The 67,010-nt window shown below is 64.5% G+C and overlaps 4 protein-coding genes across 6 annotated transcripts in view; 3 read left to right on the forward strand and 1 right to left on the reverse strand.

The window, feature by feature from the left end:
• The window catches only part of CDC42BPB (CDC42 binding protein kinase beta), an 81,967-nt gene extending 79,815 nt beyond the window's left edge, over nucleotides 1-2,152 (reverse strand). The window contains exon 1 of the mRNA XM_079769430.1: nucleotides 1,702-2,152. Within this exon, the coding sequence (XP_079625556.1) occupies nucleotides 1,702-1,876 (175 nt within the window). The 5' untranslated portion in view covers nucleotides 1,877-2,152. The remainder of the gene's footprint in view (nucleotides 1-1,701) is intronic.
• A 12,873-nt stretch (nucleotides 2,153-15,025) lies between these two features.
• Nucleotides 15,026-19,632, forward strand: LBHD2 (LBH domain containing 2). Of its 3 annotated transcripts, none has more exons than XM_079769976.1 (5): nucleotides 15,026-15,083; nucleotides 16,096-16,184; nucleotides 16,736-16,805; nucleotides 18,147-18,303; nucleotides 19,325-19,632. In XM_079769976.1, exons 3-5 carry the CDS (start codon nucleotides 16,737-16,739, stop codon nucleotides 19,477-19,479), a joined length of 381 nt encoding a protein of 126 aa, XP_079626102.1. In that variant the 5' UTR covers nucleotides 15,026-15,083; nucleotides 16,096-16,184; nucleotide 16,736; the 3' UTR covers nucleotides 19,480-19,632. The 3 variants fall into 3 exon arrangements, with proteins under 3 accessions (XP_079626102.1, XP_079626103.1, XP_079626101.1); XM_079769977.1 differs by lacking the exon at nucleotides 15,026-15,083 and adding an exon at nucleotides 15,107-15,182; XM_079769975.1 differs by lacking the exons at nucleotides 15,026-15,083; nucleotides 16,096-16,184 and having other exon boundaries at nucleotides 16,616-16,805.
• A 7,732-nt stretch (nucleotides 19,633-27,364) lies between these two features.
• EXOC3L4 (exocyst complex component 3 like 4) lies at nucleotides 27,365-36,392 on the forward strand (the record flags this gene model as incomplete). The annotated part of the gene is made up of 11 exons (XM_079769534.1): nucleotides 27,365-27,788; nucleotides 28,543-29,176; nucleotides 30,050-30,161; nucleotides 30,383-30,505; nucleotides 30,847-30,947; nucleotides 31,179-31,259; nucleotides 32,679-32,793; nucleotides 33,710-33,829; nucleotides 33,916-34,068; nucleotides 34,601-34,722; nucleotides 35,700-36,392. The coding sequence occupies 11 exons, from the start codon at nucleotides 27,365-27,367 to the stop codon at nucleotides 35,878-35,880; spliced, it is 2,166 nt and encodes a 721-aa protein (XP_079625660.1). The 3' UTR covers nucleotides 35,881-36,392.
• A 9,284-nt stretch (nucleotides 36,393-45,676) lies between these two features.
• On the forward strand, nucleotides 45,677-58,512 carry TNFAIP2 (TNF alpha induced protein 2). The gene is made up of 12 exons (XM_079769525.1): nucleotides 45,677-45,711; nucleotides 47,985-48,339; nucleotides 48,620-49,250; nucleotides 51,507-51,621; nucleotides 51,772-51,894; nucleotides 52,050-52,150; nucleotides 52,685-52,783; nucleotides 53,369-53,477; nucleotides 54,287-54,409; nucleotides 54,638-54,793; nucleotides 55,004-55,125; nucleotides 56,841-58,512. Exons 2-12 carry the CDS (start codon nucleotides 48,000-48,002, stop codon nucleotides 56,980-56,982), a joined length of 2,061 nt encoding a protein of 686 aa, XP_079625651.1. The 5' UTR covers nucleotides 45,677-45,711; nucleotides 47,985-47,999; the 3' UTR covers nucleotides 56,983-58,512.
• Nucleotides 58,513-67,010: the final 8,498 nt, after the last annotated feature.

The raw sequence follows: 67,010 nt of genomic DNA on the forward strand, positions 1-67,010 counted from the left end.
ATCTGGAAGACCTAAACGCATGCTGGGAGAGCCTCCTCCCGCGAAGCCCACCGCTCACAGGGGGGCTGACCCGCCTGGTGGGGAGGGGCCTGCACCAGGACCACTGCTCCACAGGGACGAACCCCAGTCCAGGCACAGCCCGGTCCCCAGGCCCCAGGCCAGCTGGTCCACACCTCACCAGCTAAAACCTTCCCTCTGCTCCTCCCTTCAATCATCCTATTACTCATAGGCTGTGCTGGGTTGAACCTGATTGTGGAACTGGATTTCAAGATGAAACGCTCAGAAAGGAATGGCCAATACAATATTCAGAAGGCTGAGACGTAACAGGCACCAAAGATCTCACTTTCAAATTAACTGTGAAGCCGGTAAGTTGCTCAGCTGGAAATCAGGTCACTGATAAAGGACCCCAGAAAGCGAACACTCCCTTTCCCTTATACGGCATGCAACCAAGGCCGGGGGTCCCCACGGAAACACAGCATGACAGGCGGCCCTGAGGGCCCGGGCCTCCTCCCGCCGCTGTTCTCACAGGACATCATGTCAACATTTCCCTCAGGAGCAAAAAACCCTGGCAAGCCCTGTAAAGAACATGGCAACCTGAGCTTTAACTTGTGGACACAATTCCAAAACCGGTTACCATTTTGGCAGAGCAGGAGGCCTTATTACATTCGCTTGTTTCCTCATGTAAACAGCAGCTTGATCCGAGATTAGATTAGAAATTACTGGTGCGCACTGCATGTCCTACCTAGCCCGATGACACAAAGGACCCAAGGCCAGGATTCTCATGGGTGCGGCCTGCACACAGCACAGGCCGGGTCTTCCCACCAGCTCGTTCTAGGTGAGTCTGAGGGTCTTGACAAGACGCCCCCGTTAGCAGAAGGGGAAGCCAAAGGGTTTTCACTGTCTTCCGGATTCTGAGGATCATTAAATGGCTGAATCACATGTATGCCCCAATAAATTTATGCCCCATAACCGGTCAGGTGACCAACGACTACAGCACCACAGATCCCTGCATGAAGCGGAGAAGGCATGGAAAGGTCAGCTGAAGGAAGTTGAGTGACTCCCACGTACTGACATTCCAACTACCCCCAAAATATGGCAAGGGTCTGGCGCCAGCACCAAGGAACGAACCAACGCGCTCTGGCACGGTGTGCACAAAACACGGCTCTCCGCCTCCAGCTCCCGTGGAGGAGCGACAGCGAAGGGGCTGCAGGCCGGCTGTCACCTAGGAGATGCACGCGGGGCGGGGGCCCACGGGCGGAGCGGGAGGCGGATGTACCGAGCACACTCGGGGGGGGGGGGGGGGGGAGGCACTGGACGCCGATCCCGGACCCCACCGCGGGGGGCGGGGGCGGATATCCAGGCAGTGCTGCAGGAAATGATATCCAGACTCCAGGGTGGATCTAGGAAGCGGCAGGGGCGCTGGCCCGGCGAGGGGTGGGGGAGGGACGGAGGATGTGGCTCCCTCCCGGGGGCAGGATGAGGGGGCGGGCCGGCCGAACGCGGATGTGCGAAGGCCGAGGAGCGCAGGGAGGGACCGAGAGCCGCGCAGGGACCCGCGCGCCGGGAGCGACCCGAGAGGGATGGGGCGGCGGGGGGGGGGGGGGGGGCGGAAGCCGGAGGGCTGCGTGGAGGCGGCGGCAGGGTGCGGAGAGGGCGCGCCGCACGGGCCGCAGGGGCCGGGGCCGGCCCGCGCGCACTTACCCCACTCGAGGAACTCGGCCACGTACTTGTCGCGGCGCAGGGCCGAGTGGCTGCACTCGGTGTACAGGCAGACCAGCACGTCGAGCAGCGTCTCCACGCTCAGGGCGCTCTCGTGGCGCCGGGGCCCGTCGAGCAGCAGCTGCTCCAGCTTCTTGAGCCGCACCTTGGCCGACATGGTGCCGCGCGGCCCGCTCCCCACGCGCCCGCCGCTCGCCGCCCGCTCGGCAGCCCGTCAGGGCGAGCCCTCGGGGACGCGGCGGCCGCGAGCCCCGGCAGCGCCTCGTCGCCGCCCCGCGCGCGTCGTCGCGCCCCGGCCTAGGCCGACATCTTGGGCTCGGTCCCGGTGGCGAAGCGTCTGGGGCGCCGGGCCCCGCGGGTCCATGGGCCGGTCTCCTCCCCTCGGCGCCGCCGCCCTCTCCGCCCGGCGCGGCCCGCCCCGCCCGCGCCCCTCAGCCCCGCCCGCGGCCGCGCCCTCCCCGCCGGCCCCGGAGCGACGCGGACCCGAGCGCTGCGCGAGCCCGGCCGGCGCCCCAGCCCGACCCGGCCCCGACCCGGCGGCCCAGCCCCGCGGCCCGCAGCCAACCAGGCGCGGCCAGGCGGGCGCAGCCAACCACGGCGGGGCCGGCCGTCGCCGCGCTGACCTCAGCGCGCCGCCCCGCCCCGCGTCCCGGCTGCAGGCTGCAGGCTGCAGGCTCCCGGCGGGATCGGGCCTCGCCGCTCGCCGTAGGGAGGCGGGATGCCGGGAAGGCGGGCGGGGCGGGCGGGAGCCTGGGCGCCGCCGAGATTGCGGCGCCGACGCGTGCGCAGGCGCGAGCGCCCCGCGGACCGGCTGGCGGGGTCCCAGGCCGGGGAGCCCGACGCTGACGCTCCGCGCCGCCGGGGCCGCCCCGCAGCCGCAGCTCCAGCTCCGGTCGCCTCGGCGGCGGGACGTCCGAGCTCGGAGCGGCCCTTGGCCACGCCGGCCCGGCTCCGAGCTGACGGACGGGAGGCCGAGGCCGGGACCGCGCCCGGCGCATTCGCGATGCCCGCGCCGCGGCCACGGCCGGTTCCACTGCCCCCCGCACCCCTCCCGCAAACACCCGTCTCGGGCGGCAGTCTGGTAGGAAGCGGCCGCTGTCCGTCTCCAGCCCGGTTCCCAGGGGGCCGCCGGTTGTACTGAGGTTGCTGGCTCATTGGGGTGACGGGGAGGAGGGTGATGGACAGCCCCCCCCAGACAGGCCCGGGGCATCGGGAGACGAGGGCCGCCCGGGACTCGTGGGCGACCACCCAGGCCCTGGGGTGGGTGAGGCTGGGAGCCAGGGTGCGGGGCTGTGGACGCCCTGACCCGGGAGAGGGAGGGGGCTCCTGCAGGGCCAGGGCAGCGACGTGGATGGAGCCCATGGGGCGGCAGGTAAAGGGTTGGAGACGGAAACCACGGAGATGGGAATGAACAGCGGCCTCGGCTGGAAGGGGCAGAGGGAGGCTCCGGGGCTGCGAGCACAGGAGCATGTGGGGCGGTGGCTTCGCGGGGGGCCTGTGAGTAGCCGTCCCCGCTGTACACTTAGGAGCAGTGCAAACCACTTGTAATTGTGCCTCAATCTTAAAGAGCGAGCCAGACCGTCTTTGGTGTTGGAGGTCAGAGGAGGGGTTTCTTGGGGGGATTATGAACTGGAAGGGGTGCGGGCGAGGGGCCCTCTGGGGAGGCAGGAACATTCTGTGTCTTGGTTAGGCAAACCCGGCTTATTGCATGGGTCGTTACATATATAAAACTTAGCCGTGTTCTAAATATGTGTGCGCTAGCCAGCCAGTGTGCCCAGTGGTTGAGCTTCGACCTGTGAACCAGGAGGTTGAGGTTCAATTCCCCTTGGGGCTGTGCCCGGGTTCCAATCCCCAGTAGGGGGCGTGCAGGAGGCCGCCTGGTTCTCTCGCATCATTGCTGTTTCTCTCTCCCCCTATTCCTTCCTCTTTGAAATCAATAAAAACATATGCTTAAAAATATATTTGTTCGCTGTACTGTGTGTGTATAACACCTCAAAAAGGGGGCGGGGGGAGAGGTGCCAACCTGGCTCAACACCAAGATTTCCCACTGGTGTGAAGATAAAGACCGAATTCTTTACCTTGGCTTTTAAAAAATTGGGTGATCAGCCCTAACCGGTTTGGCTCAGAGCGTCGGCCTGCGGACTGAAAGGTCCCAGGTTCAATTCCAGTCAAGGGCATGTACCTTGGTTGCGGGCACATCCCCAGTTGGAGGTGTGCAGGAGGCAGCTGATCGATGCTTCTAACTCTCTTTCCCTCTCCCTTCCTCTCTGTAAAAAAATCAATAAAATATATTTAAAAAAAAAAAATTGGGTGACCAGACATCTGAATTTGTGTGGGACAGTCCGTTTTGTGTCTTTGTCCCAGTATAAGTATAACCATGTCCTTCATCCCCCCATGTCCCCATTTGGGCAGAATATCCTTTCCTCTCCAGCCCCCACTGGCTCAGCCCATCCCTGTTCAGCCCTCTATCCTTCAGACTCCGGTTCCACAGGCCTCCTGGCTGTTCCTCAGCTGTTCCTGTCCCCTCCTGCCCCAGGGCCTTGGCACTTGCCACGCCCTCCACCTTGGACGCTCCCCTCCAGCCACCCTCACTTTGCTCAGCACCGTCTGTTTTTCCTGGCTGGGGTCCGTCACAGCCCACCGCACCTCCAGATCAGGGCCACGTGCTAAGCTCTGAGGACTCCCTTGAGAGCCACCCTCACCAGGCTTCAGGGGCAGGGCGGCACGCCCATGCTCTGCCCCGGCAGGACCAGGTTACCAGACCCCCTCTCCCTCGCTCACCTCTGAATCCGGCCTGGGACAGGTTTCCAGGTATTGTCCTTGTACATATGGTGAGCTGACACCTGATTTGAGAATCCACATCTGTTGTCTCTTGAGATTTCAATTTAGGGTTCTGATACATTTTACACCATGTACCCTGGACACAGGTCATTGTCCCTTGTGTTTGTCCGCCTGGTTCCCCCACCCACTCCCCCCACGCCCTGTGAGTCTCCACTCCGGCTCCACTCTGATCGTGGGACCCTAGAGGGGCTGCCATGGGGAGTGGGCATGTCCCCCAGGCCCAGCTGGTCAGCTCTCCATCCCCCCGATCACGGGTCGTTGTGTGATTTGAGCCACACCAATCAGACCACTTCCTGAGGGTGTTTATACTAAAACTCGGAGAGAGAATGCTTGTCTTTTCCTTCAGACCACAGGCAGGTGAACGTTTTCTGCAAAGGGCTCGCGTCCCCGACAGGATGCTTCCACCAGGAAATAGTCCTGCTTCCGAGGAAGTAGCGCTGGGCGGCCGCCCCCCCCCCCTCCCGCGAGTTCTGGTCCCTCTGGCCACTGACCAGCCAGCGGAGAAGGGGTCCCTGGACCCCAGGCCTCAGAGGGAACTTGACTAGCTCTCCACGTGGTGGCAGGTTCGTGTGAGGAGCCCCGGGGGTCCCTGCGGGGCTTCATGGCTCTCCCTCTTGGGAAAAGGGAAGGGGGCTCGTTAGCCACAGGCCCAGAAAGGACCCCTGTCCTGAAGGAACAGAGTTTGGGGACCCCCCCCCCCCCGGGCTGAAAGGAGTGCTGCTGAGGATCCGGTGGAGGAGGAAGGACGGGGTTGAAGACGCGGGGAAGTGGGCGCGGTCAGCGTTCCTCATGGGCTTTCCTTTTTTTTTCTTAAATATGTTTTTGAAATTATTTTATATTTTAAAATGTGTTTTTATTGACTTCAGAGAGGGAGAGAGAGATAGAAACATCAATGATGAGAGAGAATCATTGATCGGCTGCCTCCTGCACATCCCCCTACTGGGGATCGAGCCCACAACCCAGGCATGTTGCCCTTGACTGGAATCGAACCCGGGACCTCTCAGTCCACAGGCGGACACTCTATCCACTGAGCCAAACTGGCCAGAGCCAGACTTTTCTTCTTGCCTGCCTCCACCCCACCCTACATGAAGGGCACTTCTGATATCCAAGGTCTCAGGCTCCAGGTGGGCACACTCTCCGGTGTCATCCCCCACGAGCATCGGAGGCCAGTGGTGGGACATCGCGTGCCCTGGGTGCTGACATTTCCCTACGGGACGAGGGGGACGCAGAAGGCTCGAGGGGGGAGAGTGTGCCTTCGCCCCTCCAGGTCCACTCGCCACCCTGCTCCACCTGCTTTGTGCCCCAAATGGGCTGTCCCCATGGGAAGGGGGGCTGGGGAGAGTGAGCCGCTATCTACTCCCCCATCACTCAGCCCCAGCCTGCCTGGGACCTCTTCTAGAAGCAGCTGTCCCCAGGTTCTGGCCACCCTGCCCTCCCGCTGCCCCCAGAGGACCCAGAGGTGGCCGCAGCTCCCTGGCCCTGCCAGCCTTGGGAGCTCCCCCTCCCTTCCCTGTCCCAGCCCCTGCCCACACCTCGGTAAACAGCCCACTTTCCATGCTCTCCATTGCCCTGTCCCCGCGTGCCCCTGCTGGGACTCTAATGGTCATCTGTATATATAAAAGCCTAAGTGACCGGCCGACCGGTAGCTATGACCCACACTGACCACCAGGGGGTAGACGCTCAATGTAGGAGCAGAAACCACAGGCATGGGAACATGGAAGAGACTGATGAATCTCAGCGGGAAGGGGAGAGGGGAGGGTGGGAAGAGATTAACCAAAGATCTTATATGCATACTAGATGCCTGGATTCATGCACCAGTGGGGTCCCTTGGTGTGGCCTGCACCCTCTCGCAATCCAGGACCCCTCGGGGGATGTCAGAGAGCCGGTTTTGGCCTGATCCCCACAGGCCAGGCCAAGGGACCCCACCGGTGCACAAATCCATGCACCAGGCCTCTAGTATACAATAATAATCATTACTGGGTTATCTGCAATTAAAATAATGAAAACCACCCAGCCAGTGTGGCTCAGTGGTTGAGTGTCGACTATGAACCAGGAGGTCATGGTTTGATTTCTGGTCAGGGCACAGGCCCGGGTTGTGGGCTCGATCCCCAATAGGGGACATCCAGGAGGCAGCCGATCAATGATTCTCTCTCATCACTGATGTTTCTATCTCTTTCTCCCTTCCTCTCTGAAATCAATAAAAATGTATTTAAATAATGAAAATGTAAACGTCCATCGGTAGACACAGATAACTATGCGTCCATCATATGGAATTGCATGTAGCTGTTAAGAAGTGATGTGGCCCTAGCCGGTTTGGCTCAGTGGATAGAGCGTCGGCCTGCGGACTGAAGGGTCCTGGGTTCGATTCCGGTCAAGGGCATGTACCTGGGTTGCAGGCACATCCCCAGTAGGAGGTGTGCAGGAGGCAGCTGATCGATGTTTCTCATCGATGTTTCTAACTCTCTATCCCGCTCCCTTCCTGTCTGTAAAAAATCAATGAAATATATATTTTTTAAAAGTGATGTGGGTGCACTCATTCAACCAACCTGAAGCGCTGGACGCTGCTACTGTCAGCCCTGTTCTAGGTGCCGAGGCGGAGGCCAAGACAGACACCCAAGTGTCCATCCATGCGGCGGGCAGACCGCAGACCCGTGCACAAGCGTGAGAAGAGAGAATTGCTGAGCTGTGAGGGCTGCGAGGAAGGTGGCCACCATGTGATGGCGAGGGAGGGGTGCCTGCCTCTAGGTGAGGATGCGGGGGCCTCCCCACAGCGGGCGCTGTAGCTGAGACTGGGCAAGAGGAGGCCAGGCAGGTCACTCTCCAGGTAGGAAACCTGCAGGCATGGCCAGTGCGGAAGGCAGAGGGGAGAGGAGGGGAGAGGAGGGGAGGGGAGGGGCAGGCCTTGGCCATGGGAGTCTGCGCTGCCTGCCAGGCCTCGTCCTCCCCTGCAGTGGCCCTGCCAGTGGCTCCTGAGGTTTCCTGCCGTCTGACTCTCGGGCCACCCCTCTCCCTGAGGGTGCTTCGCTTCCTCCTCGCGCCCAGGCTGACAACCGGAGGGCTGAAGGCCGGCAGCACGCAGCGCCCGCAGGACGGGACAGAAGTGGCCACTGGGTGTGTGGAGGAGGAAGGAGGCAGAGGGGGCCAGGGGAGGCAGGTCTGACAGGCCTCTCTCCAGTCCCGCCTCTCCTCCCTGCCCCCCTGGGGCGGCCCTGGGCAAGCTCTGCCCTCCCATCCCCGTGCATGTCCTTGCAGGGACCACTCCACTGCCACAGCCGTGTGCCCCGCACCCCCAAACACAACCCCCGCCGTGCCCAGCAGCTGCCCACGAGGGTGCCCTGTGGGCTGGGCGCCAGGACTGGCCTAGCTGGGACCCCCGGCTCCGCGTCTGAAAGAGAGATGGAGACCCCGGGCAGTCTGTGAGGCGCAGCCTGCGGTCACACAGGCCCTCACCTGCCGGCAGTCAGCCGGGCGTGCTCATGGGAGGGTCACCAGCCTGTGCACCCCGCCCCTGCCCTGCGCTCCTCCACCCGCAGGCTCCCCACCCTCCGCGGCGGCCAGAGGCACCTTCCCAAAGGCCGGCTCTGAGCACAGCTCCAGCTCAGAGGCCTTCCATGCCCCCCTGCTCCCCCAGCGAGAACGGGGTCCTCCTGAACCTCTGATACAGGATTCTTCGCCTTCCAGCGCCTACAGCTTCCGGAGAGAGCCAGGTGCTGCCTGGACGGGGAGGTCAGGGAGGAGGCTGGACCGGGAGGCCAGGGAGGAGGCCCCCAGAGTGGAGAGGCCTCTGAGGAGGACGCCCACTGAGGCTGAACTGCAAACACTCACAGAGCCTGGGCCCAGCCCCACCCTGTAAGCGGGGACAGGACTCGCCCCCTTTTTCAGAAGAGCAACCAGAGGAATAACTGCTGGTCCTGGCAGGGCATCTGAGCCCCGAAACCCAGGCCCAGCACCCCTCCGGCCCTGGCACCCCTCCGTGCCGCCTCCCTCAAAGCAGCGGGCACCCTCTTCCCAGGAGTAGCCCTGTGAGGGGTGCTGACCCCCACGACCCCTATTTGCCAGCACCTTCCACACAGCCTCTCCCTATCTGCCCCCTGAGGCTCACCGCGGGCGAGAGACCACCTCAGGGCGGCGGGGTGGTGTCAGTAAAGGAGCGAACGTGGCCAGCAGAGGCCTGGGCACCCCCTTCCACCCCCGCCCCCCCCACCCCAGCACAGAGCTGTCCGGGCGGTCAGCCTGCGTGGACAGAGGAGGCCTCGGGGGAGACTGAGGGCACTCCTGTCCCTCTGGCCACCCTGTCCTCGGTGGCCCCTGGGGGCCCAGACCCCCCCTCAGACCCCAGGCGCCCCGTGGCTGCTGTGCGCTCACCTCGGCCTCCCGCGCCCTCCCCAGGGGAGGGAGCCATGGTGCGGGGACCTTCAGGGCGGAGCTCTGGGGCGGGGGAGGGCAGTGCGGGCCTCACCTGACAGCCCGGGGAGGGAGGTTACCCGCTCCCCCAGTGGCCGCAGGGCCCGCCTAAGGCTGAGGGTGGAGGGGAGGGTGCCAGGTGGCCCCAGGGCCCGCCGCAGCCCCCCATCGTGAGGGTGGGTCACACGGAGCTCAGGGCCCACTGACGGGGCCGCCCCTCCCACCGGTCCCCCGCCGCTCCCCTCCCCGCAATCCGCGGCCCCGGGCGCACCCCCTGGAGCGCAGGGCTGGGGGGCCTCGGCCCCGACTCTCGAGGCGCGGCCGGTGCGCGGGGCCCTGCGGGTTTGGTGACTCCACCCAGGAGTTCGGGGCGCGGCGGGAGGCCTGCGCTGCTGGACGTGGGGAGGGCGGGAGGCGGGGTGTCCCCCCAAAGAATCGGTGGACCGAGGCTCCCGGGTGGGCAGGTGCTGCGTCAGCCGCGGGCCTGCCGCCGTCGGGCTGTCCGCGGGGGACAGGGCTCCGGGCCGCGGGGGCGGGGAGCCCCGAGACCAGCCGCCCCCTCTCCGAGTCTCAGCGGGAGCCGGTGCGGGGAGCGGGCTGGCGGGGCCCGGGCGGTCGGGCCGGGCGCGGTGGGCGGAGCTCTGGGCCCCCCGTGCGGGTGGGTGACCGCGGTGCGGGGCGCTGGGCGGCGTGGCCTCTCCCTCCCCCGCCGCCTTGGCCAGCGCCGCGGGGTCCGGCCCGGGTCCCAGCAGCAGCCCGGGGCTGCCCCTCGCTTCCACCCGCACCTGCCCCAGGTCCCCGGTCCGGTCCCCGGTCCTTCAAGCCGGAAACCAAGCACCGCCCCCTCCACCCCCCGTTACCCCGCTACAGTTCTCCAGGGCCCGCCCAGCCCCTGCCCAGCCCGACCCCGTCCTCCCCGGTCCCGCCGGTTCGGGCTCCCGGCGGGGGCGAGCGGGGCCCCGGCCTGGGAAGTGGGGAGCAGCCCCTCCTCCCCAGTGAGCGGGTGTCAGCGCAGCGCGGGGCGCCGGGCCTGGATCCCCGCAGCTTCGCCTCCGATTCTCGGACCCAGCCCGCTCTGAGCCTCAGTTTCCCCGGCTGTGCGGGGGCGGCGGCGCTCAGCGGGGAGGGAGGGTCACCGGGGCCTCCTCTGGCTCGTGCACCCCGAACCCCCACCCCGCCCCGGGGGGAGGAAGGGGGCGCAGCGACTCGCAGAAACCGACGGAGAGACGGGCTCCGAGCCCCCAGGTCCGAGGGGACGCGCTCGGGGCTTCCTTCACCCCCACTCCCGCCGTCGGAGGGGGCAGGTCCCCGCCCGCAGCCCGCAGTCTGCCTCTCCGCCTGCGGGGCCGGCTCCGCTGCGGCCGCTGAAGCCTCAGGGCAGCCGGAACCGGGAGCGGGGACCCGGGAGCCTCGGGGCGACCGCGGGCTGCCCACCTGGCCGGCTCCCCTCCGACCCGGCCCCTGCTGATGGCCAGTCCCGCGGGCAGGGCAGGTCTGGGGTCCGGCCTGGCCCTCCTCCTCGCCCCGCCCCCAGGACCTGCCCCGCCTCCTGCAGCTGGGCGCGGGGGGCACGCCGGCCCCCGGGATGCTGTGCTGTGCCCGCGGCTCCTGGGTCACCACGCCCTGCACTGTGCCCCCCACCTGCTCGCCCTGCTCGCAGGGGGCTGCCTCTTGTGATGGCATTTTTAAAACAATGAAATCTGGTTGTTTATATTAGGAAGAAATGTCCAGAAACTGCGCAGTCAGCCAATAGTTAGGGGCGCGGGGCGGGGGGGGGGGTTAGTGTTGGGGCAAGACCCTTGAGACCCCTGACGTTCCTTCTAGCGGAGGCAGCAGATAGGATGGGGGGACGTGTTCTCCCGCCAGACCCTCCTCTTCCCGCCGCCGAGTCACCCCCTTGGGACCGTCCACTCCTCCCCGGGGTCATGTACTTGGGACCTTCTGCCCACCAGCCTGCCTCTCTCAGAAGGTCAGCACGTGAGGACAAAGTATAGGACGGCCATGCTCATGCCGCACTTCACAATATTAAATGTGTCCGACTAACCCCAGACGCTGTTTTGTTGCTTTGCTCCGCGGTGACCTTCGCGGAGGTCTGGGGTGTTTTACCCGGGAATGGCCACAAGAGGGCTCCGAGAGCGAACCTTCCTGGCCCTGCCCGGTGCCCTTCATTCCACCACCCCGTGGACGCCCAGACCGGGGACGCTGCCCTCGCCTCCATTCACGCTTTGGAGGGCGAGTGTGTGGGTGAGGGGGCTGGGCAGGGGACAATTTCAATCTCGGAGACGATTGCTCTTCAGTCTTCATTTAGTCCGGTCCATCCTTCTACTGGATTGGCAGGGACAAGGGGCGCAGAGAGGGGCGGGGCTCCTAAGGACTCAGAGCCAAGGCTGGGCGTGGCCAGGACAAGCTCTTGCCTCCCGATCGGCCGGTTTCCGGTGGAAAGGTGGGGCGGGGCGGGGGGTGGGGGGGTGGCTGAGAGAAGGGAGGGAGGGGGGAGGAGAAACAGAATGGAAGGCTGGAGGCAAAGATGGGACTCAGAGCTGACTGTGCAGGCTCAGATAAGGGCCTCCAGGCCCAGCTGTAAAGAGACTTCCTGTCCCCAGTTTTCTGCTCCTGGTCAGAGCTTCACTCCACAAGGGCCTTGAGCCCTGTTAGGAGCAACCTCCAGGAGCTGTGGCAACCATCAGCTGACACCTTGGATGACATCCAGCACCTTAGGTGACAGCTAGCACCCTCATTAACAGGTACGGGGAGCAATTCTGCCCACGTGGGAAGGAGTGTGGCTGCCCACGTGGGAAGGAGTGGGGTGGCCTTGTGGGGGTTGAGGGGTAGAAGGGGGAGCATGCAGCACACACTTTCCGGACACCTGTGTGTCCGGGTGTGGAGCAGCCAGTGACCACTCCAGCTTTGTGGCCATAAGGTGCAGGGGCTTCCGAATGGACAAGGGTATGTACATGAGTGGGCGTCTCCTGAGAAGTCAGCTGACTGGGGACTTGCCTCCCAGAGCGCCTTGTGTTCTCAGGCCCCATCCTCAGTCAGGCAGTCCTACCATGCATGATCTGTGCCAGCCTGTTTTCCACTCTCACCTCTCTCTTTAAAAAAAAAAAAAATGTTTTTGTATTGAGTTCAGAGAGGAAGAGAGAGGAACATCAATGATGAGAGAATCATTGATCAGCTGCCTCCTGCACGCCCCATACTGGGCATCAAACCTGCAACCCAGGCATGTGCCCTGACCAGGAATCAAATCGTGACCTCCTGGTTCCTAGGTGGATGCCCAACCCTGAGCCACGCTGGCCTGGCCAGGTCGCCTCTCTTTACACCCACGTCATCAGGTCTCCCTCGCCACAGACACTGTGCCCAGATCAGGCCTCGCCTGATTCCACTGTGACGCCCCCCCCCCCCCCCCCCCGCCCTTCCAGGCTCCTCATGATGAACTTGTGCAAAGAGCTCCAGAATCCCTTGGCCAGAAGATAGAGGCACCGGGATTTTGACACAATACACATGTTTACACTGATGCGTCTCTATCTGATCTATTCCCTCTGTGGACCATCATACCCTGAATTCATCAGACCATGAATTTGGATGGGATCTTTTCCTCTTGATGATCCCAGAACCCAGCACTGGAACTAGTAATAAATGTTTAATATTACATTTATCAATAAGTACATGTTTAGTTTATGAATGAATGGCAAAAGAATGGTAAGAAGATGGATGGATGGATGGATGGATGGAGGAGTGAGTGATGAAGATGGGTGGTGGAGAGATGGAAGTGAGAGTGGTTCACTGATGTTTATGTGTATGGATAGCATAAGAACAAAATACAAGGATAATAGAAGAATGCATGTCAGGTTGATGGACAGGTGGTTACTAGGTAGGTGGATGGTTGGTGGGGATGAAGGGCTGTAAGGGGAGGTGAATAAACAGATGAATGATGCAAGGTAGAATGTGGGGGTGAGTAGATAATGGTTGTATAGGTACTGGGAGCATGATAGATGGAGGTGCTAGGTTGTGGGCGGATGGGAGTGGTGGGTGGTGAATGCAGCTATGTGATGGTAGTTGGCTAAGATTGTAGATTGGATAGAGGGTAGAGGGATATGGACACAAAATTGATGAATTGATGGATACTGAAAGAACCTATAGTGGATTAATTGCAGGTAACAGGTGGTGACTGGTGGCTGAACCATAGAAGTATGGATGGATGGTGGATAGATAGGAAGTGGATGATGGTGATGGATCTATCCATAGAGAATGGATAAGTAGATGGGAGATAAATGTGATGTATACACAACTGATGGATGGATAATGAATGGTGGACAAGTATATGGTGGCTGGATAGTGCATGAATGGGGGAATAGATGGCAAGTAAATGGGTGGTTCCTAGGTGGCTGGGTAATGGATTGTGTACTGTGGACGTGGAGATGGAAGGTGAATAGGGAATAGATAATGGGTTCTGGATGAATAGATGATGATTAGGTGATTAATGGATGATGGCTGATACGTGGCAATATCTTGGAAAAGGGATTCATGAAAGGCGAGTGGTAGAGACGGTGGAGAGATGGATGAGTGGTAAGTGGTGAGTGGTATGTGGCAAATGGATGGTTTAGTATATACGGTAAATGGAGGAAGATAGATGGCAAGTGGATGGTGAGTGGATAATGAATGAAGATGGATATTGAATGAATAGTGAATAATGGATGGGGATAATGCACAAATAATGAATAGATGGATGGTGGGTGGAGTGTTATGGTGGGTGAATGCTCACTGCTATCTCTGTACTCTATCCTGAGCACCTGGAATAATGCCTGGCACATAGAAGGCGCTCCATCAATCTTCTAGAATAAATGACTATGGATGGGTGGTAGATGATACTTGAACGGGTTTTGGATGAATAGTGAATTATAGCTGGGTGGTTGATGGGTAGACAGAAGATTCTGTGAGATGGACAATGAATGGATAGATAGGAGTAAGAGATGGTTATGGGTGGTAGGTGGTTGGTAGGGAGGTAGTTGGTGGATTGTAGTTCATAAAAATATGAATGGATGAGGGATTACGAATGACTGGTGGTGAGTGAATGTAGATGGATGAATTGTGGCTTATTGAACGGATGGAGGCTCGTGGATGGGTGGTGGGTGAATCCGGATAAATGAACAGCAGATAGATGGTAGATTGGCATTGGCAGCCAGATATGTGGTGAATGTATAAATGAATGGAAGGTGGGTAGATAGGTGTCACATATTGATGGAAAGTTGTTATATAGTGAATGATGGATGGATAGGTGGTGGATGGATGGGTGGATGGATGGATGGATGGACGGTGAATGAATGTTGGACTGATGGGTATTTTCATATGTGCTAATGCTTGGTAAGTGGTGGGTGGTAATGGATGGGTGCATGATGGGTGGGTGGTGGTTGGAGAGTGGATGGTGACGGTGTTGGGTGGTTAATGGATGGTGGATGGTGGCTGCTGCCTGGCGGGTAGTGGGTGAATGCTGGATGGTGCATGGTAGATGACAGTGGTTGGAGGAGTGGATGCTGAATGAGGGATTGTGGGTGCTGAATGGAAGTTGGACGTTGGGTGCTGGGAGGTGGGAGGGTGGGGATTGGGCAGATCAGAGGGTGTGCGCCGTGGCCTCAGGTGTCAGGCTGTACATCCATCCAGCTGAGTGGGACCCATGTCCCGGGCAGTTTGCTCCTTTTTGGGAATGGGATGGAGATGAAGACAAGAGGGAGTGTGGATAACCCTGCGCGCGCACACACACCCCTTGGCCCTCCACTTCCCCGTCCACTCTCCCTTGTCCTCTCCCCTCCTTCCGTTGGGAAGGTGTCCTTTTTCTCCGTGTCTGGCCCCACCCAATCCTGTGCCCTGAATTCCTGAACCCCACACTTGGCGCTTGGGATCTCCAGTGAGGGGGGGTCAGGTTGTGGGGGACCGGTCTTGTCAAAGGTCCTACCTGGGAGCGGAGCCCCAGGACCGAAACAGCGGGGCGTGGGTGTGAATGAGGGGCGGGCCAGCGAGCGCGTGGGCGGGGAGCGGGGCGGGGCGGGGGGAGCGGGGCGGGCGAGCCGTGCAGGGCGGCAGCGCCGAGCAGAGCGGGCGACCTAGGCGCAGCATCCGGCGCGGTGAGCAGCGGGGCAGGGCGCCTCCTCCCCGCCTGTGCCCGGCCCGTGCCCGGGGCGCCCGGCGGCCAGGCGCGGCGCGAGTGGGAGAAGGGGAAGCGGGTGGGTGGGGGTTTGGGTCGGGGATCCCGGGAAAGAGGAGGGCGTGGGGACCACCGTGAGCCCTTGGCTGACGGACGCCAGGCTCCGGGCGAGAGCAGTGCCCCTGGGGGCTGCGCACCCCGAAACTGGCCTTACACACCTGGGAGCCGGCAGAAGGGGGGGTGCTGGGAGCCTTCGATGCTCCGTGCCCCGCGGGCACTGGACCCTGGCGCGCGGGAGGCAGCCTGGGCACCGGCCCTCGGGTGACAGCTCTCACCTGTGTCTCATCCTCTCTCCCCGGAGGAGCGCCTTTGGGTCTGGGTCTGTCTCTCTGGGTCTCTCCCGCTGGCCCATCGCTGCTGTCTGCGCGGGCCCCCTGCCTCTCCTCTGTCTCCCAGGCTGCCCGGCCCTGGGCTCCGGGATGAGACCCCGGGGCGGGCTCCTGGGGAAGGTCAGACCTGGGAGCAGGGCGGGCGGGGTGGGCCTTTGGCCTGCTCTGGGAGGAGGAGGCCGGTGGGTGTGGCTGGCTGCCCACCGCCCGAGGGCGCCCCAGGGCACCCCAGGGCACCCCAGGGCACCCCAGGGCAGTGGCAGCCCGGCCCCTCCCGCCTCCCAGCCGCTCAGGGGGGCCAGGGCCTGAGCTGACCTGAGCTGGGTGTTGGCTGAAAGGAACCTCACTTCCCAGAATAGCAGCCTCCTCTTTCTCTGGGCGCCCAAGGGACCCCTCCCCACAGCCAGCTGGGCCTGCGGACATGTCCCCCTGCCGATCACCGCTCACCCTCTGCCCAGCCCCCGCTCCTGCCCTTGCCCAGGTCCCTGGCTGCCTCCCAAGCAGTGCCAAAGGGAGGCTCTGCCTGCCAGACCCACCCCAGCTCTTTTTTTCCTTGTTTTTTTAATTCTCACCCGAGGATATTTTTCCCCATTGATTTTTTAGAGAGTGGAAAGGGGGAGGAGGAGAGACAGAGAGAAACTTCAATGTGAGAGAGACACATCGACTGCATCGACGACAGACTCCCGACCCAGGTATGTGCCCTTGACCAGGAATGGAACCCATGACGCTTGGGTGCGTGGGCCGATGCTCTAACCACTGAGCACGCTGGCCAGGGCCCACCCCATTTCTCCCTCTGGCTTAGTGCAGGCGGAGAGTGTGAGGCTCTGCCTCTGGCTGACTTGAACCTGGGCCCTGCTGCTCCCAGCCTGCAGTCTCAGAAGCCAATTTGGACCCCACCCTCCCACTTCCGCTCTCCTTCCCCCCCCCCACCTCCCTGCTGGCCTGGCTCCCTCCCGCTCATCCCCCCTCAGGTCAGCTGACCCTCTTCCAGGAAGCCTTCTCAGGTCTTCAGGCTGCAGCAGCCTCAGCCCTGCCGCCCTCGGAGCCCTGGGCACTCTGGTGGCAGGGGCAGGATGAGCAGTGACAGAGTCCAGCTGGGCGGGGGACGGGGGGCGCCGGGCTGGGCTGGGGTGCGGTGGCTGTGCTGGAGTAGCACGAGGCTTCCGGGGGAGGGGCACCCAGCCTCTGGCCACCGCAGGCCTGTCCTCATGTCTGTCTGCTCGCTGTCCTCTCCGCCCCGCAGCATGAGTGGCCCCCCGCCCAGCGTGCCCGAGCCCAGCCCAGCAGAAGGGGCTGGAGGCCGAGCTGGAAAGGTATGGATCTGGGGCCCCGGGGGCGGGGGCAGTCCTCAGCCTGGAGGGACAGGAGGGAGCCAGACTCAAGGCCCCGCCCGTGGCTTGGGGCCTGCCTCAGTTTCCCCACCTGCAGTGGGGGAAAGTCTGGTGGAGAAAGCGATGGGAGGCTGAGCTGCCCTGGCTCAGCTCACACCCGCGGGCTGCAGAGCTTGGTCTCAGGCAGTTCTCTGCCAGGGCCCTGCCCTCGGCTCTGGGTTGGGGGGGGGGGGTGTCCATACTCCCCCCACAAGGCCCCGCGCTCTCCTTCTCGGCGCTGTGCGGGCAGCAGGGCAGGGGCGCCAGGCAGCCGGCAGCCTGGGTTGCAGACCCAGCTCCCTCCCTGCTCTCTGCCTGGGCCTCCCTCACCCGAGGGGCAGAGTGACACCCTGTCCCCTCCTCCCAGAGGAGGCAGGCGGGGGAAGGCGGGCTGGAGGGCTCCCCGAGGGCCGAGGGCCGCAGCTGGGACTGCAGCGCCAGCAGGAAGACCCCGCGCCGTCCATCCGGCCTTGGGGTTGGCTGCGTCCCTGCTCTGCTGCTCCTCCGACCACAGCCCTCCAGCCCGGGGACCTGTTCTCACACTTCAGGGTCCCCTGGGCCTTGGTGCAAACCAAGAGAGCCGGGAGTGGGCATCTGAGCGCAGGGCAGGTGGTGCCAGGGCTGTGGCGAGAAGCCCTGCCTGTGTGTGCCCGCCTTCCTCATGGTTGGGGAAGGCGGACCCGCACCACCTGCTACCCTGCTGGGTGAGGGGCCTCCAGCAGGGACCAGCCTGGGCAGGGGCATGGAGGGGCCCGCGGGCGGGCGGGGCGGGGCGGGGCGGGCCGCGCAGTGGACTGGCGCTGAGCCTCTACCTCCAAGGCCTCGAATGGGAGGCGGAGATGCCAAGGGCACGGGAGGGCGTGGGAGGCGCCCCGCACACTCTGGTGGGCACTGAACAATGAGCCTGGAGGGAGCTGCTCAGGTCGCCACGGCAACCGCTTCCCAGCTCCTCTGAGCAGGGAGGAGGCCGAGGACCAGCAGGGGAGACCCCGGCAGGGGCGGTGCAGGGTAGGTGGCGGTGGGAGTGCAGCCACCGGGTGATGGGGCCTCGCCAGCCTCGGGCTCCTGTCTGCAGAATGGGCCTCAGGGGTCAGCCCAAGTGGGCCCTGTGGGTCCCGGGGGGGGGGGCTGTGACCCACAGTGCCAAGTGCCCCAGCCCCAGGGGTGGGTGGAGGAGGGGCTGGGACCCTCTCAAAGCTGTGTGTGCGAGGGTCCCAGCACAGGAGTGTGAGGGAGTGGGGAGCCCAGGGCCCGCGCTGCCCTGACCCTGCCCACCTCCCGCAGGCTGCGCTGGGTGCCAGGGAGAAGGGCCCTCGGCTGGGCCCGCGGCTGCCCTCTATCGTGGTGGAGCCCACCGAGGCGGGTGCTGTGGAGAGTGGGGAGCTGCGGTGGCCCCCGGAGGGCGTGCAGAGGGGTTCCCCGCAGAGCCAGGCTGCTGCTGGTGAGTGAGAGCTGCCTGTGCCCCCAAAGAGAGTCAGAGCAGGTCTCCCCCGCACCCGCCCCGCAGGCAGGCCCTCCACCCTCCGCCTGCTCGCCCGCCCAGCAGCCCGCCCTGGTGCCTAGGCACTGCCTGGCCTTGCACGCCTCCTCCCCCCTACCTCACCCCCCCCCCCAACTGTCACCTGCTCACAAGTCCCTTCATCCACTGCTGGGGCCCGGGTCCGGCACAGGGGTGGTGAGCAGGGAGCACCTGTTGAATGAATGATTGCAGGGTCTCACCCCTCAGCCTCCAGTCCCTCCTCCTCCCTCCCTTCCTGCCTCTTGCGCTGTCCACTAGGGCCTGGAAGGGGTGAGGGTACGGGTGCCGAGCAGGCCCAGCCGAGGGGCCCACAGGTGCTGGTTCAAGGCTGAGGGCCGAGGCTGGGGAGCTTGCTGGAGGAGCAGTGAGGGCAGGAGGGGCAGCCAGGAGCCAGCTGAGGCACAGGAGAGCAGGGGGCTGGGCGGGGGGCCCTCTGGAGGGCACGTGCGGGGCGGGGGAGGTCTGTTGTGTGGTTTGGAGATGAACTTGGTCTCGGCTGGGGCTGCTTAGCACCCTGCCTGCCCTCCCCCCCTCCCCACATGTCACCCCCCCACACCCACACAGCAGCCCCCTGAAGCTCGGGCCTGGTAGGGGCCTGTCCACGCCATAACCCACCCGCCCCCCAACACCGTCCCACCCTCTGTCAGGTTCCACTCAGAACGGCACCAGGACACCCCCTTCTGTGGGACTTGGGTTCTGGGGCGTCCCCAGGTCTGCCCTGGACCCATCTGCCGCCCCTTATTCTGGGGGTGGGGGTCAGGGCAGGGGGTGCTCCTGCTCCCAGAGCTTGACCTCGTCCTTCCTCCCTGCCCAGGGGTGTGCACCGGCACCCCTCCTTCCCGCATGGGGAACTCACGTCCAGCCCACCCAGGTGCAGCCCCCCGCGTTTCCTTGCAAATCTGCCGGGGCGCAGCCCCCCCAACAGGGGCTTCTTGTCTCGCAGCCCCCGCGCCGAGCCTGCCGGGAGCACCCGGGGACGCACCAGGCCACCCCGGCAGCCAGCGTGCCAGCTCCGAGGCCCAGGCCCCGCAGCCCAGGGACAGGACAAGGCCAGGGCCAGACTCTGCTGTCCCTGCCAACGCCGCCGCTGCTCCCTGACTGCTGGGAGGACCTCAGCCCCCGGAATAACGGGAATAACGCGGGGCCACGCCTCGCTCTGCTCTCCCCCTCTGGCCAGGCCCACAGCCCCTCCCTCTCCCGCCCAGGGTCAGGGGTGGGATCACCCCTCCACGTTCTGTGGTTTGAAGCAGAAATAAAGGCCTTCCTAGGAGTGGCACCCTCGGGGCCGAGGACAATTCGGTTCTGCTGCTGGCCTCCCTGGCCAGGGTTTCGGCTCGGAGCCCCGGCTGGCCCGGCAGGACCAGCTCCCTCACTCACCGCGCCACCCCTCCTGGGGGCCTGCAGCCCTGGCGGGACCCTGAGGGCAGGCGTCTGCTCTCATCCCTCTTACCCCGGGCACTAGGGCGCAGGAATGGTACGGGGGTGAGGGGGGGGCCCTCTTCCAGGCTGGATCTCGTGAAATCCTACACGGCCCCAGTTCACAGTTAAGGTAACTGAGGGGTCAGGGGAGGTGTCCAAGGCTGTAATGGGGTCCCTGAGGCTGGGACGCCGCCAGCTAGACGGAGCCCACCTGGGAGACGAGGGTCCCAGCGCCATCGTCTCCTGGCTCTGTCCCACTGCACCAGGACAGGGGGCAGGCGGGCCTGGTGGGCAGCAGCCTGATCACTGCTGGGCCACTCCCCAGGTGTGCCACCCTCCCCCCACGCAGGAGATGTGGGAGGCGGAAGGGCCAGTTTGCCTGCGGTCTGGGGTCTGCTTTAAGTTTAGTCTTGGGACCCCTGGGCGCTCCGTGGCCCTTCCCCTGGTCTGCAGCGGGAGAGGCGTTGGGCTGTCCTTCAGGCGCCTGGGGTCCGGTCCCCCAGGAGGCGGGAAAGGGGGTAGACATTTCCCAGGAAGTGCTGCTGGGACTTGCTGACGCTTGGAACATAGGGCAAGGCACAGGGGCGGGGTGTGTGTGTGTGTGGGGGGGCTGGTTTCCAGGTTCCCCCTGTGGCACGGCGGGTGGGCGATGGTGCCACACGCAGAGATTTCATCCTCACCCGTCCCGGCCCATTTGCACGTGACTTTCCCACGGTCCCGCAGCGGACAAACAGCTGAGCTCGGAATCCCAGGTGCGCCTGAGCCCCAAGCGAGGCGGCGCCCACAATGCCACTCCGGGGCTCCCCGTGCCCGGTGAGCTGGGACGGGGGGTGCAGACCCAGGGAGGCAGCCCCGTGGGGGTGGGCAGAGCGTCTCTACCCGTCACCTGCTCCCGGGAACAGCTCAGGCACCTTCAACCCAGCGGGGTCCCCGCCCACCACGCCTCTCGCTTCGCTGGGAAAGGCCGGGGGCGGTGCCCGAGAAGACGCCCCGCCCACGGCGAAGCCCCGCCCACGGCGAAGCCCCGCCCCGGCCCGGTCACTGCCCAATGGGCTTCCGCGATGGGCCACGGGTATCTGCGGTAAACACCGTGGAGAGAGGGAAGCTCAGCAAGGCCCACAGCCCGTTAGGGGCCCGGGATGGAGCCCCGGCCTCCCGCTCTCAGTCCGCCTCCGCCCGGAGCCGGCAGCGGGCCGGTGGGATCTGCGGCGGCCTCCGCGTGGGGTGAGAGCCTGGCTCCCAGGAACGCTGGGTCAGACCGGCACCTGGTGCTGAGGGTCCTGTCCTGGGACCAGGTCCTCCGGAGGCGAACCCATTAGACCCACAGCAGCCCTACTTCATGGAGGAGTAAAGGGCTCAGGGTCAGCAGTGCCTCCCCCAAGGGTGCAGCCCAGCCTCGACTGCGACCTCCGACCTCCTCTGCCGTCCCCCAACCGGCCAGACCTGCCCGACCGGCCCTGGCCCGAGGCAGGCGGCTTTTCCAGGGGAATTCCACTCGGAATGCTGGGGAAGCAACATGGACATGGAAGAGAAGCAGCGTTACAGCCTCTGGCTGAAAACTGGCCCCGGGCCTGGGCAGGTTGGGGTGCAGCTGGGACTTGGGGAGAAGTGCAGGAGCGACCCCAGGCCCTGGGCACCACCAGCTTCCCAGGGACCTGTCTGTTGGGTGGAGGTCCCAGGACGTGCCCTGTGAGCGAGGGAGCAGGAGGGTCAGACGGAGGGTCCCCCAGGGCCTGTCCCCAGGGGATGCCCCGTCCTCCGAGGGGAAACCTAGGCTGGCGGCCTGGTCTCTCTCGCCAGCTGTGGGCCGTGAGTCAGAGCCTCAGTGCAGCATGGGTAGAGGTCACCTGCCCACAGGGCACCCAGCAGGACCCCCCACAGAGCGGCCCTGGGAGGTCGCCTCTGTCTCTGGAATCGTGCTTGCCCCTCCCACCTGTCCGTCTCTGACTTAGAGAGCAGGGCATGGGAGGCCGCGGGCAGGCAGCCGGAGCGAGGGGGAAGGCCCACCCAGCCAGCGGGGTGCCCCGTGGGCTCGAGCTGGGACTCTCACGACCCCACTTCACAGAGGGGCACCCAGGGCTCAGGGGGCTCGTAACCCCAGTGGTAAACCCAGGGCTTCCCGGGGAAGGTGCTGGCAACGTAGCCCCCGACGTGGCCCACCTGCAGGCGGCAGAGGCGCTGCAGCATCCCAGGTGCCTTCCAGTCGGGTATGGGCTGGATTTAGCTCTCATACACTTCTTTTCTTTTTTTAAAAAATATATTCTATTGATTTTTTAAAGAGAGGGAGGGAGAGGGATAGAGAGTTAGAAACATCGATGAGAGAGAAACACCGATCAGCTGCCTCCTGCACACCCCCTACTGGGGATGTGCCTGCAACCAAGGCACATGCCCTTGACTGGAATCGAACCTGGGACCCTTGAGTCCGCAGGCCGACGCTCTATCCACTGAGCCAAACCGGATACATTTCTTATGCTGAGCCCCCAAGTCTCCGTAACTCCGAAGGCGCCTGCATTTGCGGAGTGGGTGCCTAGGCATGCTTACGTTAAAATGAGGCCCGCAGGGTGGGTCCGAACCCAACATGGCCGGTGTCCTTATCAGAAGAGGAGACACAGACTCGTACAGAAGGAAGGCCACGCGGGGACACGGGAAGAAGACGGCCGCCTTCAAGCCGAGGGCAGAGGCCTCAGGAGACACCAGCCCAGCGCACACCTGGGCCCCGCCCTCCAGCCTCCAGCGCCGGGAGAAACACCGTCTGTGTTTGCGGGCCTCCGGACACCAGCCCCCGGCTTGTCTCCGTCCTCCCAGCGCCCCGCTCTGTCCCCCTCCCTGGTGGCTCCAGCCCAGGTGGGACAGGCCTGGACCTGTCCTGCCTGGATTTTCCCTAGGTTTTTTCCGGGGCCGCTCCGGGCGGAATCCCCCGCGGCAGGGCGGGGGCCGCCTCTTCTGGGAAGTCTCAGTGACCCTCCCTCCCACGAAGCTCTTCAGCCTGAGCCTGGGGAGTCCTGGGCCTGCCCCACGCACCGCTCCCAGGCGGACCCCTGCCCAGGAAGCCGCCGCCTCAGCCCTAGGGCCCCCCCCTTCCAGCTCCTGCACCCTCTGTGCTGGCGCGTGGCTCCCAGCGCACCCAGTGCTGTCACCGTGTCCCCCCCCCCGCGTCCCCCTCCCCTCTGCCCCCGCCAGCCAGGCCCACGGTTCTGCTCTCCTGGCTCTCAGGCACGGCCCCTGGGGTGAGTCTGGGTCTGGCAGGCAGGCCGGGTGCTGGCACCTCTGTCCTGGAGGGGGCAGTGGGCGGGGGTCCCCCGCTGGCCCGGGGCTGACCAGGAGGAGCTGGCAGTGAGAGCTGGCCCCAGCGGCGTCCACTGCTCCGGAGCCGCCCCCTGGTCCCTGAGCCTCAGCCTGCGCCGCGGGCTGCCGGGCTGCCGGGACTCAAAGGTTGGGGAGATTGCGCTGGAAAGGCAGGGGCTGGAATGCTTCTGAAAGTGAAAGCGTGGGGTGGGGGAGGGTGGGGCTGGGGGTGGGGCCGGTGGGCAAGGCAGTGGCTGGTTGCTGGCTGCAGCTGGGAAGTCCCAGCTGTTGTCACTGGCTCTGGCCGCTGCGGAGGCCTCGCCGCTGGCCAGCTCCGAGGGCCCGCTCAGCGGCCTCTCCTGGTGGCCACTCCTGTCAGGGCCCAGCGTCTCCGTCCTCAGCAGGTATGTCCCATGCAGGTGGAGCAGGAGGGTCACAGGGGTGCCGTGGCCGGTGGGCGGGGACTCGGGGACTGAGGACCATTCCGGGCCTCCCAGTGGCCTTCCGGGCCAACGGCCTCTGCTCTAGTCGGAGCCCAGGCCAGCGCGCCAGCTAAGTCACAGTGGACACACTCAGGCAGGCAGACAGGGACACAAAGACACGCACGCAGGCACGGACAGACACGGACTCGGGGAGAGCACTCGCAGACCGCCTGAGGCACATACGTCCTAGATCAGAGGCGCACACGAGGGGACACACTTAGGTCAACACACAGAAGTGTGGGCACACCCACGGGCTTACGCTCCTACCTTAGATTGCTTATCTGTTTCCTTGGGCACCTGCCCAATGGGTCAGGCCCTGAGGGGGTCCTGGTCAGAGGGCAGATGCCCCAGACCCTGTAATTGTCCCTGAGTGACGGGAGAAGGTATGCCAGGGCCAGACCAGACTCGGAGCGGGAGGTGCTGACCACGCTCTGCGGTTCAGCTGGTCCAGGAAGGCTTCTTGGAGGAGGAGTCACTTGTGCTGAGCCTTGAAGGAGCTGGCAGCTGGGGGAGGTCACTGTTGGCAGAGGGCACAGCCGTGCAAATTGGGGGAGAGGTGAGTGCTTCTGAACCTCAGAGGTGGTGAGTGGGGGAAGAAGCCAGAGGGGCTTGAGCGCCAGCTAAGGGGAGTCTGCTTCTCTGAGTGACAGCAGCCCCGAGGGCTTTACTAGGATGTGTTTGTGGCTATCGACAGCAGGTTTTCCTGGGGCATGGGAAAGCTATTTTCTAAGCAGACGATCATATCTCCTATGAATAATGACGGTTTTATCAGGTGCTTCCCAATATTTCTCCCTCTTATTTCTTTTTCTTGCCTTACAGCATTAACAGACAAATGTGGAGTCGTATGGTGAGAACACACCTGTCTTATTTTTAGAAGACTCTTAGCTTAGCTTGCAAGGAAGGGTTTCAAGGGAGGTTTATGTTTCGGCAGGATCCCCCCACTTCTCTCCACCAGTTGCTCTGAGGAGAAAGGATCCAGGGCCCAGGAAGTAGGACCTGTGACCAGGTGATGGGGGATGGCAGGCGGGAGGTGAGAGGGAGACACGGCCGCCTGGGGTACGGCCCAGGGTGCAAGCAGTCACCTGCTTGAAGTGGCTGGTGTGGAGCTTTCAAGGGCGGGGTGATGGCTCAGCCCAGGGCAGGTGGGAGCTGGGGGTGGGATGGGCACTGAGGGAAGACGAGGAGGGTGGGAGGGCAGGTCTGGGAACAGGGGTGGACGCCGAGGCGGGGGGTAGGGAAGGGAGGAAGCCCAGACCTCACTTCTTGGTCACCGTCGGGTGGCACCCGATGGGAGCTCCCAATGCCCCTGTCTTCTGGGTGGCAGTGCCGCCCCTCCCGCTGGCTCTGCAGCTGCGCTGGCCTAACCTGGGGAGTGTGGGGCCAGGGCTCAGCTGGGCCTGGGTTTTCTGGGCCTTGAAGCTGCGCCCCAGACACAGGAGCTGGGCCTCTGGACACTCAGGACAATGGGGCAGGGAGCCAGAGAGATGCCCTAGAGCAGTGGTCGGCAAACTCATTCTTCCACAGAGCCAAATATCAACAGTACAATTGAAATTTCTTTTGAGAGCCAAATTTTTTAAACTTAAACTTCTTCTAACGCCACTTCTTCAAAATAGACTCGCCCAGGCCGTGGTATTTTGTGGAAGAGCTACACTCAAGGGGCCAAGGAGCCGCATGTGGCTCGCGAGCCGCGGTTTGCCGACCACTGCCCTAGGGATGCACAGAGGCCAGTGGGGGCAGGCAGGGGCGACCTGACACCGAGGGTTCACTCCTCCTCCAGGCTGGCTCCGGGGTTACGGGAAGGCGGCCGGTGCTCAGAGGCTCTCAGGCCAGTAGGAGGGGACAGTCCCAAGTGCCCCTGAGCCGACAGGTGGTGCAGCACAGTCCAGGGCCCCTCAGCCGGCAGCGGGGCACCAGCACCCCTGGGTCCTGAACCCAGGTCAGATTTGGAGACCAAAGAAGGGGAGGCCGAGAGAGGGCGCAGAGGCAGGGAGGCGGGACTGAGAGGCGCCGCTGTGGGTGCAGGTGAGGCTGAAGGTCTCCCCGATGCTGGGCTTCAGCTGCTGCGCTGTGGGCTGGGGCGTGGCCCGAGCGGTGGGAGCCACTGTGGGGCTTAGAGCAGAGGAGTGGCCGGCCGCCTTGTGCCTCAGGGAGGTCAAGAATGGCTTGGGGAGCTGCAGGAGCAGGGCCACAGGGCTGGGGGACCGGCTGGGCCCCATGGACCTTTGCTGCAGCTCTGATTTGAGCAGGCTGGGCCCCAAGTAACCTCCCAGGAGACCAGTCCCCAGCTGCCCCCCAGAATCTGCCTCTAGGCTCCGGGGAGACCCTCAAGTCTGACCCCCCTCCTGGCATCTGCGAGCTGCCCGCACCTTGGGCCCCTCTGCCAGCTGGCACGGTCCTCACCGCCACGCCTGCCCCTGCTGGGTGCTGAGGGGCGCAGGGAGTGGGGAGAGCAGGGGACCCCGGCTCCTGTGGTAATGCTCCCTGCCTGTGTGGGTGGGTCTGAGTCAGGGCAGGGTCACTGAGCCCTGGCCCCAGGGAGGACCGCGACCTGTGGCCGGGGCGGGGCTGACAAGGCGCCTTCAACCACCTGGCCTGCCCCTCCCTCAGCAGGGCCTCCTGCCAGCTGCCCGCAGCCTCTGCGAGAGGAAGGTAGGCCTCTTGGCCCCTGGATGGGGTGGGTGAGGGCCAGTTCCTGCCCGATGTGCAAGCACCGGGTGCTGGCCCTCAGCTGGCCTTTGTGGGGTGGGGGAGCTGGGAATGCGCTGGGGCTCAGCCTCGTGGTCAGTGACTTCAGCAGGTCCTGCCCTTCCTTTGCCCCCGTTTCTCTGAGGCTAAGCCCCTCCACACAGCCCTGCTGGGACCCCCTTCCTGTCCCGCCGGCACAAAGGCTCTCTCCTCCCCCTCCCAGAGCTTAACCTGAGCCTGGAAGCCACGCACAGCCATGCTGGCTGAAAGGGAATGTGCCAGAGCCTGGGGGGCCTGGGTGGGGGCAACCCAAGCTCTGGGTGGGCAGGGCCAGCCTCTGATCTGCACCCCCAGAGCCTAGGGACCCCCTCCTCCCCTGCTATGGGGGCAGATGTAATGGGTGAGAAACTGCCTGGGGCACCCCCAGCTCCTAGTTAAATATAGACCAGGGCCCCTCCCACCACACCCCGGCCTGGCCTGCGAGTCCCCGATAAGCTGCCTCCTCCAGTGCCCTCAAGCTGACCCCCTCCTCCCTCTGGTTCCGATTCCCCTGGGAAGGGGGCTCCCGAGAGAGTCTGAGTGCCCCTTGAGCAGAAGCAGTTAGGCCTGGCAGGCCGAGTGGGGTGAGCTGGGCCTGGGGGGGCGGTGAACGCTGTGGTGGTGGTTGGCATTTCAGGCCTGAGGACCTGCGGTCCAGGAAGTCCTGGATGTGGTCGCTGGGTCCAGCCCAGGGGACCGTGGCTCGGGCTGGGCCCCAGGAGCCGCATGCCCATTTCCCCTCGCCAAGTCTGCTGGAGGGTCTGGCCTGGCAGAGCGGTGCGGACGGGCACCTGGGGGAGAGCCCTGGAGGGGGCGTCAGGGGGGCTTCCTGGAGGAAGTGGCTACCTCCCCGCGCTGGCTGCAGCCTGGCACACAGCACTGGCCTGAGAGCTGCTGGTGACACGCCATTTTGACAGCCCGGGGCTCACCTCCTGGGGGAAGCTTCCCTGACCCCGCGGCTGGGCCCCCACCAGGCCCCGCAGGGCGCTCACAGGCTCTGTCCTGCCCCCCATGGCTGGGCACCCTCAGGCCTCCTGCGCCTCCTCTTCGTCCCCAGCTCTCCTGCTGCTGCGATGCTGACCACACCTCGGACAGTGGCCGCTGCGCTGGAGCTGCACAGCCCCAAGGAGCCCGGGGAGCCACCGCCCCCGCCCCCAGCGCAGGGCACTCGGCGGGCAAGCAGCGGGGAAGCGCCCAGCGCCCAGCGGGAGGCCTTGGTGCCAGGGCTGGGCACCTTCCGGCGGGCCTTCTCCCGGGTGAGCCAGCGGGCCGCGGGCCGCGCCTCGGAGGAGGACCCAGGCCTGCTCCGCCGCAGCTCCCGCTTCCTGCTCCGGTCCCTGCGGCGCTACCAGGACGACAGGCCAGCTGTGGGCCAGGGCCAGGCCCCTGCTGTGCCAGGCCCGGGCCACGGCCCCGAGGAGCCCTCCAGGGCCACTGATGGTGTCTGCCGGCAGGCTTCCCCCAGGGAGGAGCCGCAGGAGCCGGAACCCGAGGCAGGTGAGGGCTGCACCCACAGCACTAAGCCTGAGAGGAAACTGAGGCCAGAGGGCAGACAGCGGAGCCTGGGCCTGGCGGGCTCTCCCCAGCACCCCGCCCCCCACCCCCGCACAGTTGCATTTTAAATTCCTCTGGCATTTCCAATGGCGCAGGAGAGGGCGGCTCAGAGAGATGAAGTGACTCTCACGGCTCACAGCTGGGACGGGGAGAAATGGGGTTTGAATGCAGATTTGCGGCTCCAGAGCCCTGGCCTCTTCCAGCCTCCCTGGCTCCTGGCCCAACCAGAGTGATGGGCAAGGCCCCGCCCTCTTAGGTCACGGGGTCACAGAGCTTGCTGGGAGCCACGGCGGCCTGGAGGGGCCCAGGAGAGGACACACAGGTGCTGTGCCCTGAAGGGGGGACAGGGGGAGGTAGAGGCTCCCAGAGCGGGGGCAGCAGCCTGGGCATTGCAGTCTGACCCCTGGACCTGCAGGAGGGGCTGCACTTGAGGCCCAGATGGGGCTCAGCAGCGCTGGGGTGGCGGGAGCAGGGGCGGGGGGGGGGGTGCAGGGGCTGATCCACATGCTGTCTGCAGCCAGGCTTGGGCCTGGGGTTCTGCCTCTTCAAACGTGATTCTGGGGGTCCCGGCAGTTGGGGATGTTGCTCCTGGAGCGGCCTTCAGCCGAGCTCTGGGGCCAGGCAGCGCCGCCCCGGGGTCAGACTGGGGGCTGCAGGCCGTGCCCTCACTGCCCCTCTCCTGCCTCCGGGCGAAAAGGCAAATCCGTGGCGGATCTCATCACCGAGTGGCAGCTGCTGGCGGCCTTCGAACAGCTGCAGCGCCTGGAGACGCGACTGGTGGCCGAGAAAGCGTCGCACACCTTCGAGCAGGACCCCACGGGCTTCGCGCGGCGGGCCATGGACGTGTGCCTGCACTACGACGGGCTGGCCGCGGAGATCCGCGCCATCGTGCGCGGAACGCTGGGCCCCGACGGCGTGGCCGCGGACGCGCTGGCCGAGCTGGCCCGCGTCGTGCGCGCCGAGGAGGAGGCCCACCCGGGCTCCCCCGCCGACGGCGACTTCCTGCGCACGCCGCGCCGCTGGCGCCAGCACTGGGAGGACGCGGTGCGGCGGAGCGCGCAGGAGCGCGTGCAGCGGGCGGGCGCCGCGGAGGGGGCATCGGGCCTGGCGCGCCTGCTGGCCGAGCTGGGCGGCCTGGTTCGCCGCGACCTGCAGAAAGTGCGGCTGGAGGTGCAGCCCGCGTACGCGGCCGCCGGCTTCCCGGCCTGGGAGACCTACCTGCGCGCCTACCACGGCGCCGTGGCCCAGCGCCTCCAGGAGCTCGCGCGGGACGCCCGCGGCTGCGAGCAGCTCTACATCCTGCTGGACTGGGCCGCCAATGTCTATGGCAGGTGAGGGCCCCCGGCGGGCACAGGGGCGGCCCCCTCCTCCTGCCCTTCCTTCCTGGGCGCGGCCTGGTGATGGCGGGAGAGTCCCGGAGGCTCTCGGATCCTTGCCTCCGGTTCTAGGCCCCGGTGTGCCCTACCAGTGTTTTCACCAGGGGCCACCCAGGCGCCGGCTCCCCAAACTGGAGAGCGTCAGGGGGACGATCCTACCTGGGCAGGGAACCCAGCTAGAGGGCCTATGCTAGTCCTCAGGGTGCCTCTAGGTGACTCAGAAAAGGGCACCCTCCAGGCAGGACGCAACGCGGGCTCACACTGCTCGGCGTGGTTTGGGTGTTACCCTCAGGCTCTCCTCCGATGCCCCCGAGGAGCAGGGCACAGGACGGCCCACCCCGGCTCTGAGGGGGCTCTGCAGGGTGATGGGTGGATCACCTCTGGCTGAGCGCCCGCAGCCACAGGCGGGAGAGCGCGTGGGGGGAGGGTCCTGGGTCCTGGGCGCGGTCATGTGTTCTCAGAGAGACACGCGCCCCTCTCTGGGCTTCCCTGGGGTGGGCTGGAGAGCGACAGGTGCCTGAGCTGCGTGGCACTGGGCCGCTTAGAGCTCAGTTTGGGGTGGACTCCGACCATGAGGGTAGAGGTCACTTCGGAGGCGGCCTGGCCAAGGTCCACGTGGAATCCGTTCCTATGCATTCTGTGCGCACACAGCTGACTGGGCCGGAGCCAGGAAACCCGGCAGGGAGAAGCTTGGGGGTGAGGCGGGGTGTGATTGGAGACCCAGGTTTGGGGCTCTGCGGGGATGGTGGTGATAGTGTTACCCTTTGAGCCCAGCCAGTGGGGCGTGGGGGGCAGCCGCTGCCTCATCACCCCCGTCCTGCCTTCCAGTCCTGATTTCCTGGGCGCTCCGGACCTGACTCTGTCCACGGAGCCACTGCCCCCGCTCCTGGCCCCAGAAGTGTGGGCCCAACTGGAGAGCGATTACACCAGCTTCCTAGAGGTGAGGCGGGGCGTGGCTAGACGGCAGGGGGCGGGCCTACGCTGAGCGCCCCGGCTGCCCAGAATGGCCATGCAGGGCTCCCCGCGGCCTGAGCCCTGGCGAGGTGGCCCTTGTCCCCAAGGACGCGCGGTGCGACTCCTGAAGTAGGGGACACCCGATCTCCTCCCGGCAGGGTCTCACCGCGCCCTTTCCCCGCCCTCCCCACCCCCTTCCCCCCCAAGACCAAGATCGCCAGCTGCTTCGAGAGCATCTTGCAGTTGGAGCAGAGCCGCTGGGCAGCCGCCGTGGCTCCAGAGGTGCTGCAAGGCCGGTACCACTCGTCGCTGTCCATCGACGTCCACATGGTGCGGCCCGGGGGGGGGGGGGGCTGAGGCGGGGACTTGTGTTTGGCCCCAGGCGGTGTTTGGGTGTCCCCTCGAAGTAAGGACACCAAAAGCTATAAAATCCAGTACCCCCTCCCCCACTCAGACGGGAGCTTGAAGGCCCACGTGGGAGGATGGGGGCCCTGGTCGCATGGCCAGGCAGGGAACGCCAGGCCACAGCTCCCAGTTGGCCCCCACGCTGAGGCGGCTGGAAGCTGGAGCCGAGATGTGAGACAGCAGGGCGGGCTGGAGCCACTAGCTGGGGGACTGGGGCCTCGGGGTCCAGGGCTCAGAGGCGGGCTCACGCATGGCCTCGCTCCCAGCTGGTGGCAGAGCACGTGAAGGCGGCGGGGGCCATCTCGGCGGAGCTGGAGGCCACCACCTTGCGGATCTGCGCGCGGGCGCTTGGCCACTTCCTGCCCAGGTGCGCGCCATCCTCGGCCAGGGCGGGTGGGTGGTGTCTCCCCGGGTAGAGCCCAGCCTGTTTGCTCAGAGTGGGAGATCCGGACACGTGTGTGTGTGGGGGGGCAGCCTCATCCCCAGGCCCGAAGTTTGGATGGGGACTGGAGGGGAGGGTGGTCCTGAAGGGAAGGAGGACCCGGGTCCTAGCGCGGCCAGGAAGGCGCCCCAAGGCCTCTGCGCTCCCCGCCCACAGGTTTGAAAAGACTTTTCTGGAGTCGGAGGCGGTGAGCGAGCCGCACCTGGGCGCCTACATCAACGCCTTCGAGGAGCTCAGGTGGGTCTCCCGCTCCTCCTCGGCGCGGTGCCCAGCACGGTCAGCAGGGGGCGCGCGAGCTCTGGAAATCGGGACACGGAAGGCGCATGCAAAGGAGACAAATTTGAACCCCGGCCTAAGGGGGAATTCCTGGGAGGCCTCCAGAAATGTCCCTCACCTGCCCCCTGGGCACCGCGGAGCCCAGTTCCCGGAAGAGATGCAGAGAGTTCCAAGGCTGAGCAGAGGCTGAGACATTCCAGCCGGCGGTCTCTGTCTGTTGCCAACCCGGCCCACATCCTGCCAATGTGGCTCCATTTCTCTCCTCCCTGCTTCCCAGCAGCCTTCTTTCTCCTTAGGACACTCCCCTTTCTGGGAAGCGAGGCTATGCTGGGAGTGGGGCCTGGGTCCCTCTGCCCCCCCCCCGAAGCCAGAGGCCCTCCCTCTGGGCAGGCAGTGCTGCCCCCATTCTGTGCCTTCAACCCCAGGCCAAGGCGCTGTGTCCTCCGTTGTGGAGGCACCGCTGCTGCAGGGCAGCCGGCAACTGTGGACACAGACTGAGCCGTCCTGGGTTCAGATCCCAGCTCGGCCACTTGCTGGCTGTGTGCCTTGAGATAAGTCACTTCTGCTTTCTGCGCCTCCTTTCCTGACCTCTCCCGTGGGGGTCAGACCACGGCTCCCTGGGACTCAGTGCCTTCGAGGGTCCGTGCACAGCGGCTTCAGGAACACTGGGGATGTGCCAGGCACCGTGCCAGTGCTTTACCCGCCTGGTGCATTTCACCCCAAGGGCGGCGTCCCTGTGTACTGATGGAAAGGGGAGGCTTAGAAAAGAAATGCCACTTGCCCATTGTCTGCAGCCAGTACGTGCTGCAGCCGGACTCGGGAATCCAAAGCAAGACCACAGTGAGAAACCACTCTCTTGTCTCTGATCTGGGTCCGGCTTGTCCGTTCAGCCCCAGGGACCCTTCTCTACCCCTGGGCAGGTAGCCTCTGGCCCAGCCCTGATGGCATTTTAGCCCGCCCTTTGTGTCCCTGCACTGGGCACTGGGCATAGCCTAGCCCTCAATTGCCTCCACACGGAAATGGGACATTGGCACCTTCATGGGGGCGGTCCTGAGGCTCCAAGGAGGGCCCCTGTGCCAGGCTGGGCTGGGCTGCACTATCCCGGGTTGGCCTAGAGCTGCCGCAGGGGCGCTCTGTGTGCAATGGGCCCCCCCCATGCCCCCCAGGCCCCCCATGCACTGCGCTTCCATGACTGGCTCCGGGGGCTTTGGTGCCGTGCCCTCACTTGGCTCTGCTCCCAGGGTTACTACCTTGCGTGGCCCTAGGCCCTTTGCATTATAGTCTAAGGGATGAAGTTGCATGGCACCTAGCCCGCATGACTGATGCCAGGCCTTGTCCTCCACCCTGGCTACTTAGTAACCTGTCCTGGCCCCTCCCCAGGACCAGCCTTCTGGCCAGGTTCCCGGGAGCCTTCACGGAGCTGGAGCAGCCCCTCGTGGCTGCCACCGGCGTCTTCCAGAAGCGGCTGCTCCAGGGTTTGCAGCACGACGTGCAGGTGAGTGGCGCGGGCCCCTCTGCCTACGTTCCACACCCAGGGAGTGCCCCCTGCACCCTGGGGCCTGGGGCCCAAGTCACAGCATTCATTTACTCCAGGGGCGGTTTCAGGGGCCGTGTGGGGCAGGTGACCCAGGCGAGGACCCAGCTGGGCAGGGATGGTCAGTCTCCACTTCCTGGAGACTGTAGGTCAAGGAACCAGGCCTGCCCGGCCAGTGTGGCTCAGTGGTTGAGCATCGACCTAGGAACCAGGTCATGGTTCGATTCCCGGTCAGGGCACATGCCCAGGTTACAGGCTCCATCCCCAGTGTGGGGCCTGGAGCAGGCAGCCGATCAGTGATTCTCTCTCATTGATGTTTCTGCCTCTCTCTCCCTTTCCCTTCCTCTCTGAAATCAATAAAATATTTTTTTTAAAGAAGAGCCCTAGCCGGTTTAGCTCAGTGGATAGAGTGCTGGCCTGCAGGCTGAAGGGTCCTGGGTTCGATTCTGGTCAAGGGCACATGCCTGGGTTGCAGGCTCCATCCCCAGTAGGGGGTGTGCAGGAGGCAGCCAATCAATGATTCTCTCTCATTGATGTTTCTATCTCTCCCTTCCTCTCTGAAATCAAGAAATATATATATTTAAAAACTTTATCACTTAAAAAAATAAAAATAAAATAAAATAAAAAAGAAAGAAACCAGGCCCCTTACCCAGCAAGACCTGGCTGCAGGCTCAACCCCAAACCCGAGCCCCTGGAGCCCACGGTTCCTGGGAAAGCCCAGCACTGTGTGGAGAAGGGGGTCAGAGAGACCCCCAGGGTTTCTTCCTGTTGACAGACTGGCCTCGCCTGCCTGGCTGTCAGGAGCCCCGCATGGCTCCCAGGGGAGGCGCTAGTGGCTGGGGGGCACAGTTGGAAGACGCCCCTCGTCCTCGCCCAGCCGCTCTTCAGGCTCCTGTGCACCAAGGCCTGGCTGACGCAGGACGCGCTGCGGCCCCTCATGGACAAGGTGGTGGCCTTTGCTGGCCACCTGGAGCGCGTGGCGCCACCTCGCGCGCAGGTACTTGGGAGGAGCGTGGCCCTGGTGGGTTCCTGCCCAAAGCCTGGACTCTGACCCTGACCCCTGACCCGCCCCGCCCCGCCCAGGAGACTCTGCAGGAGGCGCACCGCTACGTGGTCCGCGAGTACCTGGCGCAGGCGCTGAGGCCACGCGAGCGGCTCCGGGGCGCCGAGCGCCTGACCGGCTCCCAGAAGATGGGCCAGGACGGCCAGGCCATCGGCGACACCTTCCGGGGCCTGGTGAGCGGCTGCCCGCCGGCCTCGCCTCCTCTTCCCTCCCCTCCCCTCCCCTCCCCTCCCCTCCCCTCCCCTCGGCGGGGTTCTGGGGCCGCGGGCTCTTTACTCACAGCTGGGCCTCTGCGAGAGGGGCGGGGCCGGGGCGGTGCATACATTTGCATATATTTACATACATTGTGTGGGGCTCCCAGAGCGAGGGTGGCCACTGCATCTGATGGGCGGGGCTGTGGGAGGCCTTCCCTCCACCCACCTCCCGCCTGGGGAGCGGAGGGCCTCCTCCCGACACGTCCACCCTGGCCTGGCTGCGGGTCTGACTCCAGGCAGCACTCCCGGCTGGGCCTCAGTTTACCCTCCGAGCAGAGGCGGGAAGACCTGAGCTGTACCTGTCAGGGGCAGGTGATGGCTGCTGTGAAGGGGTCGCGGTGCGGGCTGCGGGGAAGGCCAGCGGTGCACGATGGGGGTGCTGCAGGCAGGGCCGCAAAGGGGGTCCCCGGGAGGTGGCCAGCCCCACAGGCTCGACTCCCTGCCTCCGCAGGGCTCGGAGGCCACGTGGCTGGACCTGGCGATCCCGTGCGTGGCTGACATCCTGGGTGAGACCTACAAAGACGACATCCAGCGGCACCTGGAGGCGCTCATCGGCAGCTACCCCGACATCAGGTCTGTACCCCGCGGCTGCCCGGGGTTCCCACAGCGCTGCGGGCCCTGGGGCGGGGCCTTGGTGCCTTCCCAAGGGCCCCATCCCTGAGGCTTAGGTGGGCAGGTGAGGAGCCCGCGGGTGATGCGAGCTCATGGGAGGGGGGCGCCTGGAAAAGGGGGTTCCCTACCTCATAATCTGCTCTCTGTGGCTTTCGCTCAGTCCTGTGGTGGGATGGGGTACTCCTGGAATCTGAGCGGGGTCCGGGCCCTCTTCAGTGTCTGATGGTGGAGACAGGTCCTCCCCACCCCCGCGGGGGAGTTTTGGGGAACAAGCCCCTCTCTGGAAGCCCTGCCAGGAGGAAAGAGGCTTTGCTTGGGGGGGGGGGGGAGGGGTGAGTCATCAAACCATGGAAATCCCAGCTCAGGGCCTTGGAGATGGGATGGTAGGGTGCAGGGTCCTTCCCGGAGCCCCAAGCGGGGAGCGTTCCTGCCCCAGTTGGCTCTGTCTCTCTGACTGACTCAGAGTGGCCACCCTCAGCGCTCTGGGGCTCCCCTCCTGGCCCCGTGGGGTTCCCCTACCCTCAGTGGCCCTGCCCTCCCAGGCTCCTGGAGGCGGGGTGCCCTGGCCGGGAAGGGGTGACTAACAAGGCCTCCTCCACCCCCCGCCTCCACCGGCTGCCTGGCTGGGCTCCCGGCACAGTGCTCTCAGGGCGGCCCTCCTTCCCCAGGCCCGTGATGCTCCTGGCCCGCCGCCCTCTGCACACGCATCCCTCCTCCCTCGCTCCTCCCCACCCCAGCGTTTCCTGAACCCCAGCTGGCGGCCCCTTCTCTCCACCTGCCGGACCCTCCACGGCCAGCCAGCTCCTCCAGGAGCGCTGCCCCGCCCCCCGCCCCGCCCCCGCCTCTCTCAGACCAGCCCCAGCAGGGGTTCCCCTCACCCGGGGCCTGGGGTGACCCTGGAGGTGCTGGGTCTCCAACCAGGGCCCGTGTCTCTGCAGGCGGGAGCACGTGCTGGCCATCCTGGCGCTGCGCCGCCTGGGCCGCCGGCGGAACCACCGCCTCCTGCAGCGCGCCCAGGACCTGCTGAGCGCGGGCCACGCCGGCACCGCGGGGGGCCACGTGCTCTTTGCGGAGATCTCGGTGCCCGCCTCCGTGGACGTGCTCATCACCTGCATCTAGTGCTCCGGCGAGCAGAGCTGACCTCAGGGGGCGCTGCGGGAGGTGGAGGCTCAGCCACTGTCCCCCAGGCCAGGGAGGCACTCCTAGCCCTGCCCCGTCTAAGCCCTGAGTCATGAAACTTCCATCCTCAGCCACGCGTGGCCGCTGGGCCAGAGGGACAGCAGTGAGAGAGGCATTTCAGGCATTTGCGGGGGAGTGTGGGGCAGGGGCTCCCGTCCCTGCTGTCCGGCACCACCCGTCTGAGCACGAAACACAGAGTTTTGAAAAATAAACACGAGCCCTAACCGGTGTGGCTCAGTGGATAGAGCGTCGGCCTGCGGACTGAAGGGTCCCAGGTTCGATTCCGGTCAAGGGCATGTACCTTGGTTGCGGGCACAGCCCCGGTGGGGGGTGTGCAGGAGGCAGCTGATCGATGTTTCTCTTCCATCGATGTTTCTAACTCTCTATCCCTCTCCCTTCCTCTCTGTTAAAAAATCAATAAGATATATTTAAAAAAAATAAACACGAATTACAATGGTGCTCCCCTAAGAAAGGCAAGCCGAGGTGGCTGGGAGCAGGTCTGGGCCCGTGTGCCAGGGAAGGCTCTGTGGCCCCATTTCGTGGATGCAGGGACGGAGGCAGGCCCAGAGCTGGGAAGGCCCACACCTGTGGCTGCCGAGCAAAACAGGCTCCCGCCCTGGAATTCGGGGTTCGCTGCCTCAGGTGCTGGGAGCCCCCCTCAGCGGGGGGGGGGGGGGAGACAAGGAACCACCAAGGTTTGTTGTGCAGCGTAAGGGATTGGGTTAGACACGAGGGACTTCAGGCTGTGGGGCTCCTGCCAGACAAGTGAGACCCTGCGGGGGGAGGGGGGGCTGACGCCACAGGCCTGACCTCGGAGGGGGCGCTGAAAGGAGATCCCTCCATTGGGCACCTGCACCCTCCTCACCCCATCCTCGCACCAAAAGCCAAAAGCGGCACCGAAATTTGACTCCAGCCTTTGGGCGAGGCTGCTGGGAACCCCATTTGCATTGGCAACCTCAGCTTGGCAGGAACCTGGGCATGGAGGTGAGGGGTTGACAGGAGACAGGCAGCAGTAGAGGCCTCCCCTCCTTCCCCCCCACCCCCCGCCGCACAGAAAGCCCCACTGGCTCTCAGCCTGGCCCTGACCATGACTTCGTGAGGGAGCAGGTAACTGCAGGGGGCAGGACTTCCCTGCCGGGCCTCAGCTTACCCCTCTGGAGCCAGGCCCCTCGGGAGCGCGAGGAAGTTGTCTCCCAAGCACAGGCCGAGGGTCCTGAAAGGCCGCAGGGCCGGCACCAGGGGCCAGTGCGTCTCCAGACCCTCCGGGCCCACCTCCCGCACTGCAGACCGGCACTGAGCAGAGCCCAGGCAGGCTGACCTGCTCCCTCCCCGGGGCTGCAGCACAGCCAGGGCTGAGTCCGGGTGGGGCCCCAGGGGGTGGGAGCAGGTACCAGGGGCCGCCCCCTCCATGGGTGCTCAGGGGCTAGAGGTGGGGTGGGGGGGAGAGGGAGGGCCCAGACCTCCCTGGTGGGAATCAGGTGGGGTGGGTGGGGTAGGTGGGGTGGAATGAGGAAGAGGAGAGGTTGGAGTTCTCAGGTTCCAGGTTGGGGGTGGGGCAGGGAATATTCCAGAACTGCCACTGACCAGCAGTCCTGTGTGTGTGTGTGTGTGTGGGGGGGGGGGTCGGCCAGCAGAGTGGGGGTGGCCCTGCCTCACACCAGGTGCCTGCACAGGAGGCCTGGATCCTCAGCCACGGGGAGGGGCCCCACAGAGGGTGCGAGCCCAGGCTGGGCTCACCCCAGGACTGCGCTTGGGCTGGAGGCTGCCCTCCGCACTGCCTCATGCCCTCCAGAGGGGCCTGGGCTGGAGCCCCCAAACTTCACGGGGCAGGCCCCGACTCCAGGTTCCTCAGCTCAGGGTTGGACAGCAGGACAACCCTGTCCAGGGAGGAGCCCGGGAACGTGGGCACAGGGGGGAGGCCAGCAGAGGGAGGAGAGGGCACCGCCAGGGAGGCGGGTGCCAGGCAGAGGCAGGACCAGGAACCCGCTGGATGGGCCGCAGCCGGGACTGTCCTGCCCCCGGAGGACCACAGACACTGGGCACAGTCCCTCCGTCCTCCATGTGGACCAGGGCCAGCACATTCCAGGGACACACGCACACACACACACACACATTCATGCACGCACATGCACACACACATGCACATTCACACACACACACTTCCTTATTAGCCAGACAACTTGGCCAGCAAGCCCGGAAGCAGCTCTGGAGCCAGGCCCTAGCCCACGCTTGGCCTGGACCACAGGAGCCAAGTTCTCTGGGCTCTCTGCAGGGCCTCCTGGGACCTGGTAACAGGGAGGGTGGCAGGGTCCTGGGCATAGCCCCCACCCACCCCTGGGCCAGAATGACCAATGGCCAGAGCCCTGGGCCGGAAGCACCCAGGGTGTCCCCACCTCAGCCAGCCCCGTGGCCCCCAGCCTCCCCGACTGCACCCTCGTTGGGAGCGGCTCATCCCGACTCGGCCTTGGGAAGCTGACTCCAGCCCCCAGCCGCGGCCGGGCTCACAGGAACACGCACCAGGCCTGCCGGGCATGGAGTTCCTGCCAGGAAACTCTGACTTCCTGTCTCCGAACCTGGAAGCTCAGGGAGACCGCGTGGTGTCCGCCTCAGTGCCCCCCTGCACCTTGAGGAGGCTGCTCAGTCCTCCTGGGGCCTCCCCACGCGCTGCCCCACTCACCTCGGGTTTGCTGCCACTCAGAGTCCCCCCCCAGCCTTGCACCCAGGGTCTTCCCCGCTTTTTCTTGCAGACCATGGCCAGTCCAGGCCCCTGGGAACATGCAGTCACAGCGGGGCCAGGGGCCTGGCTTTATGGCTGACATTTACGTCACCCTCCCCAGCCTGGGAGTCACAGACAGCGCCCCGTTTCACAGCTGGAAAAACTGAGGCACAGAGAGGTGAAGGGCCTGGCCTACAGTCTCGTGGCTGGAAAGTGCAGAGCTAGGCCTGAACCCTGCCCCACGGCTGCAGGCCCCTTCCTGCCTGGCCCTGCACCTCACGGGATCCCTGTACACGGGGACAGCCCCCCTTGAAGGGCCCCTCACCACTGCCCAGGAGTGCTGGAGGTCATAAGACCAGCAGGTCATAATTATGCAAAAAGTCCTTTAGAAGGCTGATGGACCTTGGGGCTTTTTTTTTTTTTTTTTTTAAATATATTTTATTGATTTTTTACAGAGAGGAAGGGAGAGGGATAGAAAGTTAGAAACATCAACCAGCTGCCTCCTGCACACCCCCTACTGGGGACGCACCCAAAACCAAGGTACATGCCCTTGACCGGAATCGAACCTGGGACCACTGAGTCCACAGGCCAACACTCTATCCACTGAGCCAAACCGGTTTTGGCAACCTTGGGGCTTTTAGCAAGGGCTAAAAGCTATGCACCAATTGTTCTGTGGAGACAATGTTGGCTGAATGGCTCAGGGGTTCCCCTAACCTGATAATCTTTTACTGTTTACCAAACCTTACCTTTGAAATGTATGTTTGCTTTGCTAAAGGACAAAATCTATAATAAAAGCATAATATGCTAATTAGACCTTCTGGATGACCTTCTGGGGCTGCAAGAAAAAACTGGATCTCAGGTATTTGCCAGCAGCCAGGGGAAGGAAGGCCTACTCTTGCATGAATTTCGTGCATCAGGCCCCTAGTGTGTAAATAAAAAGCCGTGGGCCCGGAGATTCGGCGAGCCCGTTCCACTAGAGAAGGGTTTCCGCCTGGTTCCCCATGCCTTCTAAGTTTATATCTCCTGTCTAGTGTACCCATTTATGCACGGCCCTTCTCCAGATTCCTGAACCCTTGCTGCGAAAGACTGCAGCACAGGAGGGGAGAGGAGGGTGCTTGGTTCCCAGAGCAACCTGCTTCCCCAATCTCACTTCCTTCCTTTGCCACCACAAAGTCCCTTTAGGAACCCTACAGACCAGCCGGGGCCCCATGGTGGTCAGTGTCTGTTTGTGCTCAGGCCTCAGGGGAGGGACAGGGACCCGGCCTCCTCCTGCTCACTGCCCTTCCCCCTCCAGTCCGTGAGAGTGCTGGGCAGTGGCTCTGTCCTGGGCACCATGGCAACACAGAGTGCAGGGTGCCTTCCTGGGCCTCAGGGGGGATGTGCTGGGAGGTGGAGCTCCAAGGGTGGGTGCCACCAGGTCACAGCCCAGCCTCCCCGGAACCTCTACTGCAGTGACATGCTTGGAGGGGGGCAGACACGTGGACATGTCAGGCCCACACCTGGCCACTGCTCTCCTGGGGCCGTCCCCCTGCCAAGGCTGTGTACACCACACACCTATTAGCGGCTAGTAAAACGTGTTCCGTGTTTTCATCTGTGACTTTGGTATGTTTTGGATAGTGGTCCATTCACTTAGTTCAAGATTAAAGAGGTATAAGGAGGATATAAGGTAAAAAGTCTCCAGTTCCTCCCTCTGTGTCCTTCCCTGGGGGCGCCTGTGTGGTTGACGAGGGAAACCTGGATGGCCAAGAGCCTGCCTTTGCTGTGGCGGTTGGGGGCGGGGCAGTCCTCCAGCGGGGTAAGAATAAGTCCCCAAATAAGGGGATCTCTGGATCTTAGGGAAGAGGAATGCCCTGAGCCGTGGGGCTGTCAGCCACCGTGTGCCCGGCTCCCTCCATCCTTCTCTCCCTCCGTGCAGAGTTAGGAGTCAGCTTCTGGGTTCCGACGCCCCTGGCCTGGGATCCCAGCTCGGCACCTTCCCAGCTGTGTAACTCTGGGCAAGTGACTCCACCTCTCTGGGCTCTGTCTCCTGGGGTAAAATGGGGAGCATTCGTGCAAAAATGCAAATGTGGCTCATGAGGGCCTGGCTGGCAGCAGTGTCCGGAGCGGAGCAGGTGCTGCTGGCTGTATGCACGGGCACTGCAGCCTTCGCTGGCAAACCCAGAGCACGTGCCAGCCCACTTCCAGGAGGGAAGACGGAGGCCCCGGGGGTGAAGCCACATGTCTAAACACACCTATGTAGCCCGGCTGGTGCCGCTCAGGGGTTGAGCATTGACCTCTGAATGAGGAGGTCACTGCTCAATTCCCGGTCAGGGTACGCGCCCGGGTTGTGGGCTCCATCCCCAATGGGGGAGTGGGGGTGTGGGGGAGGGGTGTGCAGGAGGCAGACGATCAATGATTCTCTCTCATCGTTGATGTTTCTATCTCTCCCTCTCCCTTCCTCTCTGAAATCAATAAAAATCTATTAAAAAATAATAAAATAAAAACACCGGTGTGAGTGACGCCTTCCTTCTCCAAAGTCCAGACACCCCGAGCTCTCGAGTGTCGATGAGGAGGGGAGCCCAGCACGGAGGCTTTAGGCCCTTTACGTCTTTGGGGGGAAAAAGTCCCAGTATTTCATAATCTTGTTCATTCACTGAGTCTTCCCCCGCTCCCTCTGGAGCCCGGCCACATGGGGGACGGCGGGGGTGTGGGGGGGGTGAGTGCCGGCTGTGCTGGGACTGTCCTTAGGGCAGCCTCCTGGCCTCTGGGCCCTGGCCCGGCCACATGGGGGACGGGGAGGGGAGGTGGGGGAGAGAGTGAGTGCCGGCTGTGCTGGGACTGTCCTTAGGGCAGCCTCCTGGCCTCTGGGCCCTGGCCCAGCCACATGGGGGACGGGGAGGGGAGGGGGGGGAGAGAGTGAGTGCCGGCTGTGCTGGGACTGTCCTTAGGGCAGCCTCCTGGCCTCTGGGCCCTGGCCCAGCCGGCAGAGCCCTGGGATTCCCAGGAGAGTTCCTGCCTCTGCCATCGGGTGGAGTCCAGTGGAGAGCAACATGACTTACTGGAAATCATGCGGGCTAGGGGAAGGCTCCGCGGGCAGCCCAGGCCTGGCGGGACAGCAGCCTAACTTGGCCATTCTGCATCACCACCAAAAGCCATTGCATAAGCCCAGGCCTTTGTAGGGGAGAGTTTGGGGCTGGCGTGGAGAAGTCCCTGACTCCCTGGAGGGGCGGTTCCTCCAGGAAGCCCTTCTGCGCTGCACTCCGTGGAAGGCCAAGTATTGGGGTCCTCTTGCCCCATGGACCCTGCAGAAGCCATGTCTCCTCAGGCCTCAGTTTCCCCAACTGCCAGACAAAAAAGGAAGTGCGGGGCCTGGCTTCCTCCTGGGAGGGAGGGGAGGGGCTGCTTCACGTGGGGCAAGCGCCCCCGAGGGAGAGGGTGCCCGGGAGGGTGGCTCCTGGCCAGCTGTCCCGTGGCCCTGGGGAGGTCAGCTGACTCCGGCCCAGGACTGTGCAGCTGCAAGTGACCCCAGGCCAGTGACTTCTCCCACTGGCCACAGGCCCAGCCTCAAGGCCTCCATCTATCTGCGAGCTCCTTCGCTCTTCCCAGACTCAGTTTCCTCCTCTGTCATCATGGGGCACAAGGGCCCTGCCCAGTGCAGTTAGTGAGGGGGCAACCCCAGGGAACAAGAGGCCCCAGACAGGGTCCCCCGGTCAGGCGGCGGCCTGAGAAGTAGAGGGAGAAGCAGGAATGACGGGCCAGCCGTGGAAATGCAAGTCATCTCACAGAGGGAAGTGGGCCGGGCCTCGGGGAGGCTGGGCGACAGCCCGGTGCCCTGGCCTCCTGGTCCGGGGAGCCCACCCCACTGTCAGCACCCCCCAGTGCCCAAGGCCACTGCTAGTCCTCCGGGTGCAGCCGGCCCCACGACCCACAGCCCTTCATTCCTGAGACCCTCAGCCTCCGCTCTGAATGTGCCCCTCTGCCTTCCAGGCCCCTCTTTCCAGGAGCTTCTCCCCAGCAAGGTCCCCCTGCCCCCCCCCCCACAGTCCCAGCACAGCCGGCACTCACTACCCGCCCCCCCATGTGGCTGGGCCCCAGAGGGAGCGGGGGAAGACTCAGTGAATGAACAAGATTATGAAATACTGGGACTTTTTTCCCCCCAAAGGTGTAAACAAAGTGGAAGGCAGTAAAACCTCATTTCCGCATCTACGCGGTCTGGCCTGGCAGCCCCTCCGTGTGACTTAAGTACATAAAACTGCATTTCCACCTTGATCAACGCTGGGGGGAGCCATGTTTAGTGGGGCGCCCAGCAGGACAGGACCTGTCGGAAGGAGTGTGGTCAGTGTCCCCCTGTGGAAGGGGTAGATAGTGAGCGAGCACGCATCTCAGAAGCTGGCCGGACGGAAGCAGGGAACACGGCACAGCCCTCCGAACAGCCTGGGGCCTGTGAGGTCCAGGGAAGCGGCTGTCTGCCCCGGAGAGCGGACAGCAGGATCTGCGCTCCCCACGCGCAGGGCCGTGTTCACGCAGCCAAGAGGGGGCGGCAGCCCCGTGCCCACCGTGCGCAGGAATGAACAGTGGGCACTCAGTCGACAAAGGAAGGGAAGCCGACACGCCACGACAGGGATGAACCTTGGGGACATCACGCTAAGAGAAATAAGCCGGTGCCCCACGGACGGACACTGTATGATCCCACTTCCGTGGGGTACTTAGAATCGTCACGTGTACAGAGTGGAATGGTGGTCGCCAGGGGCTGGCGGAGGGGGAGGGGCTAGTGTTTGATGAGTTTCTCACGGTGAACAAAGTTCTCAGACGGCCCGGCGATGGCTGCACCACAGGGCGAAGGTGCTTGATGCCCGCCCAGCTGCACCCGTCCAGGATCAAAGGGTCCTTTTTGTTAAGCATCTGTGACCACAGGTCTAAGGAAAAAGTCAGCTGTCACTGCTGAGCAGAGGGGAGGGAGGCAGGGCCCTGGTCGCAGGTGAGAATCAGACCACCCACGGCTCCTGCCGCCACCCTCCTCGCAGCCGGAGCCCCGAGGGGAGGGGACGGGACAGGACTGGGAGGGAAGGGCCAGCAGCTGGCCAGCAGCACTCCCACCGCATCGGTGCTCCCTCCTGCTGAGGTGGATTCTTGGCTGGCCCGGCTGGCTCTCCCTGGACGCTGGCTCTCCCTGGACCGTCTGGCCTCTGGAGGACAGTTTCCTCATATTTCACGGAGTAAGAATAGCTCCTGTCCTGTCAGCCCCCCTCCCCCAGCTGTCATCCACGGCCTCAGTGCGGCCCATTCGAGAGGATTTCCCTCGCGCTGGGGCTTCAGGTACACGCCCTTTGCCCTCGGGAAGTGACTGGTGCAACACACAAGGGCAAGGCAGCTTCCCCCCCCCCCCCGCCGCTCAACCCCCCACCCCCGAACCCCCACCCCCACCCGCTGGCCCTGGCGCTGCTCAGGTGAAGCGGGGAGAAGGGGGCAGGTGGCCCGGGCGGCCGGGACGAGGCTGCGGCCTGTGGAGTGTCATTCCTGCCCCTGCCCACCGGGACCTCCCTCCGCCCTCGCGGCGGGCGTTTCACCCGTGTCCCAATCTGTGGGCGAGGCGGCAGGTGGACCGGAAAGCAGGTTTGCACAACCAGGCCGCGGGCCGGGGTTCATCCCCAGGGTCTCTGGCAGGCTGGATGGCCTTGGGGGCCTGGCCTTTCGTCTCCCCATTCGTCTGTGGAGCAGAGGGGATGACCTCCCAGCACCCCCCTCGGTTGGCTTCTCTGAAAAATGCGGGCGTCAGGGAGAGAAAGGGTGGGGTCCACCTTACTGTCGCTCCTGAAGCCCCTCCCCTCCTCCCAAGCCCCCCAGGGACAGGGTCGAGGTCCAAGCCCAAGCCTGGCACTCCCACCCAAGAGGAAGAGGAAGTTCTCCGTTCCCAGGGGCACCCCCAACTCCCATGCCCCGCCGCCCCGCCACCCTCCCAGGCCCTCGGAGGTGGAGGGGTCAGGGAGCAAACAAGAGGGGGCGGGGCAGGGGCAGCAAAAGGGAAGCGGGGCTCCGCCGGGAAATTCCTGAATGACTGACTGCCTGTCTGTCCTTTCCAGAGGGCGGGACTCCTGGCCTGCGCCAGAGCGAGGGGGTGCTCTCCGCCAGCACCCTCTCCCCACCCCACAACAGACCTAGGCAGCCGGGCTGAGAGGGGAAACTGAGGCCCAGAGAGGGGGGTGAGCTGCTCGAGGCCGCACGGGGAGGACAGAGCCGGGCTGAGGGACGCTGCAGCCCACGCCGCCTGGGTCCTGGCTTTGGGCCCCAGGAGCCCGGCCCGGCCCGGCCCGGCCCGGGTCCCAGAAGGGAAAGCCCTTCAGCGGGGGTTCTGCGGGTCCGGGTGTGGATTCCGCTCCGCCGTTCGGCCTGCGTGCCCTCGGGCACCTCCCCCTTTCCGGGGACCTGACCACGAGGCAGGCCGCACCCCGCCCCGGGGCTCCGTCCGCAGCGACCGCTGCAGCCCCCCCCCCCAGGACGCCTCCTCCAGGACGCCCTCCGCGCCCCTGTGAGGCCACAGTGCCACCGGAGTGGGATGCGCTCGTGGCCCAGAGCGTCAGGGTGGGACTGTCCGGCACCCCGAGTGTGGGGAGGGGCTCCCAGAGCTTGGGGTGGGGCGGGTTCTGTGACGCGGAGACGTGGCCCTGAGCTGGGGGGCGAGGGGCCGGGGGAGAGGGAGGGGGAGGGGCCTCCAGCCAGCCAATCAGGAGCAGCCGTTGCACAATGGGTGGGAGCCGGGCCCGACCCCCGCCGGCCGTGGGTAAGGGTCCCCGCGCCCCAAATACCGGGGCGAGGTTGCGGCGGCCGCGCCCCCCGGCCCGGGCCCCCCGGCCCGCGGGTGGGAGGCAGTGACCCGCCCCCACTTCCCTGCTGGACAGGCCCGGCCGGCGGGGGGCGCGCTCCCGTGTTCGGGGGCCGGGCAGCCCCGTCGCCCCCGCCCCCGCCCCCGCCTCCGCCGCGGTTGTGGGGCGGGAGGGGCGGGCGGGGCGGGCGGGGCGGAGTCGGAGCCTTTTTCTGGCCGCGCGGGGCTCGGCGAGGACAGAGGCGGCGGCGGCTCAGTAAGTGACTCCCCTCTCCGCGCCGGCGTCCGTCCCCACCGCTCCGGTCCTCCGAGGGGGCACCCCGCAGCCCGCTCCCGGGGAAACTGAGGCCCCTGCCCCGGGCGCTGCGCTCCCAGCGCGGGGTGCCCCTGGGGAAGGCAGGGAGGGGGCTGCGGGGAAGGGCGCGGGGCTCCCCTGTTTGGCCGGAGGGGAGGGGGGCTGTGTGACCGGCCGTCACTCCACCTGCGGCGCCTGCGTCCTCACCTGGGGGATGACACCCCGGAGCAGCGGCAGGGGAGGCGTGTGACCCCAGCCCGGACCCCAGGGAAGGGGGAGGGAGAGGGGTGTATGCCTGAGGAGAAGGGGGGAGGGGGGATGCCACACAATATGACCGAGCCCCCCTTTCATCGTCACTGCCCAGCAAGGGCTGCGCTTAACGGAATGACCTCTCCGCCGCCCCTGCGGCCTGACAGACCCCCACACCCGTCCTGGGCCCCGCGTGGGGCGGGCGCTGGGCTGTGTGGGTCTGCAGTTTTGGGGGGCCTGGATGGCCACGGGCGGCAGGGCCCCGGGAAGGAGTCTGTGCCCAGGGGAAGAGGCGGGCAGCACGTGGGGACCCGGCAGAGCAGGGTCTGGAGGTCAGACGGAGCCCAGCTTGTGTGGGGACCTGGGAGGTGGGGCTGGGGGCCCTGCTGGTCAGGATGGCCTCTCCCTCGCCCCAGGAAGAGGGCAGAGGTGGGGCAGGTCCCCGGGGTGGCCCTGAGCACCCCAGCCAGCCGGCCAGACCAGCTGCTAGGGGTGAGTGGCATGAAATGGATGGATTGGGAGGGGATGCTGGGGCAGTGGGTGGGAAGGCAGAAATGGGGACCTTGGTCTGGGGGCTCCCTAGAGCACCCCTCCTGGGTTCTGCCATGGGACTGCCAGGCCAAGTGGCAGGGGAAGCGCTGGAGGACCCTGCCCAGCGCACCTGGAGAGGCCCGTGGGAGAGGGAACAAGCCAGGCGTCCTGGCCCCGAGTGGCTCTGGCCAAGCTCAGGGTTGGGGTGAGCAGCGGGGGACAGGTGTGTGGGTGATGGGGAGGCAGGGGGGCTCCAGAAGGTCAAGCTGAGCCTCCCGCAGCGCCTCCCCATCACCCACACTTCGGTTGCTCCTGGCTGGGGGGCCAGCCCATCCGCGTGGCGGGGCTGCGGCAGGGGCGGTCTCAGTCATCGCGTTGCGTGCGTCATGACTGGGTATATTTACTCTTGGGTGGGAGAGAAGGCACTATGGTTATGGGTCACCCCAGTTCCCAGGAAGGCCTGGCCCCGTCTGCTCCCTCTTCCCAGCTCTGCCCCGCTCACTCCCTGGGGTCAGCCATGCTCCCCTCCATGACCCTGGCCTCGCTCTGACAGTGGCCAAGCGCTGCTGGGCACAGGGGCCCTGCCTCTCTGGGTGCAGCTTGCAAGGTGGTGGGGGACCCGGAGGCAGGGGGTGAGCTCCGAGTTCACGCTGCTGACTGGGGCGTTTAAGCCTCCCTGAGTCCTCTCCGTGAGATGAGGACCCCCCCTCCTTCCCCCCGCAGTGGGAGTGAGGAAGAGATGGGTGGGCACCCACCCGGGAAGGCACAGGAAGTGAAAGCTGCTGTGATGACGTCACCCGTGTGGGAGCAGGGAGAAGCAGAGGCCAGGAGTCGGGGTCCCCAGTTGGAGTTGCTGTGCAGCCGCAGGCAGCCCCGATCTCACCACGTGGGAAAGGCTCTCCGAGGCCCTAGCCCTGGCGTGGGGGGCGTGCTGTGGCTTCTGCAGACTGAGCCCCACAGCCGGGCTAGGGGGCGGCTCTGCTTGCTCACAGTGTCCCTCTGGGACCCCACAGCCAGACAAGACCGGAGAAGAGCTGGGCAAGATGGAGGGTGTGCCCGGGTGGGCCTCTGCCTCAGCCAGCCTTCGCTGCCACGGGCCCCTCCGGACCTCGGTCCGCGCTCCGCGCAATGGGACCGGAGCCACGCTGTCCCTCCCCAGGCCCCGTGGGATCCAGGGCGCATGCTCTGCAGCCCCTGCCCGGAGGGTGGGCTGTCAAGGAAGTTTTGCCAGCGAAGGGAGGTTTTGCCTGGCGGTGCTGGGGTGGGGGGCTGCGGGGGGGGGGGGGAGCGGGGGGTGCTGAAGGGAGGGAGGGAGCTGAGTTGGTGCCCAGGTGGGCCAGGAGAAGGCCAGAGCCCGGGTGGCCACACCGGGGACGGCTGACGAGCACACTTAGGCTGCCACACGCCCGGTGCTGTGGCCGCTGACCCTGTCCTGCCCTCCCCTCGCCGCCCAGGCCTGAGCCGGAGCGATGCTGAAGACGATGACCTTCCAAGGCCTGCCAGGCCCGCAGCGGGGGCCAGGGGCCCTTGACTTCCCGGGGAGCCCCCTGAAGTTTCGCACTGCGTCCGAGGCGGAGTCCGAGGCCTCCATGTCCGAGGCCTCCTCGGAGGACCTGGTGCCACTCCCGGAGGCCCAGGTGGCCCAGGAGAGGGGTGAGGAGGAGGCTTCGAAGAAGAAGAAGAAGCCCAAAGGCCTGGCCAACATGTTCGGCATCTTCTCCAAAGGGAAGAAGAAGAGCCAGTCCGGCTCCGCGGAGCCCGCGGGCAAGCCTGAAGCCAAGCCCGGGCCGGGGGGCCGGCTGCCCACAGGTAGGCGGGGGCCCCCCGGTGTTAGGGTCCCGGGTCAGAGCTGGCAGGGCCTGGCTCACTCGTCCAGGAGGGAGGGCAGAATGATGGGCGTGGCTCCCCCCTGCACCCCTGCCTAATTTGGGGGGCTGGGAGGAGGCGAAGCAGGCTGCAGTCCTGTCTGGGACGCCGCATCACTTCGCCTTTGGGGCTCTCCCGTGGGCGCCACGGGGGTGAGCTGGCCCCGCCCCCCCCCCCCCCCCCCGGCCCGGGGCCGGTGCTCTAACGCGTGTCCCCGTCGCAGTGGAGGAGCTCAAGGCGGACCTGGAGCGCGGGCGGCTGGAGGCGGCGGGGCCGCTGATGCAGCTGGAGCGGGACCTGCAGGCGGCGGCGGCGGCGGGCGGCGCGAGCGCGGAGGAGCTGGTGCGGCGCCAGAGCAAAGTGGAGGCGCTGTACGTGCTGCTGCGCGACCAGGTGCTGGGGCCGCTGCGCCGGCCGCTGGAGGCCGAACCCGAGCGGCTGCGCCAGGCGCTGGCCGTGCTGGCCGAGCAGGAGCGCGAGGACCGCCGCGTGGCGGCCGCGGGGCCCGGGGCCTCGGCGCTGGCGGCCACGCGCCCGCGGCACTGGCTGCAGCTGTGGCAGCGCGCGGTGGCGCAGGCGGCCGAGGAGCGGCTGGGCCGGCCGGCCGCCGCCGCCGAGGGCCTCTCGGAGGCCGAGCGCACGTTCCTGGGCATGGGCCGCACCATGAAGGAGGACCTGGAGGCCGTGGTGCAGCGGCTGAAGCCGCTCTTCCCCGCCGAGTTCGGCGTCGTGGCCACCTACGCCGAGAGCTACCACGCGCAGTTCGCGGCCCAGATCGCGGCCATGGCGCAGTTCGAGCTGTGCCAGCGCGACACCTACCTGCTGCTGCTCTGGGTGCAGAACCTCTACCCCAAGTGAGTGCGGCCTGCGCGGCGGGCGGGCGTCCGGGGGGCGGGGGGGGGGCGCAGGTCCGCGGGGAGGTGTCTCCGTGGGGGGGGAAGGTCCGCGGGGAGGTGTCCCCGTGGGGGGGGGAAGGTCCGCGGGGAGGCGTCCCCGTGGTAGGGGGAAAGGTACTGGGGGAGGCGTCCCTGTGGGCGGGGCCCTGGTCCGCGGGGCGGGGTCCCCGTGGGCGGGGTCGCGATGAAGCCTAGGCCTGCTGGGCTCTGCTTTGCCCCAGGAACCCTTCATTCCAGGGCCTCAGTTGGGGAAACAGGGGCAGTTGGGGCAACTGAGGTGCAGAGAAAGGCAGGGACTTCACTTATTTTAAAAAATACATTTTTATTGATTTCAGAGAGGAAGGGAGAGAGAGAAACATCAATGATGAGAGAGTCTGATTAGCTGCCTTCTGCACACCCCACACTGGGGATGGAGCCCACATCCCGGGCCTGTGCCCTGACCAGGAAAAGAACTGTGACCTCCTGGTTCATAGGTCAACGCTCAACCACTGAGCCACGCCGGCCAAGAACTTCATTCATTCATGAACTGGGCAAGGGGTGGGGCAGACGCCGAGGGGGCCAGGGACTGTGGGAGCCCAAGGCAGGGCCCTAGCCGGGCCTGGTCAGTCCGGGAAGTGGGCCTGAGGAGGTGCCCATGGGCTCTGCCTGGAGCAGGAGCCAAGGTCCCTGAGCAGGGAGCGCTCCCAGTCCCACCGGGGGAGGGGCGGGGCCGGGAAGAAGGCAGAGGGAGAGTGGTGCTCTCTGCAAAGGGAGTCACCTGCCTGGGCCTGAGCTGAGCCGGGAGGCATTCGGGGAGCTGGGCTGAGCTTGTCCATGTTTAGATTTATGGACAGCTTATGGGGGCCCCCAGGAGGCACGGAGAGCAGGGGTGGGCTGGGCCACGTGGCCCATTGGACGACCCCTGTGAGCCCACAGCTGAGCTGAGCTCTGGCCAAGGGGCCTGGAGCTTCTCGGGAGGCTGGCGGTGAGGCGGAGGGTACCTGGTAGCCGTGGGTCCAGCCTCGGCGTTCCGATTTACCCAGACTCCGGGGGTCTCAGCACCAGCTGGGTGGGGAGAGAGCGAGTGTGGACGTGCCCAGCATGAAGGCAGGGGTGCCATGAGGGCTGCCCCAGCCCCAAGTGGAAAGCCCGCGGGAGCCTGGAGGAGCAGGGTCTGAGCAGCATTGAGGCCTCGGGGAACCACCTGGGTGGCCGGTGGGCCCAGTTGGTGCTGGTGCGTCAGCGGGTCCGGAGGAAGGGCCCAGTGGGGTGGTGGGCGAGGAGGCAGCAGGGCACAGGGAGGTGGCCCAGGGCAGGGACCGGGCCTGACTCACCAGGAAACGCCGGGCACACACACCTCTGCCAGGCAGGCAGCCTTCCTGTCCCGGTGACGGGGCCTTTGGCCTGGGCCCCCGGGGGCCGCCACAGCAGGAAACGGCGCTGGCTGGGCCGGGAGCCCTGAGGGGGGCTCGGGAGGCTTGTGGGGGCCTGTGTGGCAGGAGTGCAGGGAGCAAAGGGACATGGTGTCCAGGCTGCGAAGGGGCAGAGAGGGCCGCTCCTGAGCCTCCGCAGACGCAGCCCCTGAGGAAGTGCCAGGGCTGGGCCGTCCCTGGGGGCCCGGACCCCGCAGAGGCGCCAGGAGGGTGAGGCGAGCCGCCTCCAGAGCCCTGTGAGCAGCCCTTCCTGCTTGGCCGGCCCAGCCTCTGTGGGCAGCAGGGGCGGCCGGGAGGGAGGGGGCACAGGGCTGGGGTGCAGGGAGGTTAGGGGAGGGGCAGGGTGGGAAGCATCGGAGGGGGAGGGGTTGGCTGCCAGAGGGAGCGGGGTTTCCTGTGTGTGTGAGAGGGGAGATGGGGTTTGATTTGCAAGAGGAGGTGAGCAGGTTCTGCCTGCTGGGTGGACACGGGCGGAAGCGGGAGCCTGGGAGGAGGCTCCGGCAGTGAGCCAGGGAGAGATGGGGTGGCTGGGCTGGGGGCTGGAGGCTGATGGGGGCAGGGCTGGGTGGGGGGATGTTTTGGAGCCTGAGTGGATGGGAGGGTAAAAGGCACGATGACACCAAGGTTTTTTACCTGAACAGAGAGAGGATCCATCATCGGAGATGGAGAGGCAGGGGCGGGGGTCAGAGGGGTCACACAGTGGAGCTCAGGGCAGCCGAGACGCAGGTAGGGAGGTGGGCTCTCACCTCAGGATGGAGCCGGGCGGGGCTGTCTTCCTCACGCCAGCCCCCTCTGCCCACAGCGACATCATCAACAGCTCCAAGCTGGCAGGTGAGCTGCAGGGGGTCAACCTGGGGAGCCTCCTGCCCCCCAAGCAGATCCGGCTGCTGGAGGCCACGTTCCTGTACAACGAGGTGGTGAGTCCAATGACGGCGCCAGGGAGGGGCAGGAAGGAAGCGGAGGGAGGCTCTGGGACAGACAGGACATCGGGGAACCTGACAGGGCTCCCCCGTGGGCAGGGCTGATGGGTTCCTGGCTACCTTGACCTGACTCGCCCCTGCACCCAGGCCAGCGTGAAGGAGCTGATGACCCGAGCCCTGGACCTGGAGTCACAGCGCTGGGCCCAGGATGTGGCCCCCCAGAGGCTGAACGGCCACTGTCACAGCGAGCTGGCCATCGACATCATTCAGGTAGCACAGTCCGCCCTGTGTACGGCAGCCCGCCCTGCCCATCCCTGTGTGCACACACGTGCCACCTCTGAGCCCGCCCCCATTCCCAGCATGTCCCCCCCCCCCCCCAGCCCTGGTCCAGTTGGGCCCCTGCTCAGCTTACCCCGTCCCTGCAGATCATCTCCCAGGGCCAGGTCAAGGCCGAGAGCATCACGCTGGACCTGGGCAAGCAGATCAAGCACATGCTGCTGGCGGAGCTGGCTGCGTTTCTGAGGAGGTGGGTGTGTGTGAGGCGTGCACATAGGGCCCTGCAGCCTCCTCCCCGGGCCCGGCTGGGCGTCCAGGCTAGATTAGTGCCCCTCCGGCCCTAGGGTCTCTGTCCTTATGGGCAGGAGCCCTCTCCCCCTGCACTGGGCCCTGAGGCCCCCACTCTGTTGGGCACAGCTCCCAGCAGAGCACCCTCCAGCTGCAAGGGGGATGCCTCACGAGGGACGGAGACCCTGGGCTCCCCTTCAGTGACAGCTCTAGTCTCCACCCCCCAAACTCTTGGCTGCCTCCCTCCCCACTTCTGAGGACCCCTCCATTTACCCATGGCCCCCTCCAGTCTCCCAGAGCTTGGCGGCCCCCTGCTCAGGAGCTGGGCAGGACCTGGCTCCATGGGCCCCGAGGGCGAAGTCAGCCGCGGGGTGCCTGGGGCCAGCCGCCGCCCTAAGCTGAGGGGCCGCCCTGGGAAAGTGCGCTGTGACCCAGGGCGCTGCTCCTGTCCCAGTGTTTGTGCTGGTCCTGCAAATGCCCCTTCCTGTCTCACCAGCTACCAGCGGGCCTTTGATGACTTTCTGGAGAGGTGCAAACAGCTGAGAAATTACAGGGCCAATGTCATGGCCAACATCAACAATTGCCTGTCCTTCCGGTGAGAGGGTGAGGGCGGTGCGGCTGCGAGGCCAGGATGGGGGGTGGGAGCAGAGCACCAGCCTGCCCGCTGGAGAGAAGGGGCTGCTGGGAGGTAGAGGAGAGTGCGGAGGGTGGGGGATGAGGTAGATGTGGGGAGGGGCGGGGGCGGGGAGAGGCCACAAGCAGCTTAAGCACAGCCGTGGAGTAAATGAGGAAGGGCTGTGGGAAATGAGAGGCCTGCCCAGCGGAAACCGCTCTGTGGGGCCACGCCTCGGGCAAAGGGTTCGCTGGTGATTTTGTCCTCGGAACAACGGGCAGTGATTCTGCCCATTAAGCATCTGAGCACACGGGTGTGCAGAGGCTGAGCCACATGCCCTAAGTTAGGAAGAGGATGTGGCGTGGGGGTGTGCGGGGATTGAGCAGGCTGGGCCTGCCTGGGGGTTATAACGGGGTGACTTGGACTTGCTCCCAAGGGAATGGGGAGCCATTGAGGGTTCTAGAGCGAGGAGGTGTTTAGGAAGATTGGCCTCGGGCTAATTGGCTCTCTGGTCTGGGCCGTGGGCCAGCAGGGCCGGTGTGACCTCCCTGCCCCGTGTCCTTCCAGGATATCCATGGAGAAGTGGCAGGCGCCGCAGGACCCCCTGAGCCCCCTGAATGAACTCAAGAGCCACGGCTTTGACACCCTGCTCCAGGGCCTGTTCTGGGACCTGAAGGTAGGCTACGCCCCGCCCTGGGCCCGCTGAGGCTCATGCGCAGGACGTGGGGGTGAGAGGAATGGCAGGAGCCAGGCTGCTGTGTGGAGGGTACGGTGTGGGGCTGGGTGTGGAGAGGCTGGTGTGCCCAGGCGAGGTCGAGGCCTCCACGGGGTCTTGGCCTCAGAGGGGCCTCCCAGGGCTGGGAGGACACAGAAAAGCTTCAGCGTGCCCCCCCCCTAGTCCCCAAGTTTGCACACACTCCCTCCCCCCCGCCTCCTACCCCCGCCTGTCCCCATGCCGAACTCCAGCTGTGATGCTCAGAGCCTCTGGCGTCTGCGGTCTGCCAAGAAGCCCACAGAAAGCCCTTAGTACTGTAGCAGAGGGCTCGGGTCCCGGAGAAAAGCAGGAGGGGTGCCAAGCCTGCCCGCCCTGTACCCAGCGACCAGAGTGGGAGGCCGTGGGTGGCCAGCTGGCGGTGAGTGAGGGCCACACCGTGACCCGGGATGACTTGGCACCAGTCAGGCGCGAGGCCTTGTTTATGCAGGAATTTATTTATTTAGGGTCGGGGTGGAGGGGGGGTGGGGGTGGAAAAGGCCTCAGCAGGCAGACTGCGCTGCAGGAGCCACAGCTGGGTGTCCTTGGGGAAGGGTACACAGACCCCCCCTCCACTTCCTGTCTGTGACCTGAGTCCTGCCCTGGTCCCTGGCAGCTCTTGGGTCCCCTGGCCCCGGGGCCACCCTGAGTGTCAGTGTGCGTGATTGCGTGTGGGCGGCTGGCAGCCTGCCCCTGCAGGGCGGGCCAGACATCCTGCCTTTCTCCCGGCGCAGCCGCTGTTCAAGAGGCTCACGCAGACCCGCTGGGCGGCCTCCGCGCAGACCCTGGAGGAAGTCGCCTCCACCGTGGAGGCCAGGCTGCCCGAGTTCTCGGAACTGCACGAGTGTTTCCGGGAGGTGAGGCGCGGGGCTGGGGGCTGGTCCTGGCAGCCGTGCAGCCTGGGCACGCAGCTAACAGGCCTGTGCACACACCCACCCGCTGCACACGCACACACATGTATGCACTCCTTTGCCCTGGCATCTGTCCTCCCTGAACTCCCGGCCCCGGGGCTTCCAGCTCCCATGGGGAGGGTGTGAGCTCCGCGGGGAGCCGGCTCCCAGCCCTGCTCTGCCCTGGCCGCGCAGGAGCTCATGGAGCTGGTCCACCTGCACCTGGTGAAGGAGTACATCGTGCGGCTCAGCAAGCGGCGCCTGGTCCTCAAGACCGCGGAGCAGCAGCAGCAACTGGCCGGGCAGGTCCTGGACAACGCCAACCTCATCCAGCACTTCTGCACTCAGAACGTAAGCCCCGACCGCCCCCCCACCCCCCCACCCCCCCACTCCCCTCCCACTCCCCCCCACCCCCCCACTCCCCCCCCACACACACCCATGGGCTGCCCTTGCCTCTGGGCCTCTCCGAGCTCAATGTTCTGGCCTGACCCTCTCTGGGCCCGGTGGGGGGGGGCACTTCTGGAGCGGGGCAGCTCCCTCCAACCAGGCCTGTGCTCGCAGGGCTCCCCGGCCACCTGGCTGCAACACGCCCTCCCGACGCTCGCCGAGATCATTCGCCTGCAAGACCCCAGTGCCATCAAGATCGAGGTGGCCACTTACGCCACCTGGTACCCTGACTTCAGGTGAGACAGGGCAGCCCAGGGCCTGGGCCGTCAGTGTGGCCCTGCCGTCCCCTGCGGTCAGAGCCTGGCCTGGCTGCAGTCAGCCCCTTTGGGGTGGGCGCTCCAGTACTGGCCACGCAGCGCGGTCCTGGCTGCTGACCTTGCTGAGGGCCGGGACTGGGCCAGCTCCCGGGCGAGGTCTTACAGCGGCTCATTCCTTTGATCCTCAGCCCTACCAGGCTGATGCTTTTCTTTTTTTCTTTGTTAAACCTATATTGGTATTGACTTCAGAGAGGAAGGGAGAGGGAGAGAGTGACAGAAACATCATTGATGGGAGGGAATCACTGAGCGGCTGCCTCCTGCACGCCCCCTACTAGGGATCAAGCCCAAGCCCACAATCTGGGCACATGCCCTTGACCGGTATCAAACCCGGGACCCTTCAGTCCGCAGGCGGACGCTCTATCCACTGAGCCAAATGGGCTAGAGCCAGACTGATGCTTTGCTCCCTGATTTACCCATGAGCCTGGAGAGCGAAAGGCACGTGTCCGAGGTGACACAGGGAGTCAGTGGTGGAGCTCAGATGGCTCCACAGTCCACACTCTCAGCCTTTTATGATCCTGCCCCTTGGAGGGGAAACTGAGGCCAGAGAGACCAGGGACTTGCTAGAGGCCGTAGCAGGTCAGTGCTGAAGCTGGGGTCCACCACTCAGCCGAGGGATCCTCGGGGGCTTGGACCTGGGCCCTGGGCCCTGCGCCCCTGTTCCAGAGCGGAGGTTGCCTGAGGATCTTGTGAGCCAAGGAAATGGGGTTTTGGGCTGAGTCCTCCGACATGGAAGAGAAAGTTTGAATGGGCCCTGAGTTGGATTGACAGCTCAGCCTAGTGTAGCCCCTGGCTGAGCCACTGCACTCATCCACCTAGCCCCCCGCTTACCTACACATGCACCCATTTATTCACCCACCCATACAAGCAGCATCTCCCCATCTACTCATCTAACCACCCATGTAGCTATCCCGCTATCTACTCACCCACCATCCACATCTAGCCATCTAGCCATCCATTCATCTACATATCCACCACCTATCCATTCGTGCATCCATCCATCATCCACCCAACTCTGCATCTCTCCATTCACTTACCCACCCATCCACCCCTCAGCCATCCACCCACTCACTCATTCATCCTTCCATCCTTCCACCCATCCACCCATCCACCCATCCATCCATCCATCCACCCACCACCCCACCCACAATTACCAGTGGTCTTAGGTGCCAGGCTCTGTTCTAGGTACCAGGATGCAATGAAGTGCAAGACGGAGCAGGCCTCAGCTCTCCCTCATGTGGCTTACAGTCCACTGAGGGCTCACAGTAATGAAATAATCAGGCAAAGGAACACACGTGCAAGTTGTAAAGATGACGTAACCGGCAGGAGGTGCTGACTTTAGGGTGGGGAAGCCTCTTGGGGGAGGTGACATTTTAGCTGAGGCTTAAAGGTGAGAGGAACTGGTCGCCTCCAGAGCGTGTGGAAGAGACTCCAGGAGGGACAGCCGGTTAAAGGCCTGAGGTGGCAGGAGCAGGCGTGCCCTCGGGGGCCAGGCGGCCATGCTGCCGGAGCTCAGTGGGAGGAGAGCGGCGGGAGCTGCTCAGGGCGCTGTGGCTCAGGCCGGGAGGCTGGAGAGCGGGAAGGGTGTGAGCAGGGGCGTTGGTGACCTGCTGGACTGACGGGACTTCTCTTGCCAGCAAAGGCCACCTGAGCGCCATCCTGGCCATCAAGGGGAACCTGTCCAGCAGTGAGGTCAAGAGCATCCGGAGCATCCTGGACATCCACACGGGGGCCCAAGAGTCGTCCAAGTCCTTATTTTCACTTATAAAACTTGGTTAGCTTTTCCCGTGGACTGACCTGCTTATGAGCCCCGGCGAGCTTCAGACACACCCCACTTCGAGCCAGTCACCCCACTTGGCTTCCAGCCCTCCCAGGCCTCCTGCCTTCTGCTGCTGCTGCTGCTGCCCAGCCCTGGCCGTGGTGCAGGCCCGGGGGCAGCTGGACCGGACGGGTCCCAGTTCGTTACCAGCCTGGTGGGGCGGAGCACCGCCCTGAGGAGCCAGAGGCCGCACCTGAGAAGTGGCCGTTGATCGTCATGCACTAAAGGAGGCAGAGTGGCCAGGGGTCAGCGACCCTGGGTCACCTCCTATCCGGGGGGCCCTCCCCGTCCGCCTCAGAGCTGAGTGCCTAGGGCCGGAGGCCGAGCCTTACCTACCTGCCCCCTTCACCCAGGGCTGCGACCAGCTGCGCTCAGCAAGTCTGGACTGGAAGGCAGCTGAGAGGAAAGAAGGGAAAGATGAGCTCTTACCTGGGCCTGGGAAGGGGCGGGGCAGTCACCTGCAGGCTGGGGCAGAGCCCGCATCAGAGCCCCTCCAGGTTGCCCCCCGACCCCTGCAGCTCAGACCCCGACCCCTCTCTGCTTGCATTGCCCGAAGGCACCCCCTGCCCAGAAGGGGGCCTCCTGGGTCTTCTAGGGTTCAGCCTGCCCCCCAGGCAGGCCCAGGCCCAGGGGTGCCTTCCTGGGTCCTCCACCTGGAAGTCCGGCTGAGGTCTGGGCTGGGCGAGCTTGGCCTCTGACCCCTCTGCACCTATATGAGTTTCTTACTGCTGCTATAACGAATTTCCACAAACTTGGTAGCTTAAAACAAGACTAACTTTCCAGTTCTGGAGGTCAGAGTTCTTCTGATGCGGGTCTGGTGGGCTGAAGGCACGGGGCCCGGCGCTGGGCCCCGCTGGCGGCTCCAGGGGAGGGTTCCCGGCCTCTTGTGGTTTTTAGAGGCCGCCTTCCCGGACGGCGTGGCTGGGGCCCCATCCGTGTCAGAGCCTTGCACATGCAGCGCTTCGCTCCTGCCTTCCGCTTCCACTCACCAGGAGCCAGCGCTTACCTTTGGCCCCTGCGGACGGAGAGCCGCACCGCTCTCTCCGGAGGCCGCTCTCCCCGGAGGCCGGCTGCTTGGCAACCTGGTTTCACTCCCGTTCCCGCGGAACCTCACATGGTCACAGGTTCCAGAGCTCAGGGCGTGGGCATCTTTGGGGGACCGCGGTTTTGCCCACCACGGCCTCCATTCATCCCCTGCCCTGGAGAGCACCTGGTCCTACCCCAGGAAGACGGGTTCAGTTGCCCCCTGGCCTCTGCCCACCCCACAGGCCCTCAGCAGACTCCGGTGTGAGTGACTCGGCCTGTGAGGGCACCGCCAGGTCGGGCCAGCGCTCTCCAGGGTCTGTCCCCTCCGCCCAGGTACTTGGCCAGGGACTGGCTGGTGTAAACGGTGCGCAGAGCCTTTGTACGTTTGTGGGAACTCACTTGTTGGGTGTCGTTAATGTTATTTTTGATAGCACCGCTTTTGTATGAGTGACCTCGGGTTTTGTAGCGTGACATAAAGCTGACTTCAGAAGCGGCTGTGGAGTGATTTCTTTGGGGAGCAGGGCTGGGCCGCGGCGGCTTTCGCCGGGTTTGGGGTCTGGGCAGCCTGTCCTGGCTCTGTCAGGCCCGCAGTGTCCTTCCCTGTAACGACCCCCCACAGCACTTTCCTGAGGATGATGGGGGGGGCGGGGGTTAGGACGCTGGACAGTCATTTCATCGCCACGCACAGGCTCAGGGGGAACAGACGCCTGTTCCGGGGACTGGACTGACCTGAAGAGCTACGTCGGCGGACAGAGGCCCCGGCTCGCCGGGAGCGCGTTAGCTGCGCACAGCACAGCCCAGCAGGACACACCCAGGGCTTTGCAGCCAAGAAGTGAGGGCTTACTGGGGAGATGGCGGTGCCACGCCCAGGGTCGCCGGTGCTCATGCTCGGGCACGGGGATGGCCTGCGAGGGCTAGAGCGGGCGTCTGGGCCCACGTCGCCGGGGCATCGCGTGTCCTGGTTTCCCGGGAGGCAGTTCGTGGGTCCTTCTGGAGCTGAAGCACAACGGAGGCTGGAGGAGGCTGGATGTCGTAAACGCTGCCTCTGTCAACGGCCCGAGGCTTGGCTACGAAGACCAGAGCCTCGTGGCCCCGGGGGCGTAACGGTTAAGCAAGAGAGAGGGCGGTGGGTGAGTCAGGGAGGCCCGTGTGAGTCAAAGGAAAAACATCAAAATAGCGGGCAGGTCAAAAGAAGAGCTCTCGCACCCGGGCCCAGGATCTGGGCAAGGGAGGGCGTGCCTGGGCCACCCATTCCACAGAGAGGCCGGCGAGGGCGCCCCTTTGGGGTCAGCAGCCTGGCTCAGGGTCAGAGGGAGCTGGAGGGGGAGGGGGGCCTTTCTGGGGAGTTCCACCTGTGGGGCCAACAGGCTGGGACAGAGCCCACAGAGCAGCGGGGAGGGGGGAGGGGCGGCAGCCCCAGAGGACCCTATGGGCGCCCCGTGGTGCGGGCCCGGTCCCCGTGGCACCTGTGCCTGGTCCTGAGCTGCTGGAGCCCCTGGGGGCTGCAGTCCCTGCCCTCGGTCTCCCCACCGCGCCTCCCAGTGGAGCACCGAGTGGGGGCCGGGAGGGGGAGGCGCAATGACCCTAACGGTACCGCTGGGCACAGGGTGGGGAGAGCCAGGACCAGGGGGACTTTTTGTGGTGAGAAACGGAGCCACATTTTTTTAAAATGTATTTTTATTGATGTCAGAGAGGAAGGGAGAGGGAGAAGGCGGGGGGGGGGGGGGAGAGAAACATCAGTGATGAGAGAGAATCATTGATGGGCTGCTTCCTGCACGCCCCACACTGGGGATCAAGCCTGCAACCCAGGCCTGTGCCCTGACCAGGAATCGAACTGTTGACCTCCTGGTTCCCAGGGCAACGTTCATCCACTGAGCCACGCCGGTCAGGCCGGAGCCACAAATTAACCCTGGCCAGCTCAGTGGCAGCCTTACAAACGCAGAGACCCACAGCGGCCACACAGGATGGCCTGGAACTAAACTTCCTGACTACAAGTGGGTTGCGGCGGGTGGTCATGTCCTCGGCCGGCATCTCCGGACAAAGGTCAGTGTGTCCCTCCCCTGGACTGTGGCCTCTAAGATAACAGCCTTAGGAATGTCCCAGCATCTCTTCCTCCACACACCCTCCCCCAGAGCAGGGGCCACAGACGCCTCGGGCCATCTCCTTCCCTGGATTCCACCTCCACGGTGGGACGTTCGCCGTCCTGTCCCTGCCGACGGAAAACGTGTCCACCCCGTTTTACTTTGTGTCTCATCCCAGAGGTCCCCTCCCCTGTCTTTCTCCCACCTCCCCTATCTCCACCAGGGATCTCAGGAACCCTCCTGCCCCCCCCCCCCCGGATTCTGATGTGACACAGCTGCAAACTGCCGTTCTCCGGAGCATCTGCTCAGTCCGCTGAGATTCTGCTTCCTGGCAATTGTCAATTTGGTTCAAATAAACACACAACAATTCTTTTTTTTTTTTAATATATATTTTATTGATTTTTTTACAGAGAGGAAGAGAGAGGGATAGAGAGTTAGAAACATCGATCAGCTGCCTCTTGCACACCCCCCACTGGGGACGCGCCCGCAACCAAGGCACATGCCCTTGACTGGAATCGAACCCAGGACCTTTGAGTCCGCAGGCCGACGCTCTATCCACTGAGCCAAACCGGCTTCGGCAACACACAACAATTCTTACCTCAACATTTGTTGTTGTTGTTGTTGTGAATACCCACCCAAGGATATTTTTCCATTGATTTTTTTTTAGAGTGGAAGGGAGAGGGAGAGACAGAGAGAGACACCGAGATGAGAGAGACACATCAGCTGGTTGCCTCCTGCACGAGCTCTGACCAAGGCCGGGGAACCTGCAACCGAGGCAGGTGCCCTTGACTGAAATCGAACCCGGGACCCTTCAGTCCTTGGGCTGACGCTCTGTCCGCTGAGCCAAACCAGCCAGGGCTGCCTCAAACTTTTATTTTATTTATTTATTGTTAAATATTTTCATTGATTTCAGAGAGGAACGGAGAGGGAGAGAGAGAGAGAAACATCCATGATGAGAATCATTGATCAGCTGCCTCCTGCACGCCCCACACTGGGGATGAAGCCCACAACCCGGGCATGTGCCCTGACGGGAAATCGAACCCGAGACTTCCTGGTTCATAGGTCGATGCTCAACCACTGAGCCACGCTGGCTGGTGCCGGAAACAAATCAGTTTCACTAAAAGAGAGATGTTGACAGGAAGCCAGGAAGGCTGGTCAACAACCTTAATTGCTCTAACCACTCACCCTTTAGTTGTTTACATTGTTAGCTGAAGCAGCCTCCACCTTTGTTTGTCCCATGTAAGTTTCTGTTATTTCCTGCCTAAGGGCTACATGTAAGTTTCTGTTATTTTGCCTAAAGATGTTTTTCCCCAAAACCTCAATAAAAGGGATGGCAGAGCCAGAGCAGTCGTCAGTTCTCCCACTAGAGGTGGACTACCGCCTGGCCCCCCATTTCGCCAAATTGAATTTCTTCAAGTCTCCATTCATTTGTGTGCGGCCCTTCTCCAGAACTCGAACCCTGAACCGGAACCCTGGACCACGCTGGACGTGGAAAGGGATTCCTACAGGCTGGGCTGCCTCATTTTAAATGGGGGCAAATGTGTAGAGACTCCGAGGGTGAATTTAAACCCGAAAGTGCCAGCCCCCCAGCCTTGCTGCCCTGGTGGGCTGGGGGCCTGGAGCACTGGGGCAGGGACTGGGCGGGACTGCATGTCTCTCCGGGGGCCCACCCACCATGCTGGGGACACGGGGAGGGGAGACGGGTGGCGCCTCGAGGTTCCTGTGGTTCCTGCCACCGGGGTGGGCTGGGGGAAGGGCTGGAGGTCCCACCCAAGTCACCAGAGCGGGCCACCCCCAGGGTCCCCCTCAGTAACTCCTGCAGCTGTGGCCCAGGAACATCGGCCTCAGAGGAGGGGGGAGTCATGGGCGCAGGGAGGGGAGGGCCTGGCGGGGCTCCGGGCCCTGCTCTCCAGCACAAAGCCCTGGCCCTGCCCTCCTGTGAAGGCGGGGGTGGTGGGGGGGGCACACAGTGCTTGTGGGACCAGGAGGGGTGCGGGGAAGGCTGACATTCCTGGAGCTCCCGCCCCAAACAGGGAGTGAGTAGATGAACAGTTGGGGTCCAAGTGCAGGGGTGGTGGGTGGGGGAGGCAGTGGAGTTAAGGGGGCAGCGTGGCCTGGGAGTGCTCACTGGGGAGGGGACCCCCCCACTGGAAGGAACAGTGCAGGGGAGGAAACCACCTGGGCGAAGGCCAGGAGGACTGGGAAGGGCTCCTGTTTTAGGGGGGGCAGGAGAAAGGGGGGGGGAGTGCTCAGGCAGGGGTGGGTGAAGGCAGGGAGCGAGCAGAGCCCACGGAAGGGGGCAGGGCTCCCGGGGCCTTAATTGGGGTGGGGGTTGGGGTTCATTTCAGCTGTAAAGGAAGAAAGCATGGGAGGGTTCAGAAGAGGCAATCGGGGGCTGATAAGACATGTGATCCTTGGAAAGACCCTCCTGGCCTGGCCAGCGAGGCTCAGTGGTTGAGCATTGACCTATGAACCAGGAGGTCAGGGTTCGATCCCGCTCAGGGCACATGCCCGGGTTGCAGGCTCGATCCTCAGTAGGGGGTGGGCAGGAGGCAGCTGATCTCTCATCACTGATATTTCTTTCTCTCTCTCCCTCTCCCTCTCCCTTCCACTTGGAAATCAATAGAAATAGCTATACTAATAAAAGGGTAATATGCTAATGAGACTGGGAGACCTTCCAGATGTCCTTCCGGACAAAGCCATGGTGGTGGGGCCGAGGCAGAGGTGGTTAGGGATGATCAGGCTGGTGGAGCAGGGGGCAATTGGGGGCGAGCACGCTGGTGGAGGGGGGGCATTTAGGGGTGATCAGGCCAGCAGGCAGAGTGGTTAGGGGCCATCAGGCAGGCAGGCAGGCAGGTGAGTGGTCTCAGATTGTGAGAGGGATCGGACCTAAACCGGCAGTCGGACATCCCCCGAGGGGTCCCACATTGGAGAGCGTGCAGGCAGGCTAAGGGACACACACCCCCCTACACGAATTTTGTGCACCGGGCCACTAGTATATTTTAAAAAGATCCTCCTGGCTGCTGCATGGAGAAAGGGGCAGGGGCAGGCAGGCGACCACGTTGGGGGAGGGGGTGCTGCCGGGACAGATGTTGTGGGTGATGTGGAGGGGGAGGAGCTAGCTTCCCTTCCAGGGGGAGGGAGGTCGATTCCCTGAGCCACAGACAAGTCCCCAACCAACCCAGGGTCCGAGCGCGCACCTCCGAAGCTGAGCACCTTTCTCCGGCTTCGTCTCATTCAGGGTCCAGTCCAGAGCCGGAACCACACGGTCACTGGGTGGGGAACCTGCGAGAAGAAACATTTACAGCCGCATTGGCCGCTGCAGGAGGGAGGGGACTCGAGCCCCAGGGCTGAGGCCGAGCTCCAGGAGGGAGCCAACTGCGAGCCCCGCAGCCCGAACCCGCCCCGGGGCTCAGGCCCACGGAGGGGTTGCCGCCCGCAGGCTGGCTGCAAAGTCCTCTGCACGGGCGGGTGCCCCTGCTCGGGTGCAGCAGCTCCAGGGCGAGGTCCCAGGCGCGGCCCCCAAACACCTGGGCGCCCTTCTTCCCGTCCCTCCAGCGCCCTCTGCTGACCAGCGCTCTGCCCTGGGCGAGGGAGAGCCGGCCCAGACCGCCCTTGCCCCCCCCCCAACTCGGCGGAGAGACGCCTTGGAGGAGAGGCCGGGTCAGTGTCCTCGGCTTCCAGGGCCCCTGTGAACGCTCCCACGTTCCCACATGAGGACGGAGTGCCGCTGCTCACACCACCCCCGTCTAGGCAGTCTCACCACACCGAGCCCACGGTCACCGTGTCCCGTGGCTGGACTGTCCATCTCCAAGTCCCCGATGAAAGCCGGAAGCAGTGCCTCTGAAGGAGCGGTCCCGCGGAGGGGAGCCGAGGCCCGTGCCCAGTTCTGGGGCCGCGCTGTGACCCCCGTTGACGCTGGCCCTGGATAACGTGAGCCCCCCTGGGTCTGCCGGGTCAGAGGCCCACGCCAAGGCTGCAGGCTTGATCCCTGGTCAGGGCACATGCAAGATCAACAAATGAATGCGTAAATAGGTGGAACGACAAATCGATGTTTCTCTCTGTGTCTCTCTCAATCCGATCAGTCAGTCAGTTGATAAAAAAGAAGGAAATCCTGACAGATGCTACAACATGGAGGAGACGAGGCCTTTATGCTGAGTGAAGTCAGCCCGTCAGAAACAGACAGCTGCGACACCATCCTCCGTAGACGAAGCGCTTAGCGTTGTCAAAGCCACAGAGACAGACGGCGCATGCTTGGCCGGCGTGGCTCAGCGGGTGAGCGTCGGCGACCTATGAACCGGGAAGTCACGGATCCATTCCCGGTCGGGGCACGTGTCCGAGCCGCGGGCTCCATCCCCAGTGTGGGGCGTGCAGGAGGCAGCCGATCAATGATTCTCTCATCATTGATGTTTCTCTCCCTCCCTCTCCCTTCCTCTCTGAAACCAATAAAAACATATTTAAAAAAGAAAAGGAAGTGCAGTGGTGGTGGCAGGGGTGGGGAGGGGAGGGTGGGCAGTCACTGAATGGCTCCGTTTACCAGCGGAGAGGCGCGGCTGGGGTGGCGCGCGGTGATGTTTGCACAGCAACGCGAATGCGCTCAGCATCCTCTGTACTTCCTGTCCTGTAGGTGCCGCTGAGCTGTCACTGAAAACATCGGCTACGGGGCACATTGTACGTTGTGTGTGCTCTACCGGGCACAGACACGGGCGTCCCGCGGGCACAGCAGGTGTGTCAGCGGGTGGCACACAGCCTCACGGCGGGGGTTGAAGCACCTGCCCAGGTGCAGCCTGAGGTCGCCGGGCGGGCGAGGGCGCGGCTCGCAGCCACTCCGACAAGCTGCGTGCGGAGTGCGGCTTCCGCCGGCGGCCTCGCCGTCCAGTGCTGACCGCCGCCGGGCAGGCCGCCCCCTGGGGCGGGCAGCGGTGCCCACCTGCGGCGATCCTCTCCTCGGAGACACAGGAGAAAAGCAGGACAGGCCCAACACAAAAGCAAAGGGAACGAGGCTTACTACCGCCACCTACTGCCAGGGAGCGAGCAGTGCGGGCTCCTCTCCGGGCGAGGGTGCGGCGATCAGAGAGGCAGGGCCAGGTCATGGCCCTCATGAACGCCCCCCCCCCCCCAGGGAAGCGGCACGCACGCCCCCCTCTGCGGTGTGCACATGCTCCCCCCGCGTCTCCTCTCAGAGAATTCCTGCTTCGGAACAGAGAGCACCCCCCCTCCTCGTTCACGGCTGCACAGTGCTCCATTGTTCAGCCAATGCGGGCACTCAGGGACTTTCCAATATTTCACTGCAGTCAAAGCCAGTAGCCAGCCCGGCCGGCGGGGCTCAGTGGTTGAGGGTCGACCTATGAACCAGGAGGTCATGGTTCGATTTCCCACCAGGGCACAGGCCCGGGTTGCAGGCTCAATCCCAGTGGGGGGCGTGCAGGAGGCAGCCGATCAGTGATTCTCTCTCATCATTGATGTTTCTCTCTCTCGCCCTCTCCCTTCCCCTCTGAAATCAGTTTTAAAAAGTCAGCAGCCAGGCGCCTGCGTCACTGTGCGTGGACGTTGGGGCATCGCTGAGGCACCTCGTGGGAGGGGGGGAGGCGCACAGGTCTGTGATGCTGGCGGAGGGCCTGCCCCTGGCTGTGCGTGAGCCCTGGTGGTCTCCAGCCTGGCCATTAGCCCTTGGGACCTGATGCCGCTAAGAGGCAGGTGAGAGGGGGGTGGGTGAGTGGGGGGTGGGTGAGAGGGGGGTGGGTAAGAGGGGGGTGGGTGAGTGGGGGTGGGTGAGTGGGGAGGGCCAGACAGAATGGTTACAAAGGGCCACGTGCAAACTTGAGGTGGTGATGGATATGGTCACTGCCTTCATCATAGTTTCATGAGCATGTGCACATGTGAACATTCACCAAACTGTACGTGTCAAATGCACGCACCTTCCTGCACGTGCTCCATCTCAAAGCGGCTCCTTTAAACGCACTGACACTGTTTCTAAGACTCCCATCTTTGCTGCCATGGCTTTGCAGGAACTTCAGACAGGAATCTGGACCTCTGCTTGCTGGTCCCACGGAGAGCTGTCACTCCTGGTAGCGAGGGTCCCGGAATGACATTTCCGGATTCCCACACGGTCACGCACCCAGAGAGTTCTCGAACCGGCAGGAGATGGGCTGCCTCCGCTAGACCTCTGATGGGAGGGAAGAGACTAAGAATCTTGACTCGCCTTAAACCAGATCTCCGAGGTAACAATTCTACTCTCAGGAAATGCACGTGCCAGGAATAAAAGGGCAGACACCTGTCTCCTCTCGACAAGGATTCCCATTGTCGGGAAAGCTGGAAAATCCCAAAACAGCCAGCCAAGGAGGAGGCAAACACTCTCACTGGCAGGGCAAGTGGCGGGTCCAGAGGGCGGGTCCTGGTCAGTGTGGGGACGTCCTGACAGGGCGGGAAGGGAGAAGTGTGTGTCTGCCGGACAGTTTAGAGCAGGTTGCTGCAGGAATATGCGTGTGTTTGCCCCAAACGCTAGCACGGCCTGTGCCCCGAGGGTCCGGGAGAACTGGAAGGGCTGAGAGGACTGGAGGGGCCGAGAGGGAGGGGTGCTCCTGGAATACTGAGAAAGGGGGGAGTGACTCTTCGTTCAGGTTTTCAAAAAGAAAACAGTATTTTGTACAAACAGGATGAGGAAAGGCATTTAAGACTCACCCATGTCCGTAGTAGTTGAGTGTTGGAATTGTGAGTAATTTTAAGTGTCTTGTTTTGATACTAGAGGCCTGGTGCACGAAATCTGTACACTCAAGGGATTCCCTCAGCCCAGTCTGCGCCCTCTTGCAGTCCAGGAGCCCTTGGGGGATGTCTGACTGCTGGCTTAGGCCCACTTCCCATGGGGGGGCGGGCCTAAGCCG

The sequence above is a fragment of the Cnephaeus nilssonii genome (genome assembly GCF_951640355.1).
Source record: "Cnephaeus nilssonii genome assembly, chromosome: 4".
NCBI classification, from domain to species: domain Eukaryota; kingdom Metazoa; phylum Chordata; class Mammalia; order Chiroptera; family Vespertilionidae; genus Cnephaeus; species Cnephaeus nilssonii.

Coding starts and splice junctions, on each gene's coding strand:
- TNFAIP2 (XM_079769525.1), top strand. CDS start 48,000: ATGCTGAAGACGATGACCTTCCAAGGCCTGCCAGGCCCGCAGCGGGGG. Junction 52,151..52,684: donor CTGGCTGCGTTTCTGAGGAG/GTGGGTGTGTGT, acceptor CTGTCTCACCAG/CTACCAGCGGGCCTTTGATG. Junction 54,410..54,637: donor TGCACGAGTGTTTCCGGGAG/GTGAGGCGCGGG, acceptor CTGGCCGCGCAG/GAGCTCATGGAGCTGGTCCA.
- LBHD2 (XM_079769975.1), top strand. CDS start 16,701: ATGTCTGTCTGCTCGCTGTCCTCTCCGCCCCGCAGCATGAGTGGCCCC. Junction 16,806..18,146: donor CTGGAGGCCGAGCTGGAAAG/GTATGGATCTGG, acceptor CACCTCCCGCAG/GCTGCGCTGGGTGCCAGGGA. Junction 18,304..19,324: donor GCAGAGCCAGGCTGCTGCTG/GTGAGTGAGAGC, acceptor CTTGTCTCGCAG/CCCCCGCGCCGAGCCTGCCG.